The sequence below is a fragment of the Populus trichocarpa genome, chromosome 6, assembly GCF_000002775.5.
Source record: "Populus trichocarpa isolate Nisqually-1 chromosome 6, P.trichocarpa_v4.1, whole genome shotgun sequence".
NCBI classification, from domain to species: Eukaryota; Viridiplantae; Streptophyta; class Magnoliopsida; order Malpighiales; family Salicaceae; genus Populus; species Populus trichocarpa.
Genome location: NC_037290.2, coordinates 8,929,329 through 9,001,417, shown reverse-complemented (window position 1 = coordinate 9,001,417; position 72,089 = coordinate 8,929,329). Strand labels below are relative to the sequence as shown.

The window sequence follows — 72,089 nt, the reverse complement described above, 5'->3', positions numbered from 1 at the left end:
TTGGGTTAATAGTTATGAAATGGTTGGTATTCGGTGGATGGAGGGTTCCACCACATTTAAGCTACTGTCAAGTGAAAAGATCGGAATATATATATATATAACGAGAGACAGGCCCCGGATCAGATAACAAACACCTGGAAAAGACAATTCGCCACTAAAGAAAGGCCAACTTATTGATACAAATGTGATCATGAATCATGTCACCTTCCTTCACCAAGATGCAGGTCACTAGTAAATTTACTGTCAACTTTCTTCCATTGTCATTATTACTAATTATTTGGTGCTAGGCTGCTATTCTCAATTCAAGTAAATCCAATATATCCTGCTCACTCAGCTAGGTTTAAACATTTGCAAACAAAGCATGTCGCATCTCAAAACAGAAATACTAACAGATTAATGTATTATCAGAATACGATCAATCGAGCTAATCATAACTAAAATGGGTTCCACCAGTTTTTAAGGGAGTTCCAGAATGATGCTTGTGGGTCACTTCTGACAACACTGGATTGGATGTAGGGGCTCGGTATCATATTCTTTACAATAAAAAAGATACGGGTATTAATTGATGTGCACACAACACCTCAAACTGATTTCATTCAACAAAATACGTCTAAAATGTGATTGGCAAGCAATCTATCCAATGGAACCCACCACAGATCATGATCATCGTCATTGCAACAGAAGCTGGGTAGCAGTACGTGCCTCATTAAAGTAGTTGTAATGGTAAAAGATCAAACAATAAAATAAAATAAAAAAGGCAGTTCGTTAATTATAAATTATTGAGAAACAACATACTCTGTACAATTGCGTAGCTGCATTCTAGATCAAAACCGTCGTCCTCGTTGTGATCGTCATTCCCATCGTCATCATCTTCAAAGGGTGGGTCCAAAACAGAAACAGGACTACATTGTTCCTTATCTTCTTCTTCTTCTTCTTTTTCCTCCTCCTCATCTTGTTCTTTGAATTTCTTTAAGCTTTCTACATCCCCATTGCTCTCTTTGCACTGATTTAAATCGAAATGAAATCTCATCACACCACATTGATTAATACTTAGTTTTTAGTTAATTCTATAATATAATTGTGACTTGATATACTCCATATGTTAGGTATGTGTGTGTGTGTGTGTATATATATATAATTGGTGGGTTTGTTTTGACTTTCCTTCTCAAATAAATACAGACAGCCAAATGTGCGTACAGAAATGGGGATCTAACACAGAAAACAAAATAGGGATTTGTCCTTTCTTGCAAAAATTATTTTCTAGGTAGGCAGGCAGAGTCCATTAAGAAAAAAATTATTTCTTGAGTCATGATCGAAGTAGTCCGGGTGCTTCATTTTGAATATTAAAAGGACATCGATACCCCTAGTCTCTGTTTGATTCTTGCAAAGTAGTCCAGTAGAGTTGAAAGGCTACACTTGTCATTAACACATTCCGACCAGAATTTGCATAAAACAGACCTTATTGCCGACAATTCAAAACACGCTCAAACTCAGAGTCTCGGACAGATTCGCGAGTTGAATCGTCAGCCAGTGTAATTAATAATAAACCAAAAAGAAAAATGAAATAAAATTACACAAACCTCAAATATGTGGCGACTAGGCGAAGTGACCGGAGACGAGAAGTCTGGGGTGCGGCAACCGGTGGAAGGGCTTCTTTGAAGCACAAAATGGAAAGGGCTGTCACAGAAACATTGCTTATCATTAGAAGCAAAATCACCATGATCTATGATGTCTTTGTTAACAAAATGATCGACGTTTTGATCCTCCTCGGACTGGCTAGTACTGCTTGAGGTATCAAAATCCAAATCCAAGGATTTCTCTGACCAAACCTCACTGCTAGGCCTACCGATATGACCGCTACAACAAGAATTAAAGCCCCTCTCACAACCACATTTCTCATTTATACTCGTATCAACCATTATAATCTCCTGCCCCTGCTCCTGCTTGCGGTGATCTATCTCATTGGATAAATTTCCACGCCCAACTGAGGAATTCCACCTTAGAATCTCCTTCACTGAAACTTTGCCCCCATGATTACCAGTACGGATTTCATGATTTCTGGTTTTGTTACGATGAGTTAGTTTCTTTAATAAAGTCCCAAACAAACCAAACCCATTGTTTTGTGACTTGGTTTTGGGAGACGAAGATTGTTTTTGCACCTTAACGGCAGCTTCAAGAAGAAGCGCGGCCGTTCTTGCAGGGATGTGTAGGAAGATAGCATTAGGGCTTTTGCAAGGGCTTTTGGGAGGAGAGCACTGGAAGAGTGGGGATTTTCTCGGGTCTGGAGAGTTTTGGAAAGAGAAAAGGCAAACATTTTTGCAAAAATGTTTTTGAGAGATGGGTTTTCGCTTCTTGACTTGTACCAAGTTTGTTTTCGGGATACTGGGTCTTTTGAGCTGACAACGCCTGTCAGCAATGTAGTTCTTTAGCTGGAATGGCTCTTGATCATCTTGCAAGAGCTCGTGTAATTGCTTTTGAGCCATGAATATTAGGCCCCCTTTTCTTTTCTTTTCTTTTCTTTTTCAGGTGGATATGAAATTCAGCACCATGAAAGACAAGCTGATGAGATTTCAACTTTTGAACTAGTGAAAATGAAATGCAAAAGAAGGAAGGATTGAAGGCGAATTTATTAGATAGCCCTAAATATAGCAGAGAGAGAGAGAGAGAGAGAGGATGAGGAGAGTTCCTGATTCAAATCTGGGGTTTTAGCTTAACCGAGGCAAGGTGTACCGTAACAAATACTTAAAAATAAAAGACACTAGCAAGGAATGGCTGCTAATTGGTGGTGGTGTTTTTGTGTTTTATTTTTTCCTTCACGTAAAATGAGGAGTAAATTATTTTTCAGTCCCTCGCTTGTGATTTTCATTACAACATAATCCTTGATGCTTGGAAATTTATTGCTTAGGCCCTGTTTGACATTGCACTTCAACCTTGTTTTTGAAAAAAAAAAATTATCTTCAAGCTATTTTTTGATGTTTTTAAATCATTTTTATATATTAATATCAAAAATAAATTTTAAAAAATTAAAAAAATATATTATTTTGATACATTTCCAAGCAAAAAACAATTTAAAAAATAATTTTCATTATATTACCAAACAGAATACTAGTACTTTTATTGACCATCGACTTGTTAAAACTATTTGTTTTTAATTTTTAATTTTTTTATACCTCTAAATTCCAAATGTATCCCATTCCAATTCAAAATTCTTAGAGAGAAACCAAATAGATAACTGCTAATCAAAGCAAGGTTGGAGGGTGTTTGAAAACATAGTAGTGGTTACTTTTCGAAATATTTTTTGCTCGGAAATGTATTAAAATAATATTTTTTAAATATTTAAAAATAATTTTTAATATAAATACATCAAAATAATAAAAAATATATAAAGAAATTAAGCAAAGAATAATTAAATTTTTAGGAAACAAGGTTTCAACCGCGTGCCTTATAGATCAAGTTATATATATTTTCAAACATGAGGAGTAGGTTATAATCATGTTAAAGACGGGAGGACTAAAGAATAATATAGTCTTAAATAGACTACACAGCAGTATGAGCACGGTGATGGTGGCATGTAAAAGAGTGTGCATATATTGTCTTTTTGTTTGTTTCTTTAATAATTTACTGCAAATTGGGATGATGCTGACTCACAGGACATGATCGGTGAAACACTCTGCTTTTGGCTGTAACAACTACAGCTCTTTTATCGTACCTTGCATTATTTGCTATTTATTTATTATTTAAAAAAAACATGTAAACCTTTCGCTCTTCGAGCTGCTCCCCTGTATAAATAAATGAACAGTAAACTACCTTGCCACGTGTACAAGATCGCTTGGTTGTTCGTCCTTCTCATAACCCCCTTGGTTCGGGGCAGGTGCTGTTGCTTTTCATCACCGCATTAGGCACAGGTGTCATGAAATAAAAAGACCCACTACGATACACCTGTCTGGGAAGTGATGCATTGCCAGCTGTCTCAGACAAAACGAGAGAATGTCATTTTAGTACCTAATTTGTATACCTATTTCTAACTGAGTCCCATGGTAAAATACTTTGTGTTTGGGTATCAACTGCTTCTTAATATTTTCCATCTAATCTGCGTGCTATAAAAGAATCAAATTGAGAAATATTTAAAGACAAATATGTTGATCCAATCTTACCTCCGTCTAATTTCAACACTATGTTTGTAAACTAGTCATGGTGCCTCATGGTATTTTATTACAATGTTTTGGATATTGTAAAGATCTTCACAAAAATTAAAAATTTAGTTCACTTTTGCATAAGACTTTGTAAGTAATTTAGAAAGTTGCATTGTGTTAGTTTGATACTAAAATAATTACAAAGCAAATTACTAATTGATGGAATAATATTTTTTTTCCCCGAGTCCTCACTTCTGAATAAATAAAAAAGTTTAAGGTGATAATTCATCATCTCTAATTTTAACCAAACGCTAAGTCAAGGTATATGTAGATCTAAGGAACCGTTAGACCCATCATCCCTAGTCTCAACCAAATACTGAGCTTAGACATGTGTGGCTTTGGCGAGTAGCAGACTCGTTATTTTCAGGCTCAACCAAGCGTTGTTTGTGTGAATCTGGCGAGCCGCCAAACACACTACCTCCACACTCAGTCAAATGTTTAAGCCTGGACTTATATGAGCATGATCAAATATATTTTACTCTGATGAGTCAGTGATATTTTATCCTGTCAAGACAAAAATATTTGACTAATATGTAAATCTTTTTCCCTTCCACGAAGAAGAGAATCTCATGAGCTATAAAAGGAACCAATATAACCTCCACTCGCCAGGTTCGATCTTTCTCTATTAGGAAAGCAATTATATATATATATATATATATATATATATGGCTTTTTTCTATATAAAAAAAACTATTTTTTCCCTGCTATGATATTGACTTATTCATCAAAAAGTTTCTAAACTCAAAGGAGAGGATTTTCTGCAGGTATCCAGTATAATTGATCAGTCATTTCATTAAAAAAAAAAAGACGGACCAAGTTGCTAGAACCATGAGATTAACAATTTTATTCTAGGTCTCGGCTTGACTTTTAAACCCATGTGATAAAATCAAATTTCATCACTAATGAATCTATAAAATCTTTAAAGAATAATAATTTTGAAACAAATAAACATATCATTTAAAAAACTAGATAGAAAACATATAAATCACTTTTTATAATTGCAAAAAATGATTGTTAAAGATCAAATATAATCAATGATTTCACAATTAAATGTACTAACCTTGTAAGTGATGAATTAATTTAGAAAAAATGACATATTGAAATGTAAACTCAAAACATACATACAATGTTTAAAAATTTGCAAATAAATAACCGGTTTTGTTTTTGGTCTTTATATTATGGAAGCCTACTTGATTATTATTCTTAACATGTGCAAATCTTGTTCAAACTTGAAAAAAATATTTATTTTCTACTCACAACAAATGGATAAAAGATTACTTATCTAGTATTTGATTACATATGAGGCAATTTTATAAGCACAAAACACCACTGATAATGGAACATAAGTTTAGACTTCAGATTAAATTTTCCTCGAATATAAAACAAAAAAGCACTAAAAGACATCAATTAAAACAAAAACTTAAAGAGGTTAGTGTTTTACTGTGAAGACATTTACATTTCATTGTGGATTTGTATAGTGAAAAGATTGTTTTGTCATCCTCGATAAAACTCATATAACTTGTTTTTTAAAGGTAAAATTGTCTTTTTTTACTAAATCTATTTGTCATTACTAAACTGAATGGAGGCAAATCGTCTTTCAATATTTCATTTGCACAGTGTAATATCTAAAATGCTCCTAAAAGTATAATTTGATTCATCGTTGACCAAGGGTATTTTTGGTTTTTCATCTTTAAAAACTCAATGAAATAACTAAATTATAATTAGAAGCAACAAAACTATGACCTAAGTCAAGGAGCTTTTTGATCTTTTCATCCTAGTTTTTTTTTTTGTTATTATCAAATGTGATAAGGACAATTTGATCTTTTAAAAATAAAAAAAAAAGAAAAATTATTGGCATGTGCAACTCATAAACCAGCGAGTGGCAGGATCTCGTGCCTTTTAGACAACACTTTCAGGCTCCTCTGACTGCTAAACACCGCCTTTCATGGTGGTTTTGTGAGCGAGGCATTGAGATCTACGCGATGGAGGGTCACATGTCAGTAGTGGGTTGGCGGTGTGGTTTCAATGGACTTTTTTCTTCTTTATTTTTTCTTTCTTCTCCTTGTCAAAATACAAAAGTGTCTTTTCATTTGTTTTTTATATCCAATTTGTTTCTTATTCTTTTGATTACTATTTGTTTTTATTTTTTTATTAATTATTTTTTTAATTTAGTCCCTCATCTTTTGGTTTCATTTAATTTTTATATTAAATTTGGTCCTTATTTTTTTAATTGCTATTTATTTCTTTTTTATTGTTTTTCTAATTGATTTTTTTTTCAATTTCATCCCTTAGTATTTGATTTTGATTTGTTTTTATGTCAAATTTGGTCTCTATTTTTTTATTGCTATTTGTTTTGTTTTATTTTTTTTTGGTTTTTTTTCTAATTTTATCCCTCAATATTTTATAATTTAGAATTTTACTTCATTATTTTTTAAGATTTGCCTTCTTTGGCGTTAGTCTCGGGTTCATGCATATGAGGTTATCTCAATACCATATTCAGGTCAACAGGTTAATCTAGATTGACTTGGATTTTTTTTCTTTGCTTTTTTTTGAATTATTATTTTTTTCATTTCCGCCCTTCGAGATTAGATTCTTTGGTAATTAAGTTTCATTATTTTATTCAGTTTACTTTCAATGTAGTTACCGTGGTATATTAGCCCGAATGAGATCGGATCAAGTTTTTTTTAATATTTTTTCATTGTTAATTTCTTTGTCAATTTATTTATCATCGCTGCATTTTTTTATCCGTGTTATCGGAGTTATGTGAGCTTATTAAATTCAGTCAATCTTGGTCTCAGTTTTTTTTTTGTTTCTTGTTAATATTCATGGGATTTTCAATCAGAATTTATCTAAAATGAATGTTAATATTCGTGGGATTTTCAATCAGAATTTATCTAAAATGATAATATTTTAATGCAAAAAAAACATTCATATTATACTGAAAATTAATGTTCATATTTGGTCTAATGTGCATAAACTTTATATGTTTGGGACGCAATCGAGAATGGGATATAGATTTGGGACTGAAATGAGATAGGGACGTGGCAATCTGAGGGTGCACACTGCAGAGCGCTCGAGCCAAAACGGAGAGAAAACGCGCGTGCCAATTAAGAAACAGAAACCGGATCTTGAGTCAGGATCTTTTGGTGCTCCTTCTCAGCCTTTGATCTTGATTACTGTATAGAGGGCATACACCATCCGCGTGCGTGTAAGAGTCTCGTACGCTCTTTTCTTTTTCACCTGACCAGTCCATTTCGCATATCAACTTTATTTTAAATTTTTAAAATCAACAATCTCACCCCCACGTCCCCTTTTTATTGTTATTTATTTATTTATTTATCTCAGTCGGTATAATATACACTCTTCTCTTTACACAGAGATGTTCATTCCCAAAAAAAAAAAAAAAAAGGTGTTCTTGAGAAATACGATGCCATGGCCTACTGGCAGAAATAAGAAATGAAGCAAAATTGGACAGACGAGTAAAACAAAGACAAGAACGTTAAATTCATTAATGTATTTGTTTTCTATTGTTGTGTTTTGTATGGATAATCATTGTGTTATTTAAATTCGTGTAATTAATAAATTGTATTTTTAAAATTAAATAAGAAGGTGAACTGAAGAGAGTTCATTTCTAACGTTGAGTCTGATAAAAATCATCCACTGTTTTTTTTTTCTCCCCTTTTAACCATTTGGCTTGGTTTATTTTCAAGATTGAATTCTACCAATGCAGTGGAGTTCCTGTATTTTTAACCATTTTATTGGTGATCGAATAAAATAATATAGAGCTTCGATCTTGACAAAAACAATGCAGTGGAGTTCCTGTAGTAGTGGGTACTGGTCTAGGCAGGTGTGCGGTAGCCTATCATATACCCATGTAGCCATGTTTGCAAGGCCAAATAAAAATGTGTTTGCCAGTGTGGTTGCGACTGCTTTTCAAATAGTTTTTCATGCTGAAATACATGTCAATGATGTTTTTTCATTTTTTAAAAATTATTTTTGATATCAGCACATCAAAACGATCCAAAAAGTACAAACCGCACTCAATTTTAGCAAAAAAAAAAATTTCAAAATTTGATGAAACGCAGTTACAAACGCAATGCCAAACGGTGAAACATCTCTAAAACCCTACTCTACTTTTTCGTTTTTAGAAGAAGACAGGAGATGAATGAAGAGTAGAAGACAGTGACCGGCAAATGCCCCGTCATTCGGTCCATCGATATATATATATATATGACACAATTTGAAATTTATCAAAAATATTTTTAAAAAATAAAAAATATATATTATTTTGATGCATTTCTAAGCAAAAAACATTTTAAAAAGCAAATGTTATTATACTCCTAAACACCACTGTAGATAAACCTAAAGTCATAATTCTTATAGCATTAAACATAATGAAAATTCATGTAACATTTGATTAAGTTTAAACTAAATTCATAATTCTTATAGCATTAAAATATTTAATCTAACTATATCTAAAAATCATTATAGCTCGTAGATAAACCTAGAGTGCTTATAGACGGGCTTGCAGCACCCCAACTCGTCCAATTTAAGGACAAACTTGTAGCGCATGTGTAGGGATCAACACCAAAATTGATCCGACCAATTACATACCAACAAGTTTGAAATGCTCGTGGACGATATATCATATAATACACAAGTTGATGCGACCACCAATTACATACCAACAAAGCAAATCTAAAATCATCTTTGATTATTGTTCATCTCTATTTCAACAATAGAAAAACACAGGATAAACCTTATTATTTAAGTTATAAGCAATTACAATCAATAACTTTGCCTTGTACTTACCATACAAGCAAGTGTCGTTAATACTAATAAGAGGATGCTAATATTGAAGCCCGTCAATTGAAACACTAAATGCCTAAAATGCTCTCCTAGTGATTTTTTTATTGCCATCAATTATTTTATTATCCTAATCGATAACCATTCTTAAATTTGTTTATCTAAGAGCTAATGACACTTTAGATACATTTGAAATAACTCTTCGAGTACCAAATAACTACTTTATTTTTTTTCTTAATTACCCATGCTTTTTAATGTGATATGTTATGCTCATAATCTTTATATATAGTAAACTAAATATTTGCAACACTGATACTTGTATTGGCTTTCATAATTGTCAACATCACCTTAACAATAAAATTTAAATCAATCTGATGGGGGTGTTGCGAAACAAATGACTTTTGATATGTGCGTGACCCTTTCAATTTTGAGATCTAACATGAATCATACGTCTAATGATATCGTCCACGTAAATACCATCTATAACCTAGTTTTTGAATGCATTGGAATTGCACAAAAGTTTTAGTTGAACATTGGACCTTGTACTACAATGAATTATTGATATACTAGTGCTTAACTGCAGTAACACATTCATACTTGTCTATGAACTTTCCTCCAACCACTAACTTATCACTTAATAAGCTCAAATTCATATGACTCAAAGTTCGGTCATTGCATGTATTTTTGGCATACCTACCTATATCCTCAAATTCAAGAGTAAGAGCTGTTATGAATTGGTCTAATGACTTAACTAATTCAATATTCTCATCTTCTTCATCTTCCTTAACTCAATTAATATGATGATCATCTTTATTGTCACCTGGTTCAGATTTTCTATAAAATATAGAGAAAATATTATACCAAACCAGGCTTTTATATTTATCATTTCTTGTGCTAATATTATGTTCCTTGCATTACCACTTAAACCAAATGGACCAGCTGCCTGTAATGCTTGTATGGTCCTTTGAGTGTAACTTGTCACCCGAGTGAACTCCATACTATAGGAGTTTCATTGGTCTTGGTCTCTTATTCAAGTAGGGTTTTAAATTATGCAGCGTATTGTTGTTGGTAAACCCATACATTGAATTCACACTTCTATCACTACAATTGGGTTTACTAACATAATAAGTTGATTTAACCTCAATTTACATCCTTCAAGTAATTTCAACTTTAGTTTCAAATAGGCTCCAACCAAGTTGATCACGTAACATTCTAGGTAGTTTGGTAAGAGTCATATCTAATATAGCAGTTAGGATTTCTTACTTCCTCCATTATAAGTGATATAATTGTTGTTATTGACAATGGTATCACTATAAAAGCATAATATTCCAATACTATGAGATATTTTATAAAACAATACAACAAAACCCAAGCCTAATTTATCTATATTGTGGGGCTAATCAATGTACATAATTTTAATGAAATTTTATTCAACGAAACCCTAAGGATAACATAATCGACAAAAATCCAAATTCATCAATTTTCTCTATAAATAGCGAAATTATCACCTTAATCAATGTATTTCATAGCTAAATAACATATTTTACACCTAATTCAATAAAATCCCTAATTTAACCTAGAAAACCCTTACCCCAATTCACAATCAACAACAACCCAAAATCATCGATTTTCTTCACAAATAACAAAATTAACAACTCAAATTAATGTATTTTTATAACTAATTAACATAATTTAAACCTAATTCATAAGAACCCTATTTTTTCCCTAAAAAAACCCTAATTCTAAACTTTAAAACAACCAGAATCAACAATTAGCACAAATTAACACAAATACTACGGAATTAATAAAGGAAAAATGTGTAATATACATACTTTTAGTGTTGCATGTGGGTGGTAATAGTAGTGGGTTGTGATGGACAAAAACCTAAGAAATACATATGGGTGAAGAGAGAGAAATTACCTCTAATTGTCATGCATGCGACTCCCCAAACTACGTATTTATCTAAATATTTTGTAGACTATGTCATTTTCTCAATCTTTTTGTTACTATGCTAAATTTTAAAACAAAAAAAACTCTATTATGCAACAAAAAAAAATGAAAAATGAAAAATGAAAAAAAAATATTCTGTGTCTTTATGTGACACTCTTTCCACCGGATACTTTTGGATTTTGGCTCTTTCCCACCCTTTTTTTTACCCTTTTATTTCATGTGCTCGGCATAGGATTCGGATGACATGTATACCCTTGCATAAAAAATAATGCTGAGACCAAGAATAAATATAGATTATCCGGGGAGGATGATACCCCTTTATAGTTTTATATTTCCTGTCATATAATTGGCATGCATATTGTTTAACTTTAATTCAAATGTTTTTAACTTGTTTATGCATGAACAAATCCAAATGTTTATTGAATTAAAATATTTTAAATAAATAATTTTATCTAAAGTCTAATCATATTTCATATTAAATTATTAATTGTTTTATTTTCAAAGCGTAATGACATGACAGTACCAAAAGGAATTTGAAAAATACAATAGACACTGATTCCTCCAAGTGTTTTGGTAAATTCTATCTAGTCATTCCAATGTAAATCTCATGAGAATACGATTTTATTAGAAAAATACAATATAAATCAGATCCTATAAATTTGAAAGGTTTTGTTATTAATTAATATATACCATAATTTAGCTTAGATTCTATTGAAAACTTTGATTTAAAATCTTGATTAAAAAAAAACTAACTATAATTTATAGTTTTTTTAAATCTATTTTTTAAATTACAACCACAAAAACTATTACAATAATAAATATGCACTAAGACTCTGCTTGTTTTTGCGGTTGAAAAGCGTTTTTATAAAAGTACTGAATTTTTTTTGCTTTAAATTAAATTTTTTAAGTATTTTTAGATTATTTTGAAGTGTTGGTGTTAAAAAAATAAAAAAAATATTATTTTAATACATTTTAAAATAAAAACACAAGCACATCATAGCTCTAAACCACACCAACCACCTCTTTACTACGTGAAAAATCATTTTATTTTAATTTCAAACTATTGTGATATCCACATTTGCATTTTTATACTCATGTTTCGCTGTTCAGTGGAAAATAAAAGTTTTTTTTTTTTTTTCAATCTCATTTTTCTCCATGTGTGTTCCTTAAAAAAACTCAAGTGGAGGTTCCTTATTTTAGTTGCGTAGGTTCATTGTACGAGCTAACTAGGTTGCTCTCGGAGTAGACATTCAAATCCTCATGGAAAGGAAAGGACACGTCTACATGTTTCCCCAGGCATTCTCTTCATCTAGTCATGAGGTGCTCCATAGGAACAGATATAATATTGTCATAATATGAAAAAGATTTTCTTTGAGTAAACCTTTTGAGTTTAGATTCGGAAAACATATCTCTAAAGTAAAAAAAAAAAAAAAAAGAATTACCCAAATATCAAAATCATGAGATTTTTAAGAATATTACAATTTTAATAAATAAGAAAGAGACACGTCTCTTAAACACCAAGCTAATTCCCTCGAGTTATGATGAATAAAACAAAAAACTTTGTATTATATTTAGGTCAAATAAAGTGTGAGATTGGTGATGGAGACAATAATTAGTTTTGTCGCTGAATGCCTCTTTGGGTATATTCGGAATGTTCCCCCAGACTGCCTAAGATCATGCATCTCTCCCACCGCAGCGAATTACATTAGCATAATTAATTTGATTAAATCTTGTAGATTAAAAAATTGCTTAGTTATAATCTCCACGTAGTCGTTTGCTTTGGATCATTGAGCTAGAAAACAATTAATAAATTTGGAGCACTAGCCCGACAAGAAGCTAATTATTGATGCTCATTTAAATTTTTTAAGCTTATATTTTATCCATACACTTCTCTCAATCATTCAAAACTATAATTTTATAAATATATAGTAGATGGTCCAGTGATAAAAATTTAAAATTAAGAGATTTATTCTTTCCGTGATCTCAGATTTAAGTTTCGTGATTGTTAATATGATAACAACTATAGGGTTATATGGTCGTTAACTTCAGGGCCTGTGAAATTAGTCGAGATGCGCGCAAATTGGCCCGAATAGCCACATTAATAATTAAAAAAAACTATCATTTTGTTAATAATTTATTTGATCGATAAAATTAAAGTAGGATAGAAATCTAATTTACTTATAAGATTAATGATGTCTTGAGATTAGCCCATGATCAACGAGAAATAAATAAATAAATAAACCCTCCAACCCTAGCATAAATCGTTCACACTCTCAGCCAACTCCTCTCTCCTTATTGGTTGGTACTCAACCATCTTTATTCCAAAATCTAAAATCTAATTTATTCTATGAAATGATGAGAAATTCTTTAAAATATCTATCAAACCACAATACGACTTCATTCCAAGATTTTTTTATTATTATTATTATTATGGGTCTCTGAATCCTATAACTCAATATATCCATATGATATTATTTATTTAATATGTGGGTCCAATTATCAATTTTCATCTTATCGTAAAAATTATTCATTTACGTCATTATCAATTAATGGAGCAATTGGAACATGACACAATTAACCTAATTTTATTGCTATACTCTTGCACCAACCAACAACGAAATAGCAATAATAATTCATAATCCACACTCACGTGTAATTGTCTCGGATTCAACCATTTAATTTATTAAAATCACCTATGTATGCTCTCAAAGTAATTATTTTACTACAAAAGACTTGACTGATGCCGTGTTTCTTTAGATAGTTTATGTAAAGACTTGCCACGTTGTTTATAATCAATTTCTTTTTTTATTGTGATTTAATTTAATTATAATATTTGATTTGAATTTAATTGATAAATAAGTTGAATATATATATATAAAAAATAAAATTCAATTCATTTTGTTTCTATATCATCTTCATTATCTTCATCTTGTTTCTTTAAATATTTCTAAAAAACATAGATAAATGAGTATTTTTTTAAAAATAGTTTTAGCGTTAATTAATTTGTCCTTTTTAAAATTGTAAATCAGAGGATTGATCTCTAATTTATTTTTGTAGTATTTTTAAAGATTGAATTCTATTTGAAATTTAATTCTTAATACTCAAATGTATTTAAAAAATAAAATTTTATTAAAATTTCTTAATTAAATTCAATTAAGAGGGTTCTAAACATGCTGTAAATATTTTAAAATAGATTTTTTAAAAAAATTATTCCTAACTTACATGATATATTATTGGCATATTTTTAACAGTTAAAACTCTAAGAGTGCTTAAAACAAATTTATGATATAAAATCAAAATTTGAAAATAATAAGATTTACATGAAAATCAAATCTTTTGTTGCTCTCCTACATTCCCTTCCGACTCCTTAAAAATAAATAAATTAATTTGACAAATCCTACTAGTGATAATGAAAAAAAAAAAGATAAGCAATGAGATTGATACAACTGCATTGTATGAAAAAATATGTGAATAATATTGAATGGCAGGGCAGCTACGTATTTTTAATGCTATGCCCAGACAACAAGCGAACTTTCATTTGTTTTAGTAACTATAAATCGTGCTACGCTGTGAATTTATTTTTTATTTTTATAAAAAAATTGGGTTTAATGTTAGTAGGATCTAAGTTTATTTTGGGTCCTGTACCACCAATAATCTAAGATTATTTTGGGTTTTATAGCATGCGGAATCCAATAATAGTTGGGTCTTGGTGCGTCTAAGCGCCACGTGTGCGCTAAGGTTTGCCCAGCACACAGGCAGACAACTCAAGCATCACGTCTGCGCTGGGATGTGCTCAGCTCACAGGCAGGCAACATAAGCGCCATGTGTGCGCTGGGGTCTCCCAGCACACAAGCATCAACTCAAGCGTCACGTGTCCCAAAGTGGTTTTTCTTCGATAGTAATAATAATTTTTTAAAATTTATTAATGATGATAATAATAATAACAATAATAACAATTTTTAATTTTACATTTTAAATCAAATCTATGGTTGTTTTTCAATATTAAGAATAAGTTTTTTCTAATTTAGTAATTATTTTATTAATAATATTAATTATTATAAAAATAATAATATTTATAACACAAAAGATAATATTTTTAATATTAATACTTTTGATTATAGTAAAAATAATAATATTCATAACACAAATAATACTATTTTTAATTCCAAGAATATTTAGAACACAAATAATAATATTTTTTATATTAAAATGTTGAATTATTATAAAAATAATAATATTTTGAACATAAATAATAATATTTTGATATGAATACGTTGAATTATAAGAAAAATAATAATATTTAGAATACAAATAATAATATTTTGATATGAATACTTTGAATTCTAAAAAAAAATAATGATATTTAGAACACAAATAATAATATTTTTTATATGAATACTTTGTATTATAAGAAAAATAATAATATTTACAACGCAAATTATAATATTTTTTATATTAATACTTAGAATTGTAGGATATTTTTAATAATACTGTGCCACGAGCTCACTTTTTAATTTTATAAAAAATATCATTAAAATATATAATATAAATAATAATATGTTTTCAATATTAATAATAATATTTTTCTTTCAAATTTATTCATTATTTTATTAATAATATTAATTATAATAAAAAAGAATCCTAGGATCCATAAACCTTGGGTCTTTACGCAAGACCTATTGATTGTGAGTCCTGATGTCAGATCCATTCTCCCTGAGTCCAGTGCCATGACCTAAGGGCCAGGTGTCCCCAAGTGGAGTGCAAGCAAGGCTCACTCTCAGCGCCAGCCAAACGCCACGTGTGCCCTGGAAGTGTCCAGCCTCAGGCAGGCAGCCCAAGCGCCACGTGTGTGCAGTGATGTGCCCAACACTAAGGCCGCAACCCAAGTGCCACGTGTGCGCTGGGGCTGCCCAGCACACAGGCATCAGCCTCAGCGCCACTTGTCCCCACGTGGTTTTTCTTCGATAGTAATAACAATTTTTTTAAAATTTATTAATGATGATGATAATAATAACAATAACAATAATAGTAATTTTTTATTTTACCTTTCAAATCAAATTTATTGTTGTTTTTCAATATTAAGAATATTTTTTTTTCTAATTTAGTAATTATTTTATTAATAATATCAATTATTATAAAAATAATAATATTTATAACACAAAAGATGATATTTTTAATATTAATACTTTTGATTATAGTAAAAATAATAATATGCAAAACACAAATAACACTATTTTTAATTCCAAGAATATTTAGAACACAAATAATAATATTTTTTATATTAAAACGTTGAATTATTATAAAAATAACAATATTTATAACACAAATAATAATATTTTGATATGAATACTTTGAATTATAAGACAAATAACAATATTTAGAACACAAAAATAATATTTTTTATATGAATACTTTGTATTATAAGAAAAATAATAATATTTACAAAGCAAATTATAATACTTTTTATATTAATACTTAGAATTGTCGAATATTTTTAATAATACTCTGCCGCGGGCTCACTTTTTATTTTTATAAAAAAATATCATAAAAAATTATAATATAAATAATAATATGTTTTCAATATTAATAATTATATTTTCTTTCAAATTTATTAATTATTTTATTAATTATATTAATTATAAGAAAAATAATAATTTTCTTACACTGGCAGTCAGCCCAAGCGCTACATGTGCGCTGGGTCTGCACAACACACATCCCAAGCGCCCAAGGCTAGGCAGACCGAGTGTCAGGTGGCTGTTGCTTGGGGCGCGACCTATCCATTGCCCAGGCTTGACACACAAGCGTCAGGTGTTCGCAGCCCCAGGGGTCGTGCCTCCAGCCTGGCGCTTTGGGCTTGCTGGCTACAACCTCACACATGCCCCACCAAACAATACAATCTACAATGAAAGCACTCACAGTGCACAGTTTCCGCGCTACAGTGCAGAACAGTTCAATCCACAGTGAATTCACTCATAGTGCATAGTAGCCTGCACTACAGTGAAACACTGATCAATTTTAGTTATAGTTAATCGGTTGATGGGTTTACGATATATATTGTATTTTAAAGTATTTTTGTTTTTTTAAAATGTCTTAAAATAATATTATTTTTTAAAAATTATTTTTAATATTAATACATCAAAATAATTCAAAACAAATAATATAAAAAGAATTCAAAACTTGTTAGAAACACTGATCACACCCTTAAACTTGACGTAGACAGTTCAAATATAACAGTGAGGGCGGGGGCTTAGACGTGGCCCATTAAAAACAGTTGGGCTTCCTATTGCCAAGAATTGTTTATGTTATATTTTGATTTTGATTGTCACCCCTGTACTTTTCTTTTTCAACAAAAGAAAACAATAAACCTTCTTCTATAAAGTCTCATGTTTTCTTAAAACAACATAGAAAACGCCGCAGTATCATAAAAGAAATCAATTGTTGATATATTTATAATATTTCAATTAATGTTAAAAAAAAGAAGATAAACCTTCAATTCTAATGTAGGCGGAGATATAAATTCTTGACGGCGATTCATTTGATCATTTTTACATGAAAACATGCCCAACACAAAGTGTTATTTCATGACAGAAAAAAGAAGACGTAATCTAATAGAACTATAAAAGGATTATTCATCTCTTCTTCCATTTTCTTAAAACATAAAATTTTGATTTTTCTTTATAATTTTTTTGACATCTCTACGCGGACAATTAAATCACCAAAATTGTTCTACTTCTTTGTCCCCTCCTTTTCTTTTTCCTCCTTTTCAATCTTTTGCAAGCACCTATCAGTTACTAACTTTTTTTTTTGCCTTCTCTTTGGTTAGAGTTTTTTAAAAAGTTTGATAATAAAAAAAAAACAAGTGTACTTAGGGCAAGCCCAAACAAACTGTCTTGTATGTTCGGACCTGGCCATAATAGGATGAACTTATCGTATTACCCTGTCTAGATTGCTTGTCCATTTAGGTGGCTCGAATGAACGAACCCACAACACCTTAGGCATCCTGAAACCCACTATTTAGGTCTCTACCCTGTTCTACAAGCATCATATGCCACAATACATATTATAAGCTCTAAAAGTCAGAATGGCATTGCACACTACCTACTGGTGTTATACGCGGCGCACATTTAATACTCCATTTGTGACGACCGACCTCTTGTGCTTACGCATGAACTGTTAGTAAGACACCTACTTTTCTTACCAATGACTACATTACGCCAACCTATCTCTTTAGTAGGTATAAACTCTTCTCATCAATTACTCGAGAGCACTAGAATTTTCACCAATGGCATAACAACCAACAAGCATATGAGTTCTTCATCATTACTCCACTCATCATGAGGTAAGCTAATGTAATTGAGGTGTATAAATACCTTGGGTCACTAAATAAACACAACATCACTCACAACAAAAGTTCATGCAAGAGATCACAGAACTCATGGCTATTTGAGGGTATTCATGGCCATTTATAGTCACTCAAGGCCACTCAGAATCTTTTATGGTAACTCGTGGCCTCTTCATTCCACTTATGGGAATTCATGGCCACTTAAGGCCATTAAAGGCAACTCAAGTCCACTCAATACATAAGTTCATTCACAATATAGAACAAAACTTAACAATAATAACTATACGCTCGCCACTCTACTTCTCTTTCTTGGACATTAATTCTTCTCCTACAATAACTAACTTAAGTATCAAAAAGTCTCCTATTTCAATAAGAAACTTGTTTTTGCAGAAAAGCGTAGAAGTAACCTCATCACATCATCATCTAGTGGCCAAACCTGGTCACTCCATTAGCCGGAGATACAATTGTGAAAATCCCAATTCAATCTGTAGGGACCTGAATAAAAGCTAGTACATTCCTCTTTCATATCACTAAAAGTTTTGTTTATGAATGATGATTTAGAAACTCTAAGACATGAAAGAGTAACCAATATCCCCACTACAAGCACTCCAACTCCTTCAAATATATATCAAATCACCATTTAAGTGAATGTGTTTAATGTTATTTTATCTATACGACAACAACTTTGCACTTTTCTTTAACAAGTTACACAATACCTAGATCCATTACATGCACCACTAAATGCATATAAATAACTTTTGTTCATAAAACAATAGAGTAAAACAATGTGAAACAAATAAGCATAAGAATAATCATACTTCAACCTTTTAAATAACCCGCTCCGATCATGAAAAACATTCCCACACTACATTCCAGGTGTGAACTCCAAGCAAGATCTCCAAATAAAATCTCTATGACTCCAATGAAATCTTCATTCCTCTAATAGAAATTCTATATTGATTATGGAATATTCATGTCTCCAACAAAAAGTCTATGTCTCTAACCTTGTCTACAATCAAAATTCTGAGTCTCTAAGTCTTTAATGAATTTTCCATATCTCTACAATTAAATCTTCATCTTTCTAATGAAATCTCCATATCTTTATGTCTCCAATAAGATCCCCACATATCCATTTAGCATCTTCATACACAATGTTTTACCATGATCATAAAATGTTATCCACCTCTAGTGAAAATGTTTTTTTTCCTAGGAGGAGAAGCAAGCTACCTCCACATAAAACAAAATGTGTCACTCTTTAATGCATGCATATTCAGGCTCACTAATTTTGTTTTTTCATACACGAAACAAAGTTATTCTTTATGCGAGTAAAAATGATGCAAAAGTAATCATGCAAGCAAAACATTGTATGTAAACAAAGAGTAAGGGGTCCACAAGTTACACAAGAGAAAAACCACTTCTCAACCATGGTCACTCACGAGTCCATACTCAGCCATCAACACATTGCAACCCTTTTTGTTGCAAACCTTATATTAAATAACATAATTTCCAATTGAGATAAAAAAAAAATTAAGAGAAAAAAATTATAACTAAGGGTGAAATTTTCAGTTATTAACGTAAAACTCATATGAAATAAAAAATTTAATCAGTATGTGAAAAGTATCGACAAAAATAACATGTGGACATTTGGTGATTGACATTTTTATAAATAAAAGCAAAACTCCCCTTCCCTTTTTACATAAGGTCGACTACTTCCAAAAGAAAAAAGGCTTGGATTCTTCTTTTTCTTTATTTCTTTCTCCAAATTCTCTCAATTTGTATGGAATGAAGATTGAGATTTAAGTGATTTCTACCAAAGAAAACCAAATTAAACTAGAAAAAACTTAAAGATAGATATTAGGAGTTGAGAATTAAAGAGAGAAAGTTATAAGATTGGAAGAGGGAAAGGGAAATTCTTGTAAAGCATTGCAAGAGACTTATCAAATTGGGTTAATTGGTATTGGTAAGGTGTTCTTTTACAATTAAATACACTTTTATCATTGTTTTTGGCTGGGGGATTAAAATTCTTGAAATTAAGAAATTAGAGTTTATGTGATATCGTGCATGATAATGTGAAATTGTTTGATTATTGGTTAAATATGGTTTAGATAACATAATTAATGAGTTAATTGAAGAAATTAAAAACTAGTTATAGAAATTAAAATATTAAAGTGGCCGACCATGATTTGATATTTAGGGGAACTTAGAGATTTGATTAAATTGTGTTGGATTTGGTATTTTAATGATGTTGGGAGTGTTTAAAATTTATTTTGAATGATATAACATTTGAAAATTTAGAAAGATAGAAGTATGAGAATCAATAAATTATCTGAAGCTTTAGGGTTTTAAATGATGTGGTGATGTTAGAAATTTATTGAGATTTATAATTTGAATAGTTATGTAAGTTGTGTCTTGAATGAAAATTTGATAAAATGGAAAAATAAAAAATATATATGTAGGATGTATGATATGTTTTGCTGGTATTAATTGCAATAAATTTTTTTAGGTAAGGCCCTATGCAAGGAAGACTATGCTTAAATCTCATTAAAATTATATAAATCCTTTTATGTAAATGGAAAACCCTTCACACATTTGATGTGTATGTATCGAGTAAATCTCATGTTTGGTGCATTGATTTGGAAGGTCTCCGTATATATGATACTTTCTCCATTATATATATAATTACCTTATTTTTTGTATATAATTATTTTAAAAGAAGAAATTACATGAAAAAGGTTTAGGGTGTTACAATTGGTATCATAACTTATGGTTGTGATTCAATAGATTTTATAAATTAAATGGTATTACCGATGAACAATATGTATTACAGAATGGTTTAAACGAGAAGAGGAACTCAAAAAGATCCATTTTCTAATTAGAAAAGAGATCAGTTCATTGATAGGGGTGAAGAGCAGATGAAAGATATTTTAGGGGACACGACATGCTGAAGTAGTCAGATACGAGCTCTAGAAGGTAGAAGAGTCCTTCATTTAGATTCTTGTGTCAAAGGGTGTATAAGTAAATTATATGATATAATTACTTTTAGATTGTGCACACTCTTGGTGCATGATAATTAGGCAAATGAGAGCTATAAAAGATACTATATTGGATTGACTTCCGAATATAATTTGAGACTAGATACTACTCCTAATAGTATATGAAAAGTAATGAGTAAGAGTTCGTTACTCTTAAGCAAGGGAATATGCCAATACTAGAGTATGAGCGACACATTCAAGATCTTTCTATTTTTACTTCTACTTTAGTGCCTACAGAACAACATCATATATTGAGAATTAGGGACGACTTTAGATAAAAGATTAGAAATTGGTCACTTTTAGGTCAGTAATAGTCTAAAAATTAATAGAAGCTATCAAGTCCTTAGAGGCAGTTCTTGAAAAAAAAACAATAAAAGATATTTAAACAATAACAACAGATGATGTAGAAGTGGAATAAGCTAGTATCATATTTGGGTAAGCCACATCTCTTAAAAAATAAAATGATGGTGAATAAAAGCAGAGTCAACCATTCAAGAGAGAAGGAAACTTATCCTTATGGAGGGGCACTAAGTAGACTGTTTTGACCAAGTAGAGAAGAGTCCTCGGGTGGACAGTTCCATCTAGGGGCAAGTTAGGAAATGAGTTCAGCTAGGACCACATCATGTGAAATGTCTTTATTCTCATAATGTAATTTCTATAACCGGGTACATCTTAGTTATTATAGAGTAATAACCGATAAGTGCTCTATTTGTAGGAAAAAGAGGGCATCACTGGAAACATATGGAGAATAGGTGTTATGTGTGTAGAGAACATGGATACCTTAAAAGAGACTTTTTAAATCGAAACCCAACTCAGAATCAACATCAATCAGTAAGCGTGGATATATTATGAAGGGAGATAAAAAGACTCGTTCAGTATAGAGTGAGTGCTAGAAGAGGTCAGCCTTGAGTACAGGCTAAGAGGACTTGATAGAGGGTCTATATTATAATTCAGAGAGATATCAAAACCTCGTTAAATATAGTGACAAGTATGATAACATTAAATTCTTAAAATATATATGCTTTACTTATTCTGAAAGCCATATATTATCTTGTATCTCATAAATTTTCTTACAAACTAAATATGCCAAAATACAAGTTGAATAAAGGGCTAGCAGTTAGTACACCCTTATAAAAAAACGATAAATATTGATGGTGTGTATGATAGGTGTATTATATTTTTAGAGGTCATGGTATGAAAGTGAACTTGATACCTCTAGAAATATATGATTTTGATATTATATTAACATCATGCTAATAGAAATTTTTTTACAAAGATAGAGTAACATTTAAGCTACCGATTGGGAAAAAAATGAATTTATGGGTGGGAGATGAGTAGTACCAAATTGCATCATTTTAGTGATGATTGTAAAGAGATTGATGAGGAAGAGATGTGATGCGTACTTAACATATGTTGAAGATCCAAGAAAGGTGACATTGAGCTAACAAATATACTAGTGGTGAGAGAATTCTCTAATGTCTTTCCAGATAAGTTATTAAGATTATCCCTAAGACGAGAAATAAAAGTCTTAGTAAAAATAATTTCATGAACTATACCCATCTCTTGGTCCTATTATAGAATAACTTTAGTAGATTTGAGGGAGTTGAAATTACAACTGTAAGAATTACTAGATAAATGATTTATCCAACCTAGCAATTCACATTGGGGTTCCTCAATAGTGTTTATAAAAAAGAATGATATGACTTTCCAACTCTGTATTGATCAGAATAAAGTAATGTTAAAAAAAATTCTTCTCTTTCATGGATCAATGATTTGTTTGATCAACTAAGAAAGACATATATTTTCAAAGATTGATCCGAGATCGGAATGTCACTAAATGCGGATAAAAGGGGAAGTTTTTTACAAGTCTATTTTCAAAACCCTTTATGGGCATTTTGAATTTCTAGTAATGCCTTTTAGGTTAATAAATACCCTATCAATGTTCATGGATTTGATGAACCAAGTCTTTCGATCATTTATGAACAAATGTGTTATAATGTTTATTGATGATATTATGGTCTACTTTAAAAGTCAAGTGAATCATGAACAACATTTGAAAATGGTGTTATAAATTTTAAGAGAAAAAATAAGTAAGAATTTTGGCTAGATAAAGTCATGTTTTTTAGGCATGTTGTATATGTAAAAGGTATATATGTGGACCTGAAAAAGGTAGAAGCGACACTAAGGCAAAAAAGGCCTACGAATGAAACATAAATTCGTAATTTTATTAGATTAGAAGGGTTTATCGATGATTCATTAAAGGATTTTCTACCATAGCCACTCTGATGATTTGATTAATAAGGAAATGAGAAAATTTTAAATGGTCAAGATAGTGTGAAAGTAGTTTCCAAGAATTGAAAAAAAGATTAACTTTAGCCCTAATATTGATCTTTTCTAAAGGACAAAAAAGTTTTATAGTATACAATGATACCTATAATAAAAGCCTTAAGTGTGTGTTGATATGGGAAGATGGTAGTATATACTTCAAAACAACTGAAAAGGCATGAAGTATATTATCTGCTGCATTATTTAGAGTTAGCAACAATTATTTTCGCACTAAGAATTTAAAGGTTTCAAAAAAATTGAACATAAAAGTTTGACCATAAAAATTAAAAATGCATCAGGTAGAGTTAATTACAAATTATAAATGCATCACTAATTACCATATTGAAAAAGGTAAATTTTAGAGTCGATGCCTTGAGCCAAAAAGTTAAGTCTATAATGAGCAGTTTACAAATTCAAAATCAAATGGAGTTTTTAGAATTACACAAGATGTGAGTACAATTATGTCCAGGTTTTGGAGGATCTTTGTTAACATGAATAACAATGAGGTCAATGCCATACGACAAGATTTTAGAGGCCCAACATAATGATGTGGAAGTAAAAAAGATTAAGTTTATAGTGAAATCATAAGATAAGACACATTTTTGGATTATGGCAAATAGTATCATTGCAAGAAGCGAATATATCTTCTAAATAATGATATGTTGAATGGAGAAATATTAAGAGAGGCCCATGAATCATGATTTATACTTTATTAAAAGATTATTATTGGTTACCTAACATGAGGAAAAAGATAACAAAATGGACAGTAAAGTGCACTATTTATCAGCAGGTAAAAACTGATTATCGAAAACTAGTTGAAGAATTACAACCTCTTCTAGTACCAGGATGAAAATGAGAGGACATCACCATAAATTTTATGTTGGGTATTCCAAATATAATATAAGAAACAATGCAATTTGAAAAGTTTTCGATTGACTAAGTCTACTTTGTTTTTACCTATAAAAATGATGGACTTAATGGACATATTGGTTAAGTTATATATCAACGAAGTGGTTAGGTTACATGGAGTTTTGGTGTCCATTGTATCTAAATAGGATCCCTGATTTACATTTAGGTTGTGGTCAAGTATACAACTTGCTTTGGGAAAAAAAGTTAAAAAAGATTACAACGTTCCATCCTCATACTGATGGATAATTAGATATGACTATCCGGATACTAGAAGACCTCATAAAATATTTTACTCTTGATTATGGAGGAACCTGGGAAAAAACACCTATCATTAGTGAAATTTGTTAATAATAACAACTTTTTGATCGTAATAGGTATGACAATGTTTAAAGCACTTTATAGGAGAAGGTGTCGAACTCCTTTATGTTAGGATGAGGTGGGAGAAAGGAAACTAGTAGGGTTGGAACTAGTACAAATAACCATATATAAGATCCAAATGATTAGAGCACGAATGAAAGAAGCTAAAATAAATAGAAAAGTTATGTTGAAAATTAAAGATGATCTTGGAGTTTGAACTGGGGGATCAAGTATTCTTAAAGGTTATGTCCTAGAAGAATGTAATTTGATTTAGGAAGAAAAAGAAGTTAGTACCAAGATATATCAATCCTTTTAAAATTATAGATATGATTGGACCAATGTTCTATCTGTTACCTTGTCGGTTTATTTATTGAAGATACATGATGTGTTTCATATATCTTTACTTTGGAATGCAGAAGCAAATCCTTCATAGGTTTTACAACAAGTACCAAAGGAAATTCAAGAAGATTTAACACTTGATGTTAAGCCAATAAAGTTTATTGACGGGTGAAATTGTAAAATAAAATGGTATTCTTGATAAAGGTGATGTGAGAAAGCTCTCAAGTAAAATAGGAGTCTAATTTTGAGAAGGAATTAATGTAATTCTCAACCAAAAAAAGTAAATTAAGAGAATTTTTTCTTCTTCTTCCGGGCACGATATCAATGGTTCATTTCTTTTAATTGATTATTGTCAAATGCTTTTTTTATTGTTCATCTAAAAAAATTTAGACTGACCTACGATGTAGTGCAGATCACCAATTTAGCATATACTAAAAGGGCTTGGTTTTTTACTATAGCAATGAACAGTTAAAAGCCAAGTCCGCCAAGTCCATTTTCATTTTGGTACTCAATATTTTTTACTTTTTTTTTTTAATTTCAAACTTCATTTGTTTTCTAATTTCATCCTTCATTGGGTTTGCTAGGTATTAAATTTCATAATTTATTTTTATTTGTTTTCTATGGAGTTATCCTGGTCTCATGACTCAGGTCGCGAGTTTTGCGGGTTAGATGTGTTGACTCGGGTTATTTTTTTAATTATATTTTTTTTGCAACTTCATCCTTTAATATTGGATTGATTAAGAATTAGGTTTCATAATTGTTTTCTTATTTGGTTTCTATAAGGTTATCATGGTCTCATGACTTGGGTCGCGAGTTTTGCAGGTTAGTCGTGTTGGCTCTGGATATTTTTGTGTCATTTTTTTAATTAATTCTTTTTCTCAACTTCAGTCTTCAACATTGAGTTTATTGAGAATTGTGCTTTAAAATTATTTCATAATTTTCTTTCTATTAGGTTATTATGGTCTCATAATTCTAGTTGAGAGTTTTATGTGTTAGCCAGGTTGACTCAGGTTTTTTATGGTTTTTTTTAATTAATTTTTTTTTCAGTTTTATCTTTCAAAACTAGATTGATTGAGAATTGAACTTTATATTTTCTTTCAATTTTCTTTCTATCAATTTATCCAGATTTCTTGACCCAGGTTTGACAGGTTAACCCGGGTTGACTCTAGTCATATTTTTATCATTTTTTAGTTGATTTTTTTAATTTTATCCTTTAATATTGGGTTGATTGAAAATTAGACTTCATAATTTATTTTGGTTTGTGTTTAATGAGGTTATCCTTGTCTCATTATCTGGGTCACGAATTGGGTCAATTGATTCTGATGGTTTTTTGTATTCTTTTTTAATTAAATTTTTATAATTTCATCATTTAATATTGAATTGATTGAGGATTGAGGATTGAGCTTTAATTTTTTTTCTATTGAGTTATTTCGGTCTTATAATCCATATTTAGCAGGTTAACCCTGTTTATTTTTTAGTTGAATTTTATTTTTAATTTTATCATTTGTCATCATGTTGATTAAAAATTGAGTTTAATAGTTTTATTATTTTTTTTATAGAATTATCGGGGTCTCATAACCTGATAATAGATTTAATAGGTTAACCTAAATTGATTTGAGTCTTTAAATATATTGTTTTTTTATATTTTTTTAAGTATCTTTTTAATTTTTTTTAAATAAAAATATTTTCTTATTACTTGTTCAAATTATTTTTTAATCCACCAAATCAATAAGATTTTATCGGACTCGGGCATTGATATAATAATACTGTAAGTAACAAAAAGGGTTTTTCTGATACAGCAAAGTGATAGGGTAACTCTGTACTCTGGTATCTCCTCAGAACTCTCATGTGCTGTTTCCAGAGAAAAGCTTGGAGAGGGACAGAAAGAGGACGGCAGCTCTGCAAGCTAATTCAATCTCCCTTACATGTTGAAGATTTGTTTATTATATTTTGGCTCTCTTTTTGCTCTCACCTGTCTTGTCTGACTGACATTTTCTCAAGTGCCCCCGAAAGGGTGGTCCATCTTGTCAGAACTCACTCTGGCCTGCCATAATACCAAACAAAGAAGCCGATGTGAGAGCTTTTGCAAGCATTCTCAACACGCAAAGACCAAACAAAGCTATATTAAAAACCAATCAAACAGAAAGTAACCAATCCAAACAAATCTATCTCTCCATGGACTTCCATCTGAAGCAATGGAGAAACCAGCATGAGGAGTCAGGGCAACAACCCTCTGCAAAGATGCCAAAACTCCTCATGGATCCCCATCAACCACAACAACATCCACACTCATCTGGGTCTGCTGCCTTCCCTTTGTTTCTACCCGAGCCCAGCTGCAAAAATAGTAACCTGTCAGCATTTCCTGATTCAAACACAGCTGCAAACACCAGACTTCCTAGTAAGTTTACTCTTTGACTTTTCTTGCACCCCCCCTCTTCCTCACCTAATTAAAGAAAGTTTCATGGTTTGCTTCAAATGTTACGTACTCAATTTACTCCCTTAATCAATTCTAGTTGATATAAGTTTCTTTTCCTTTTGTTAATGGTGCTTGTTCTGCTTGTTAGAGATCATGGGGAATTACTTTAGCCTGGAACAGTGGCAAGAGCTAGAGCTGCAGGCTTTGATCTACAGATTCATGTTAGCCGGTGCAGCTATTCCTCCGGAGCTCCTCCAACCAATCAAGAAAACCCTTCTTCATTCTCACCCCCCTCCATATTTCCTCCATCATCCTCTTCAATTACATTGCTCTTATTATCAGCCATCTTGTAAGCGCTTATAACCAAAACCTCTCTAAAAAAATGCGGAGTTGTTGTGGTTATATAGTTAACTAATTACTGTTTGCCCATATATATCAACGTGGTTTAATATCGTCAGTACGTAGTATTGCAAACAGGGTATTGGGGAAGAGCAGCCATGGATCCGGAGCCAGGTCGGTGCCGGAGAACAGATGGGAAGAAATGGCGGTGCTCCAGAGACGTGGTGGCAGGGCACAAGTATTGCGAGCGCCACTTGCACCGTGGCCGCAACCGTTCAAGAAAGCCTGTGGAAAATCCCACACCTACAATATCCACTAACATCACTTGCATTGGTATTGGAGGTGCGGGTGGTACCGCATCAGCTGCTGCTTTCAATTGCAGCACCACACCAACCATATCAGAGGTGGTCAATGAGACTCATTTTTCGCATACACTAGAATCCCCTTCCATTCATCTCAATCATAGGTAATCTTGCAGCCAGGCTTTAATTTAATGATTTAATAACCTCATCAAAGATATTCTTGTGGATGATCCTCTGGATTTAAGAAACAAGTTAGTTTAAGCAGAATTTTCAACTAACTAGGAGGAAACATGATGATGGAATCTCGAATAATGTCCTTAATTGATGGGACCGACCCCAGTTTAGAAATTCTTAGAAATATGTCTCAAACTGAAAGAATTGGACCAAACTACCTTTTCATTGTTTTGTTTTTGCTTTAATCTTCTTGCTCACCCTTATTGCAGCTCCAAAACTGAAAGCAAGGGCTTAATTGGACCACCACCTCCAAATGAGGTTGGTAACAGGTCTGATGGCCACATTCTGTGGCATTTTTTTGATGACTGGCCACGATCCGTTGATGAATCCGACAATATGAATGCTGGAAGCTCAATGAACTCTTTAACCTGCCTCTCCGTTTCAATGCCTGGAAACTCACCAGCATCAGATGTGTCATTGAAATTGTCCACTGGGAATAATATTGCAGAGGAGGAGCCGGAGCCAGTCCCAGCCCCGATCCCTAGAGGCAATACAAGCAATTGGGCTGCTGCAGGATGGGGCACAAAAATTACAAACCAGGTGGTGACTTCAATGGGGGGACCTCTTGCTGAGGCGCTGAGGTCCTCCACTACCAAACTCATCTCCCACGAATGTTCTGCACCAGTTATGTCGCCCCACTGTTTCTGAAACTTGATCTATTTTAGGTTAGTTTGTGGTGTAGTAACACATGCATGCATAGACACACACACACACACACACACACATCAATACGTGCATTAACTAATAATGTTGGGTTTTCTGGTTGCTACAGACATCCTAGTCAAAATCTTTCAGTGGACGGTGTGTTGTGTTATTTGATTGAAATCATGTCATGATTTGTTTGTTATGTTTAATGTGATGAGTGCCTTGGCTGAAGGTAACCTTCTCATCTGACGGCTCAGACATGCATGAAGTTGAGGCAAATCAGGTGCCTGGTCCTTTAATCCATATATAGGCTTGTAGTTGCAGCCTTCCAGGTTATCTATCCTTTTTCTTTCGTGTTACGCTCTTGCGTAATTATGCTTCATTCTTCAATTTAAATCAGCTCATGTCATCACCAGTTATGGTTTTAAATATCACCATTAATCCGGTATTCAACGACTTAAATTAAATGAAAAATAATTTGTTGCCATTTTATCATGTAATAAATCATTTTCATTCAATCTAAATTATTAAAATTTAATAATTTAGATTTAAGGAGCAGAAAATGATGGCCTGGAAACACATGCCTTGTTTCAAGCAACTACCTTTTCTGGCCATGGCTATGGTAACCAGAAGCAATGGCAGTTCAAAACACCATAAAAGAAAAAAATGCTACTTCCCTGGCACATAAAAAAATGTTAAAAAGGCCAAGCTTCTGCATACATGGAAACAAAATGAGACAGGTCAGGCAACATGCATGATAATAAAAATCAAATCTCCAAATTGAATAGCCACCCGGTGACTGCTACCCTCACGAGCGCCATTAATCAGCACAACACTCGCATGAGAAAAACTAATCAGACAATCACATTTTATTATAAATGCGCCATTATTTACAGGAGCATCACAATGTGCCTATACAAGAAGAGGCCTGGTTTGAACTTGGAGGGGCACGATGACTTGACCAGCAAATACTTCACAGATGTTAGACAAAATTTTCTACATGTTCAACATTGTTTGGTCTTCTTTTGATCCACTGATTAACAATTCGCATAATCTCTGCCTTTGCTCGTTTTTCTTGGTTGTGCTTGGATGACAAAATGCTGGCAATGGCACTAGGATTGACTTAAATCATGGTCCTCCATGTACTATGTCGATTGAAGATGCCTGATGCCATTCCTAAATCGAGAAAGGTTTTGTTGAGATCAATATCAGCCCTCAGCAGGTTCATTTTCACTCTCAGCAGGTTCCAATTCATCCTCCACCAGAGCATAGACCACAGCCGTTCTACTTGGTGCATACACCAGGAAGGAACGAGGCCGGTCATCATACCACCCTTCCTGCACAATCACCACATAAATGTTGACAAATATTCTAATATTTACAAGGAATTGCCCAGTGGAAGACGGATGAGGATGAAACTAAATTCAGGTAACAAACTTGAGAGAATTTTCTTACTGAGCTGAAGTACTCAGCATCCTTATCAAGCCTTTTGAAGCCTCCAAACAATGGATCATCAGAATCTAAAACAATCTGCAGGCAAAGAACAAAATGTGTTTTATAAATAGAAGTGGAAAATTTGAGGCAAACTAGCACAGCACGAGGCATCAACTAGATTACAAGTTTTAAAATGCTGGGGATTTACAAGATATCTATAAACAGAACTGAACTGAATTGAAAGCCTACACATTCCTAAACATAGATTAATCAATACTGAGCATACAAAAGGGCGGGCACAATTAGCACTGTTGATTTTGTTTTTGTTTTTTTTAATTTTCATAACCTTTATTACTTGTGCAAGCATATAGAAAAGGTTACAGTGAATACCTTGTACTTTCCTGGCTTTAAGCAGCCTACTCGGTAATCTGAATAACTGTTGGTCCAATGAAAATTAAAGACAAAAACCAAGTTCCCTCTTTCGAAGACAATAACTCGATCCCCTTCGTTTTTCCGTGATATATATTGGTGCTCAGATGTCATGAACTGCAAAAACAGTTACCATTTAAGCCTTAACATTTTTAATTTATTTTTCACATTTATCTTAAATTTTGCAAGCACAGGGTAGCAAACTCATAGATTTGCTGGTTCGGTATTTCATGCCAATAATTGAAATAGAAATGAAGGTGAGAATGATCCTTTGTTGGGGATGGGGTTCAACAGTCTAAATTAAGCACCAAAGATAAAGCAATTTCAAGGACAGATATAGTCAGCTAATTTCAGTGTGTAAAACTCTAAAATTCCAAACCAAGAGAAGTGAACAGAAAAAAATTTGGGAAATGAAGTACATTTAAAAAGACTTTAAAATGTGAGACTTTTAAATGCGAGCAATCTGCTTAAACCGTAGCTGTTTCACAAGCAAGATGGAGAATATTTTTTCTAATCTCGATTAGAGTTAAAATAGCTTGTCAATATATTTTTAAAATAAATAGTCAAGTGTAACAGTTAAAAAGAACAGTACCAGTGTGTTTGAAGACCTAGAAAGAAAAGTTGAATTTTCTTATGAAAAGAGAAAAATATAGCTCAATGTTTGCAAATATGTTGCTATTGGAATGTGGTATGGTGGGACATGATTTGAAATGATTTCAACTCTCTTACAGGTTAATGAGATACGCTTTGCTTTGCAATATCTTGCAGAGATTTGAAACCATGTGATACAAGTAAATAATTGCAGGCTTCCACCATCTCAGCCCACAGACATGAAATAGAAAAAACGAATCAAGCTAGAATATGGAGACACTGGCTCCTTTACCTTGCTTAATATAAGATGCATTCAAGCAAATAAATAAATATAAGTTCATAATCCATAAATGCAGCTCACCAGCAGCCAAAACTATGCTACATAACAGTATGATAGGAACTTACACCATAGATTTCTTCAAGATGCTGCATTGCCCGATCAAATTCTTGCATTCCATGGTATCTTAGATATTCTGCATCCCCCTGGGCACGCATGAAAAATCAACACATGTCAGATGTGAGTAAATTCCAGAAACCAGGTGGAAGAGCTACTTTGTTTCAACAATTCTTAAAATTCCTCGTGGGTTCATCAGTTTGTTTTTCAGTGCAAGTAATGGTTATTAAGACCAACACTTTTTCAAGCTCCAATTGAGCCAAGAATAAACTGCAATGGTCAGATTAGGTTTCAAAATCAGGCATAAACTTACTAGATCAAATCTACGCCGGCATTTATCAAAACTGTTATTATTGCCTGGAATAATTTTACCAGTAGGAAGGCGCTGATCGCCCCTTGGGAAATCAATCCACTCTGAGAAGAATAAAAGAAAAGCACACCGACATTATAAAAGCTACCAATTTAATAAAAATTCATTAAATGATGATAGAACCAATAAGAAGACATTAAAGAATAGTAATAACCATGGTAATAAAATTCATAAATATTCTTACCAGGGTGTCCAAACTCATTTCCCATAAAATTCAAATATCCTTCTCCTCCTAAACCCATGGTAATAAGCCGGATCATTTTGTGCAATGCTATTCCACGATCTACAAGAGGAGTTGATGGTCTATCAAGAGCCATGAAGTCGTACATATCCTGAGACAAATGGAGAATTAGAAGACTGATTCCCAGCTTGATAAACCATAGGGTTTTATGATGTGGAGTAGGAAGAAAAACAGAAAAATATAGTAGAAAATGGTAAATTTTTTAATAACTTGGGAGTTTGTAACTTTTGGGATCACTGCTCTATAGGAAAACATTTATATATAAAGCAAAACGACATGGTGTCTCATCCCAAGAATTTAAGATTTTGTGTTTTTTTCCTCATTCCAAATGTTTAAGATGAAATAACACAAAAAAAAATAGAATGACATGTTTTCCTTTGATAAATACAAATAAAATGACACATTTTGGAGTCCCTAAATAGTAACATCCTAATGGTTCAAGCAGTGTGCCTAGAAAAAAAAATTGTATTGCTGACATGACACTATAATTGAAAGGGATCATGCCTACAATTACTCAACAACTTCAAAAACTTCATCAATTTAATGGTCATATAGAAGATAGATGTAGATCTATTCAAATTTTAAAGGTTTAATGGCGAGCCCTAAACTTATTATCCTGTTCCAGCTTCAATATCCTTCTAGTTTTAGCCATTACAGTGCCGAATTTTCTGTTTCTATTGTTTTCCTCTTGCCACCCTGCATCCATTGATTGGCACATGAACTTTTGGAAGAATTTATATTTTCCTTAGTAATTTTAGTGTTGTTGTTTAGTTTAGGAATCCTCTAGTTATTTGGGTTTTTCAATTTTCATGTAACTTTGAAATGTGATTCACTCTATAAGGATCAGGATTTAGACTTGGAACTAATATAAATAAGGTTGCTTTGGCTAATTTACAGACATCTTTTATTTCCTATAAATATACTGTAGAGGTTTCTCTACAAACCGGCAAATCAATGTTTATAAGTTTGAGCTTCAATTTTCTTATAGTTTTAGCCATTATATCTGCAGTAATTGCTGGTTTCCTCCTCACCCTACTTCAACTCTGAAGAAAGTACTCTGATAAAATAAGATGAATAAAGAAAGCTAAGCCCTAGATATATGCACCAGATGCAAAAAGTCTTCTTGCTAGAGTCAAGTTCTCCAAGGGGATTGCGAAGAAAAGTTTGTTTTCCTTACTGATTTTGGTGTTCTTTTTTAGTTTCACAAATCCTTATGCTATTTCGATCTAGTTATGTATATCTGACATTTAATGATAGTAGTCAACTAGGATTTGTGGCAATTTCTATTCCTACAATGGTTATAACTACAATAAATAGGCTATCAGAAGTATTGTAGAAGACAAATCAGTTTAATTAATATTTACAATAGTTAGAATTTCTACAAACCCTGCACCTCATTCTCTTCTTCAAACTTTAAACTTGTTCAAATGTTAACCATTATTTTTCTGTTCTACCTAATGCATCATTTCTCCCACTGGTGTAAACAGTCAAGAGAAAAACAATATTCTCTAATAAACATGTGCATAAATTTTGATTTTGGAATGATATGGGAAAGAACTCATATAACCTTGTCCATCAACCAGAATGCAATGGTCTTGTCACCAACAAGAGCTTGGTCATGACTTTCAGCATATGAAACGCACTTTTCCAGCCACCTTCTGTTAGTGAGAGTGTGTACAATGTCACCCATTCTCCAGTCTTCATCCTTCTTCCTACACCCAGTACAAATAGAAAGTGACTGCCAGAAAAGACCTTAAAATAGCATCAAACAAGAAGATGCAGATTCAAGGCAGTCAAAAAGAGGTTGGAGAGTTTCAGTGGCAACATACTGGAGAAGCTCAATCCATTTATCAGCAATGGCCATGTGGAGGCGATAATCAAATCCCACGCCACCATCTTGGACAGGAATGCAGAATGTTGGCATTCCACTGACCTGCAAAGTAAAAAAGAAAATTATAAACATGAGCAAGCAGAGAGGTCTGGCATTGGATTAACTGTAGCTGTTGATTCCTCTAGGGGGCAAAAACTTACATCTTCACCAATGCTAACAGCATCAGGGAAGAGACCATGAATCATATCATTAACAACCATCAGATATACGACAGCATCTATGTCAGTTGCATATCCAAAGTACTCATTGTAGTTTCCAGTAAAAGTCATCTGCATCAAGTTGGAAAAAATAACCAAAGAAAATATCTGTCATTCAATCATAAGTCAAATAGAACACCAAACAATTAAGTTCCACCACCCATAGCCCTAATAGAGCTAAAAGGAAACATCAAAATAAGCATAATGAGCCTAGCCATAGTAGTCACATAAGGTTTAAGAATCAAGCATCTATAACTTTTATCCCTCTAATTGAGCACATCCAAGGCTTCATAGAACTTGAGAGATTGTTACCTGATTAGGCAAACAAAAATAATATACCCTAAAGAACCTAAATGATACCTGCAACCCATGGTGGGTGTACATCATCGAAGTCACACCATCAAATCTGAACCCATCAAACTTATATTCATCCAGCCACCATCTTGCATTTGAAAGAAGAAACCTCAGTACCTAAACCAATGAGCAAGTATTTAGTCCTCACCAACTATAAGAAAAAGACAAATGAAAAATAAAAATTCCAGACAAATACTGTTGCTGAAGATTCAAACAAGCACATACTTCCCAGCTCCCATAGTTGAAAAGGCGAGAGTCCCACATCCAATGATGTCCCCGTGAACCAGAGTGGAAGTAGTGATTATCAGTTCCATCGAACATATTCAAACCATCCAAAGTATTGTTCGATGCATGGCTGGATTCATTTGATATTAGTTGTCAACCAAAAGAAAGATTATTACTAGGAGATCAAGTAATAATCGGTAATGAATGTTCACTATGATTTATGGAATGAAAGATTGAATAAAAGCATTAAAAAAGTTATTTATCCAATCAAACAGAATAAGTGACACCCAAAATATTAGCAAGCACACTTAAGAAAAGAGCTGCTATCATACCAAACTTACTGAATGATAGCATGATGAGTTCACAAATGATAGGTTCTGTTCTTGCCCATTGTTAACTTGTCTCAAAGACATGGTTTAGTGAAAAATAAATAAAAGCTACGGATTAATGAAGGTTATGATTCATGTATTCCTGCACATAACCCTAGATGAATGACTTTTCATCTCAAGATTCCAATTAATCTTCAGAACATATTCTTACTTTAAGATGGCTCAAACTTTTCTAATAAATACTAAAATACAAAGATGTAAATAGTGGTTATTCAAGAATGAACATTTGAAAGCCACTACACCCAAATAATAATTTCCATAATTCATGCATTTTTCAAGTTTGTTTCTTCCTCTTTAACTTATAGAAGTCAATTCGCCAAAATCATCAGAATTTAAAGTTTTGAGTCTACACCAGTCATTTCTACATATTGTACTTAATGGAAAGTTACCTGTGAACAATATCCATGAGAACAAGCAGACCTAACTCGTGAGCTCTATCTATCAGAGACTTCAGATCATCAGGGGTTCCACATCGACTACAGGGTGCAAAATAATTTGTGACATGGTACCTTCATATCATCAAAAGGAATTCGTGAGTTTACAGGGAAGCAAAAACTGCCCACTATGCTAATGAACACCAAGCTTTGGGAAAATATACATGTAAAAGAAAAAAGGGGAATAATAGAAAGTGGAGCTTTATCCTAAATAAAGGAAATACCCAAAACTAGCATAATATGAATGCTCTTGAATAGCCATAATCTGAACAGCATTATAACCAAGTTTTTTGATCCGAGGAAGCACATCATCTCTAAAGTTGGCATATGTGTTGATTAATGGCTCCTGCATTTAAGAAGTGGCAAAATTACGAGGGATAGAATGAAGAGGCTGCAAATTAAATAGGAATAAGCAAGAGAAAGATTAAAGAGTCCAAATAAAGGTCATGCCATAATGTATTAAGATCTATAACCTAACCATTCTCATCATGCAGAGATATTTCAACAAAATACATAAATTGTAAAAATTTGGCGTGGTAATTGAAAGAAGGAAATCAGAAGTATGTAGTAAAAATAATCACATGACAGTACCCTAAACCATTGCCTTTGATTGGTGTTCGTTCAATCATGCAAGGGCAAGACAATATGGTTTCGGGCATATCGCATTGTCCAGGCTTTGAGGAGGACCAGAACCCTGAACAAGGTTGCTGGTACAGACCACTGTTCTTTAAGAAAATGTCATCTTGCACTATTTGGCAGGATTAGTGAAGCATGAGTATAGTGACTGGTCATGCTCCATCATTATAGAGGCATTTGTAGATACTTCTACCATGACAATTCAAAGAAGCATTCTGCATTAACTCCCAATTTCTTTTTAATAAATATTTGCCAAGATATAAAACAGCTCTACATGTTTGAACACCATCCAATCATGAATGATTTTAATCACCAGTACAAGGAAGCAGCGAATAAGAGCTTGTAACATGAGACATAATGGGAGAAGATGCACACCGTACTACTCATTCCGACATGAGCTTCATAAATCCTAAGTGACTCTGGTCTCTTTGGTTGAGGATGTTTGAATATATACTTTTCCTGCAAAGAAGTAAGCAATAGCATCAATGTGCAAAGCCACAGACCTCAAACAGAAATTATGAAGAAAATGGAATAGATTTTCAATCATTTAATACAATTTTGAGTGTTTTACATCATGAACTGCAGCTAATGCTTGTTGGTTCTCAAATGAACACAAATTAAAGCCACAACTAATAACACGGATTACTCAAGCATAGTTGTTATGATATTTATGCATTTGGCTTCTACTTCAAAGCTTAAGTTTTTAGATCTGATGCTTGTTCAATATGATGACTGATTTTATTGACCATTGGTGTTGTAGTGAGTAGCTTATAGATTTCACTAAGATCATGAATGACAAGAGGCTCATGACTTGTGAGTTGCTGGACAAAGAAGTAATCCAGGATGGCTTCTTCTGCTAAGGATCATTCTTTTGTAGAATCATCTCAATCTTCAACTTGCTTCTTCTTCTTCTTTTACATAAATCAAGTAGTACTCTTTATTAGAAAGAAAGAAAAAAAGGAAACAAAGATGGGTGATAAGGCAACACCAAGCCAGACAAAACTAAAGAGCGCCACTACCACCATTATAACTCACATGGATGAAAATAAGACATGACAGAAGCTACAACCTAGAGAGAGCAAGGCCCAGCCAAGACAAACACACAGGGTAAAGAGCCTAAGATACTAAACAACCAACACAACAAAAGTGCTGGGGGGCCCAAAGTTACAACACAAGAAATTGGAAACATGCTTTCATACGACATAATGGTGCCCAGATCAGGAGAAACAAGGACCAACAGACCCAAGAAAGACTGCAATCAAAAACAAGGAATTCTTCAATACCCTTCATGGCCGGCCACACTTGATCATCATGAAGAGTGAGTTGGAAATCTTTAAAAAGCCAATCTCTTCTCTTAACTATAATAACCAAGGTTTCATCTAAGTTCAAAGTCTCCAAGACTTCATTGATGGGCTCCGACATTCTATTATCCACCACCATCTTTTCATCAGCAGCAAACATTCTTACTGCACTAAACATCAATTGATTTTAACTTTTTAAACCTTATAAGCAACATGGCTAATCTTTGAGAAAATAGCCTCGAGATACAAATATAGATGTTTCTTTTCTTTTCCTGGCTTCAACCTTATTTCTTCTTCCCTTTCTCAACACAATTAAGGGAATGTGAAAATCATCACTCAAAGAACTTTGACTATTGTATGGTGCTAGAAACGAGACATGGGGCAAAGAAATTGGCAAGGGAGAAGTGTGAATCTTGTTATATTCTCATGGTTGAACAAATGAAGGACTGGAAAGCTGCTTGAGATGGGACTTAAGAAGCAGGCATAAAGAGTTGGTCCAAACCAATCCCAAAGGAGAGGTAAAAGCCTTCTATGCCATCTCCAAGACAAACTTCAGAAACACAAAGACCTTGACTGTGCATGCTGCCTAGGGGCCTGTGGCATTTCCCATGTTTTGAATTTCCCCTGTTTATCCATGGAAAGCCCATCTGCAGCATCAATGTACCCCTCTAATGGATTATCTAGGTTGTTTGGAGCAACGAAGTGTTGCCATCTGCAATAGATTCTCCAACATGATATGAGAATCATTTGCATTGGAAGAATTGTTGCTTATCAATGGTTGGCACATCTCATTGGGAGTGTAACACCTCCGGAAAAGGTGAAAAACATGTGCTAATCTTCATTTATTTGGACAACAAAACTACCACCATTGTTTATTACAGAAATGGTTTGATTGATGATTTTTCTATCCATGGCAATCATCAAAACTCGAGGCAAACAAAGGAGACTAAAGACTAGAAAACATCTGGGCAGCGAGCATAAAGCAGAGCACCATGAATTCTTAAGAAAATATAATGGGTTAACAAGCACGAGGATCCCTATATTATCCCTATATTATCGATTTTATCTTGATGAGGTCCCTCATCTTTGAGATTTCTTAATTCAACCTTTGTACCATTGTTTTGTCCATAATGTTATTCCTTCCATCACTAACGGTATTGTTTAACCAATAACTTTGAAATAGTTTTTGGAATATACTTATTTATATTAGAAAAATATCATATAAAAATAAGAAATAAATTAGTCTTTTTAAAAAAATGTTAACAGCATAAAATGAAAATATGAGAACCAAATAAATAAAATTGACAAAACTATAACCGACCAATTTATCATTCCTTGATTTATAATTACATTTTTATTAATTAAAATTGTAGAACAAAAAACAATTATGAAATTGAGTGAAAATAAAAAAGAAACAAAAGGCTCAATTAAATAATAAAAATCCTTTCCATTACAACCTTTCATTATCGCACCAGTTTAAAAAAATTATAAGAAATTCAACTAAATCCCAAACAAACTTTTAGTCACTAGCACAACCCTTCTATTATCAAACAACTATATCTAAAAAGAGTTCATATAGTAAAAAAGTTGGAAACCACGTAACAAAATTGGATTTTTTAATGAAATACATAAGAATTTGGACATGTGGTTTGTAATAGTTTGGTTTTCATGAAAAAAATGCGAGAGAAAATCTAGATATGTCTTTTTTTTAAAACAATTTAGTTTAGATTTTGTTTTCATTTATTTTTTTAATGTGAATTGATTATCTTATTTTTTATTAGTTTAATTTTCTTTTTAATTTCTAAAATGATTAATTATATGCAAGGGCTAATAATCATTGTTAGGACTTTAATATTTATAATTTTAATGTTTGTAAGCTTTTAGAATTCATTATCTATTTCTTATTTTTTATGACTTTTTTCAAATATAAAAGAGCATATTCCAAAATTAACAGACAAATAACGCCATAAGTAACAGGTGGTCCAATGGTATTGACGAATCAGTAGTACAGTGATTGGATTAAGAAATTTAGAAAAATGAGTGTCATTAAAACAAAATTGATAATATAAGACTCTTGAGCTCATTCACCCCAAATATAACGATCTAAACCAATGTCTTTGCTATCCATGGTCTAACCAATCATAAATAAAAACCTAAGCAACCACTAGCAGTTTAGAGTATTTGACCCGTATCATCAGGGGAGTCAAATGTGAGCTGCAAGGATACCTCCCACAGGTCTTATCCTGCAATGGAATGGACCAGAACTTACTATGGCAGGGCCACTTTAGGAGTATGTACTATAACAACACTTCTTTTGAGCCATTCCAAAACTTCTTTCTGCGCGTGCACCAGCCTGTTAGACCATTAATAACTGGGTCTGAGGGTTCCAAGTATGTGTTACTAGATGCAACAGTACCAGCACCTAACAATTTCGGGAAAAGGCTACTCTTTGCTGAGTTATTTGGATATTTAAGAGTGTGTTTGGTATTGCGGTAGCTGTTGTGGTTGTGGTTTAAAAAAAGTTGTTTTATAAAAAGTACTTTTAGTTGAGGTTGGTTTGAAAAAATAGGTGTTTGGTTAAAACTGTGGTTGAAATTGAGATTGAAGAAAAAATAGTTTAATGTGTTTGGTTAAAAATGCTTTTGAAATTGAGGTTATAAAATAATTTTAAAATATATATATATATATATATTAATATTGATGGTTTTAAATTTAAATATTATAGAATTAACTACTCTTATTACATCATGAAATAAATAATACTTGATATAAAATATTTTTTATTATTCCATTAAACTATTTATAATTCCATTACATACAAAATTCAACCGGTAAGAACTATAGTTTTCATAATTTTGTGAGCGTGTAATAAAATCAGATAAAATAAAATTGATATTACAGTGCGAGTGAATTTAATTTACTCTATACTAGTTTTTCGGGAAAAAAAAATATTGTTCATTTCACAATGCGAGTGTATTTAATTTACTCTAAACTAGTTTTTTTTCAACAAAAGCTCTTAAAAAACAAACAGACTTAAAAAAAAAAAAAAAAAAAAAAAACAAACTAAAACTGTGCACGTGAACAGTGCAAGTGAAACTGCACTGTTCACGTGAACAGTGCAATTCACTGAACAGTGTGCCCATCACAGGTTGAAACTCTCGTGCAAAAGCACTAAAATACTGCTTCTAAAGAATCGTGGTCCTGCCGCATATAAATGGCGGGACCCATGTGTTTTAATTAGGATAACATTTGTAACCAAACGGCCATTCATGCGTTTTTAAAAAAACGCAAACGCTAACGCGTTGCCAAACGCCTTCTAAATTGACCGTTGAAAAATTGGCATTGATCAATAAGTTGTTTTGAAACAACCTCACTAGCCCTTGTAGTCTTAGCATGATACACACATACTGATTCCTTTTTAATCTCAGAAAGGAGATTCCCCAGCCACCCAAACAGATGCGGAAAGCCCATCTGGTCTTTGAAACTGGATGGATCATGTGTATATGGAACTATTAATTTTAATAATTGAGTTTCCCAGGATTCAACCACCTGACTATATGGTAATTATGATTCTAATACTAGACCAAGACACAGTCCAGCCTTGTATTTCAGCAAGTATTTTCTGTCCCTCCCTTTCTCTATCAATCTTCGCCTCACAACCATGTAAAAAACCATACTGCCGTCCACAAACCCTCCTCCCCTCGTACCCTCCTCAAACTATCCATCCAAGCATAGCCAATCTTCCTTGCACTCCTCATCCTTTATGCTGAAAAACTCCCCTAAATCTCAAGACCTTTGGAATGCTTTCTTACCCTTGAGGCAGTCTGAAAATACTAATAATGTTTGACTTGTATGGCTCTAACTAACAATTTTAAACTTTGAAACCTGTTTGTTTTTCAATAGTAATATACAGTAAAATTAGAAAGTGAGGACATTATTTGGTGCAACATTTTGAAAACTTAGGGAGTTATTCCTTGATGTTCCAAATTCTCAGTCTCCCAAACAAAGTGCATAGTTAGTCGCTTGAGGGGTCACTTGCCTAAAAATCTATAGCTCAGGATTAGGATCAACACTGACAATTCCTTTTCCTGAACTCTCAAAGGCTTGCTTAAATTATTGCTAACATTATTTTTAGATTGACATTTTCTGTTGCCTTAACCTAAGTTCATGATAGTGTATGCAAAATATAGGTCCAAATCATCACAATATATTCAGCAACCATGAGAAACCCAAGCAAGAAGTGTACCTCCTCCGGTGGATCATAATAAATGCCATTGTATGGGATTTCTCCTGGAGCCTGTACTGAGAACTTAATCCAAGCAGGAATAGAATCTTTAATGCCAGAAGGAGTATCCATGCGTATCTACAAACACGCAATCAAAAACAGATTCACCATCTTTGATGTATTTAAATAGCGGAGCAGAGTTTTTAAAACTAAACAAGCTCAGGGCCTTGAATAATACTTATAATCATCTCCTTTTGCAGCTGACTGGAAATGAAAAGATCTAGCTTAAATTAAATGCAAGAAACTAATATGAAGCTGAAGCCGATATCATACATTCAGTTTGTTTTTCTTGTGTTATGAATACTGAATAGCAAAGTTAAGAAGACAAAATTACACTGCCAAAAGATCCTTTTCTTGTTGTGTAAAAGTGGCTTGATTTCACATGATATTCACCAGGTGCTGAGCAAGAGGCTCCTGGTATTCTTTTAAAGTTCAAGAAAACAAGCAGAAGAGACAAAAAAATCCTAGAAGCTCTCACTTTGTATGGAAATGCACATTTTTAGACTTCAAATGAAAGTCGCAAACTTATTTCTCTTGCTTGCCAAAAGTGACAAGCACAGAAAAAAATTCATGAGCAAGGAGCATCAAGTTTAATGCATAAACTCTAATTTACACGGTAAGATTTTAGTATTCGATCTTGAGATGTGTTACCTTTACTCGAGAACCATGGGGAATTGGTGGTGAACCATCTGCATTGTTTGGAAGGAACACTTCCCAGACACCAAATTCATTCTGTAAAATAATAAATCAGTTGCTTGGAATTTAAATAGTACAATAGATCTAACAAGGAAAAAAAAAGGAGTTTAAACACAACTATGAAGATATTACATCCTGCAAACACCCATCATTATGGCATATTCTTACTGGCTTCTCTTTCGACCCAGACTCTCAACAATATGTTAATTAAACATACTAGTACTAGTATGTATTATTTGGACATATCCTTGAAGCTTTCAGATTCTACTACAGATTCAAACAACTGTAAAATGATTAGTTTTCCCAGTTTCCATTTCCAAACAAAGACATATCAAAGCAATATTTACATTTTTCTTTTCTTTTCTATTGCAGAAGAAAGGATGATCAGAAAAGGAAAATGAGAAAGGCAGGAGTTGGAATAGACAGAAAGAATCCATAGTAGAGCAATCCAATATAAAGATTTCCTTTTTTCTCCATCAATAAAATGAGTAATGTATGTGTTTATGTAAACAGAATCTGAAAAAAATGAGCAGATAGTAGAAGACTGTTGCTGTGAAGTGTACAGGAGAAGAAAGGGAGACAAAGCTTCAATGCACTTTACCAATCATTTGAAAAGATAACAGACAATTCCAACAAGCATGAATAATACCATTGGAATTATGCAGAAAATATCCATCATTGGATCCAATGCTACATAAAGCAAAAGCATAGATAACATACCTGGGTCATGACATCTGCATTGGGATTCCAATTGTTAAAATCTCCAATCAATGCTGCCCACTGAAATAAATAGTAACTAGTCAATGTACGAACATATTTGTCAGGAACAAAAAACAATTATCTCATAGCCAGTCAATTTGTTAGCTTGAATCAGTTCGGAGGGACATTTTCTCTGACTAAAATGCTGAACAAAAAAGCAGCCTCTCATGTAAATTTATAGAGGCTTATGCTATTAACAGCATATGCCCTTTGTTCGTGCCTGAATATACATCCAATTGTTCAGTAATACAGGTGCCATGACTAAATAGATCAGATTTGAGAATAGGCAGTCCTGAGATAACTGCCTTCTCTGAGATTTACTATACAAACTAAGGACCACATGACAGAATCGAAACAGCACGGACCTTAGCTCCTGGTGCCCATTCCCTGTAGGTTATTCCTGTTTCACTGAGAAACCAGTAGAAATTACAATCAGTGAGAGTGAGATGTGCCGAGGAAACTAAAATTGATTGGCTATAAAGAAAAAATAAACACTAGAATAGCAGACTAATGGTTTTTTTAAGATAAAGCATGATAATAGGTAATGAAACAAATAGAGCATATATGAAAACAAACAAGCGATGAGCAAGTAAATTAAACAATTGCCATCACAATGAAGTGAGAGAACTCAGTTTATGCATTCAATTCATGGGACCAGTACAACCTTACAATCTTTATAAGAGGCCTGGCTAGGACATGGGAATTTTTTTCCCATTTATTTGTTCTTGAACCACAACATGCATACAGATCTGCCTAAATCTATCCAAATGCACTATTTCTACATTTGTGAACCTTAACCCTTGGTACAAAATTTTAGTCAGTTTTTTTCCCAGTTCATTTGATGACCCATCTCTCATCTTTGCAGTTTGGGTGCTATGCTTATCCTCAGAACAAGAGTCACTGAACTAAAAGAAGAAAAAAATATAAGTGTCACAACACCAACTGAAAATTCTTGTGAGAACCTCTGATGTTGAAAACAATGAACTCAAGGGCCAAAGTGTCACCACACTAATAGAAACATTTGCAATGCAAAGCAAAATTACAAGAATTTCTGTTGTGTTTTCCACTTTTGAGATCATCTCATCACTAGTTTCATTTTTTGATACAGCTCATTTACTTTGCAAAAGAAAATATAAGTGAAAACACATTGCATTATGTAACAGCAAAAATGGAAGGTGCAATTGGTTATGCCAAAAATACTAGAAAATGAATGGACTTCAACCTGCAGAAATAAAAAAGGTAGAATACCTGCGTATGAAACCAAGCTTTTCATAGCCACGAGAAAACACTTCCAAACCACCTTCATACTTGTCAATTTCTTCACGAATTCTTTTGTACTGTGAATATCTACGATCAGGAAAAGATTAAATTAGCTATAGAATGTTACAAAAACTTTATCAACATCTTCAAAATCATACCTTGAAAATATATATATATATATATACACACCTATCAATATATTTCTACACATATACGAACAAGCTAGTCTAAAGATAGCAAACATCAAAGTATTGTACTATAAAAGAGAGAATACATGGAGCACTTCTCTCCAGGCAGCAGTTGTCATGTTTCTAAACAAAGAAATAATCACACCTCAACCTTACAACTAGACTCGACAATCATATCATATATTAGGTCCTTTCAGGAAAAAATAGCACTTGGGTTCATTGGTATGACTCTAACAGCATTGAAAACAACAAACACTTTTTCATGCAATATCTTGCATGATTTTAGTAAAGAAAAAAAATATGATGTGGGCTAGTGCATAAGTTAATTACACTATCCATATACAGAGAAAATAATGAAAACAATAAATGGATATGGAAAGAAAATACAGTAAAAATTTCTAGGTGATGCAGAGGTATCCAAAGTGCTAGCATACCATGGCACAAAATGAATTAGTATCTAATATAAATTGAGAAAAGACAAATCCAAAACAGTCTTCAAAGAATTAAGTAAACACACTTAACAAATTAGTTGAAACTTCATATGATATTACTCTTTGTTTATAAGAATCATCAGGGCAAAAAATGCTGAGGACTGGGGAGGAAAAGATGTAGAGGATATTCATTTGAAATCTTAGTCAGCTATTTCAAGCTATTGTTTAAATAGATACTTCTATAGTCCTACTTTATCTAAAGGTTGAAATAGAAATATGTCTGAAAAAATGCAAGAAATATCTATTGGAGTTTGATCTTTAACATGAATGCAGACTGAGGATATCATCAAAAACAGACACCTTCAAAAACGTACTTCTAAAAAACAATATTAAGAGAAAAAAAAAACAATATTAAGAAAGCTAATGATAAATGTTGATGCTGAGAATTATCACATATGATCACCAAAACTTTCGTATATAACATGAAGCAATTGCTCATTTATTAGTTTTACTTCAAGCTCTCAACACTTAGTTCAACATAAAAATATCTTACACGAGTAAAGATAGAGTATCTCACCGGTAATCAAGATGTTGACGGAAACCTGTCAAACTTGGATCTATTTCATATATTCTCTGCCCAGAGCCAGGTGGGGGGATAGACCTAGATTTCGCTTCAGTTTTACCAATGATTATTGACTCGCTCAAAGGAGTAGATGTCTCCTGCTTTTCCTTGTCTTCAACAATCTGATTATCTTCCATTGTTAGACACTCTACATCATGAGGTACCTAACACGAGAATCAAACTGGTAAAAGGAGGCGCTGATTTAAGTAGGAATTGGATATCAACAGACATTAAATCTATCAACACCGTTTTCTGGCAAAGGCATCAAGAAACTAAAGAATAAGCAAGATAGACCAATCAGCCAACCACAGTTTTTCACGCACACTGTAAGAGCACATGACTTTAGTTACACCAAACATCTTTGTCAAAGGAGCTGTCATCATGAGGATGACAGTCAAGTAGGCCTATAACTTCAACGATATCTAGATTGATCCTGCAATGTGTTTCAAAACGTGCAAATGCAAATTCTCAAAATGAGAATCTATTACCTACACCTTCCAAAATCTCAGGCCTTTCTTATATTTATATTTTCCCAAGATCATCCAAGCCTTTATAGTATTGGAAAGATCACAAGATCCTGATGAAGCAAGAACAATAGAAGAGCCTATATAATACCTTTAAATTGTCACAGTTTTTAACATCTGGCATGCAAATAACCATCCTTCAGGTTCAAGTTGAGACTAAGTTTAGGCTATCCAAGAGTTCCCAATTTTTTTTTATCCTGTAACTTCCTTTTAAATGTTCAAATAGCAATTTTATCCTCTCTCATTCTCAAGTCACCACTGGTGCCTCACAGATCCTCGTGTTAGTAATGAATTGCATTGTTTGGTTACTTTGAACATTACATGTCCATATACAAGAAGCCACCTCTTGCCATCTAGCAGGGGATAAGAAATAAAAAAAAAAAGAGGATACAGATAAAGAAATTGTTGAACCAAAGAACAGCTTTTCATGTTAATGTAGCCTACGCTTTCTGAGGATGAGAATTTCCCAGAAGCATATAATAAGAATGAGGTAATCGAAATCTAAAGGGTAAAACAAAAAAAAGAAAAAGACTTGGGAATATGTACATAGAAACAAGTGGAAAATATCCATAGAAAATTCATCCGTGCCCTTCATTTTGATTAGAATATATAATAGCTCGTACAGCTCAATGGCTCGTGGAGAGATTACTCGTTCAAAATGAGGCAAGGGATTAAAGGTCCACCATAAAGGAATGGTATTGGCTCCTAATTTAGGTGGTGGTAATAAAAAAGAAAAAAAAAACTTTAGAAAATAAAAGGTGGGAGTCGACTCCAGTTCTCAATTTGTAGGAGTCTTGAACACAAGGGTTTTGCTCCACATCATTTTGCTTCCTTTTTTTTTTTTGTGCTTTTCCCTGTGAGGATCTCATTTTCTTTAAAAATCAAATGCTAGAACATGATCTGTTTTCAAATGCAAAACACTCTAAACTGAGAATCAACAGCTTGCGTCATAAAAGTAGTATGCAGCACGTGGACAAGGAGAAGACAAACCAGAGGATCTTCTGAAGCGTTGCCATCGGGGGGGACAAGGACTTTCTCAGGTGTCGGTGTGGTTGTTGTTGTAGCAGTAGAAGTAGTAACAGCTAAATTTGGGGAATCGGAATCGTAAGAAGACTTTCCAGCAAGCATCTTCACTGCAAACAAAATCATTGATCAAGAATCAAAACCATTTATATATATATATATATATATATATATATATATATTGAAAAATAAAAGGCAAAACCTTTGGCAGAAAAATAGAAGGGAGAGTTACAAGAAAATGGGTCTTTCTTCGAGAAAAAGGAGAGGCCCTTTCGACACAAAGGATCGCCATTGAAACTTGATTGAGACTTGGTGTTGTACACTGAAGGAAGGCAAGGAAAACGTACGCCTGATATAGCGCAGTACACCATTTCTTTCTTTTCTCTTCTCTTTCTACGACTAGAGATCTAGCTATAGCTTAAACTTAAAAGTGTGAGCACCGGATAATAATAATTAAAAGAAAATAAAAAAGGTGAAGAAGATGAAAGCGGAAGCGAGAGTTGCGTGAAATCCGAAATTAGAAAGATTTGTAGTGTTATTATTATTGTTATAGGAATCCATTCAGTGGCAGAGTGTCGTACATAATACGTGTGCAATGGAGAATGGGGATGGGGTTCTGTGGGTCCTTTCACTGTATCAGAATCATTCTCCATCGTCCATCTCACTTCTATCACTCTTTTTTTATTCAGCATCCACTCCAGGGCACTCCATGTGGGCCCCTTTTGCCCCTCTATGTTTTTACTATATATGCTACGTGTCAATGGCAAAAGATCAGAAATGAAAGGCCATGGATGTACGTGTGGCTGTTAGCGGGCCATCTCTCCATCCGCGGAAAGTAAGCCTTTTTGCCATGTTGATTGAGTCTCTGTTCTCCGATGGATCTTTTTGGTACATTCTTTTTCCTTTCCTGCTTTTAACTTTTCCCGTCTATAAGGATTTTTTCCTTTTTCGAAAAGTATCACTGTTTTTTTTTTTTATTCGTAAATAGCAAAGTTTAAAAAAAAAAATGGTGAAATCACATCATTTATATATGTTGCAATTTGAAAATGAGTAGTAGTCACGATTTAGAAATCTAATAGTTAAAAAATATATATAGAATGAGATGTACAAATTATATATAGAGATAAGAGAAAAAAAAATAGATTTTAAGGGTACTTCAAAACTCCGATTACAACATTAACAATACCATTGAAAATATCTTGATGACTTGAATTTTGACAATATTAAAGAAATGTCACAAAAAATGATCAAACACTTGTTACCAAAGACAATTGAGTCAATCGCAATTTTTGAACGATAAGTGTGACCCAATTATGTCATCGTTGGTGACCTTTCCTAGTATTATTGGATTTGTCTCTTCGAGATTTTTGAAGATGTCATAATCGAAGTTTCGATGTACCTCAAGTGTCTCTTTCTTTCTTTTTTGGTACATCTCTAAGATGTCATTACATTAACATTAATAGACAAATCAGAAGAGGTCATTGTTTTACTGTTACTTCACCGTACTTTCTCACATGAATTTTTATTCATGAACAGTTTGTTCCATTAATTTTTTTTTATCCTCAAGCTATAAGATTTTTTCAATTTGGTTTTGGAAGTTCATTTTTTTGTTGTCCTAGGTTTTTATGTTCTCTTTAGATTTCTTTTTTATATGTGGCCGAGGTGTCATAAATTATTTTGACATTTCATGACAAGTTGATTTTGCATGAAAAAGTTTAAAATCATTGCATATGACAAGATTAAAAGAAGATGGATCAAATTTGACATTAACAGTACTAGCAACCTTTTTCCATGTTATATTGTTCCATAGTCACGTATGTTGTTACCTATTTTTGACCCCACAAAAAATCAATACAAAAAAAAATACAAAAATACAAAAGGATACACATGAGAAAAGCCTCGAAGATTGCTCAAATTGATGGTGAAGGACCAAAATGACAAGTGAAAAGTTGAAGGACCAGAATGTACAAGATTAGTAAAATTAGTGACCCAATTCTAATTGACAAAAGAACTATTCGGCGAAAATATTTGGATTTGGGGTAAAGAAATACAAATTTGGATGAGTAAGGACTTAATGAGGATTTTGGAAGGCTTGGCTAATTTTATTGAGGACTTAATTGCAAGGAAATAAATTTTTTGGAGTCAATTTAGGTGTTAATTGGAAGAAATTGAAGTTTGAAGACTGAAATTGAACTTTGAAAAGTTTAATTGGTCATTAATGGTTTAACTGTGAAAAATTAAAGTTTGATAGCTAATTAGAGGTTTGACTGAACAAATTCAAAATCAATAACCAAATCGTAAAAAGCACGAGACTTCAAGAGTTAAAATTGACTAAATCAAGGGACAAATTGAATAAAATTAAAAGTTTGATAGTCAATTAAGGGTCCAAATACACAAATTAGAAATCAAGTACCAAGATGAAAATGGCACTAAATTATAGGATTGATGATTGAGTTTGACACGGGTTAAATTGAATGAGATTAAGAGTTTAGGAGGCGATTTTGGGTGCAATTAAAAACAATTGAAAGAATATGAACTAAAATGAAATCTAAAGAAAAAAACTAAATGAAATTAGTGTAGCTCTACAAACATATCAATATTCATTGAAATAGTGATTTGACAAGTAACCTCTCACCCAAAAAACCTTTAGACTAGGAAAGGGGGCAATGTGGTTTTTTCACTATAATACAATATTTTTAACAATTTATGCAGGGTTAGGTTAATAGTTTTATTTTCTTGTACGATAAAATTATTGATATACCCCTACAATAAAAGAATATATGATGCCTTTCAATCAGGGGTGCTATGGCATTTTCAAATTTTTTTAAATAGTTAAATTACTTTAAAGCCTTTAAAGACAAAATCAATATAACTCTCTCACAAAAACTTTTTTTTATCCTATTACATTGATTTCATTATTAATTTGAAAGTTATTTAAGGGAATTATTGTAATTTACATATATTAAATATTATTAAAAAACCTATTGACACGTGTGAACAACCCTGCATCGTTCAGGCAGCGCATGCGGGGTTGTTCAACCACCAAGCATTGCCTTCCATGGCAGCATTTTGAAGGTCTATACGCTCCCTACATGATGGGGTTGCGTGTGTGCCAAACATGTCACTAGTGTGGTACAGGCGATCATTTTTTTTCTTTTCTCTTTTCTCCTCAAATTCAGTTCCAACCCCTTTAAAAATTCAAACCAGCTCCTTCAATTTTTCCTTCATATTTGGTCCATGTATTTTGTATTACAACTTTTTTTTTTAAATTTTAATAAGCTATAAAATTACAAATGTTTTTCAATTTCAATCCCTTTTATTTTTTATTTTTTTAAATTTGACCCTTATTTTTTTAATTGATATTTGTTTTGTTTAATATCATTGTTTAAAGTGTTCTTTTTTATATAATTTTATCCTCTATGAGGTTAGTTCTAGGTTCAAGACCAGAGTTACTAGTTTCAACGGTTAATGTAGGCTAACTTTTTTTTTGTCCTTTTTTAAATTGATTCATTTTAATTTCATCTTTCAACATGTGAACTTCATGATTTTACTCAATTTTCTTTTGAACACAATCACCTTGGTATCACGACTGAGTCAAAAATTTTGCATCTTGATTTGGGTGGATCCAAATCGAGTTTTTTAACCTTTTTTTAATTATATATATATTTTAATTTTCATCTTTCAACATTTTATTTTCTAGAGATTGAGCTTCATATTGTTTCTTTTCATTTTGTTTTCTATGGAGTTATCAAGTTCTCATTTGATTTATTAGAAATTGGTTTTTGAATTTTTTTCCCGTTTTTTTTTTTGTTTTTTTTAGTTTCACCCTTTAACATTAAGTTGTTGATGATCCGAGTGGGCTTAGATCAAGTTCTTTTTATCTTTTTTCACTATTATTTTTTTATCAGTTTATTTATTATTGTTGTATTTTATAATCATACTATTTAAAATACTAATTAAATCAATTACCCGTATCTCTTTTTTTTTTCCTCCTTTTCTTCGCTGAAAAAAATTTGGTGGGTATGCGGACGTATATAAATACCAAATCTATTTTGAGCATAGAAGTCTAGATCCATAAAACAAGAAGTACCTTTTGAAGATTTTCTAAGGTATCATCAATGAAAATGCCATTCGTGGGTGACCAAAGTTCTGATCAGAATGCTTCCAACAACGGAGAGGTTCGAATATGAAGCTTCTAGAAAGAAAGAGATTCTGATAGATGTATATTAGTGTTTGTTATTCTCAGCGAAAAAACAAAAAGCCCCAGCAGAAGTGAATCTTTTTTTCAACGAAGAATTGAATCTAATGCATATCTCATGAATGGAAAAGTAGAAAAGTTGTTGTAAAAAGGAAAAGAAAGGAAGGGACTAAACTAAACATTTGATTCAGCTTCTTAATTCTGTAGGAACACATCTGTTGCCGTTTATTAATAACTGCCCTTATGAAAGCCAGGTCAAAAGAATGCTATAGTAATACACACAAGATCGAGAGGGAAAAAAAATAAAAAAAACAAGGCCAAAAACAGGGGTGACGTTTTGCTTCCCCATCTATGAATAATTACACCTTTGATTTTATGTATTATTAAAACTGTTCTAGGACTATAGTAGTGAAGCTGTAGGTTTTATCTCTTCTGGAAGTTGAGGAACTTGATACCATAGGAAAACAGAAAGAAGAAGAGGACAACCCATCCAAGATGGGCGGCGGCCACGGCAGGAAGAAAGTCATATTCAAATCCCAAGTATCCTTTGAGGAATTCCTTTATTGGCACATCTTCAGACTCGCCAGGTACGCTGATTGTATTGGTTTTATCACCCACTTGAGATGTCACGAGGCCGTATAATGTCCAAGCCACTGGAGAACACCAGTAGTACCACCTCCACCAAATAGGTATTTGCTGTAATGAATGAGCAAAATTATTAGTTTTTATTTACACGAGGAAACGAGCAAGGGTTTAGGATGAAAAGCATGCATCATCATTCATCAATTATAAATAACAACATTGCGAATGATTTATTAAATATAATGCAGCTGAGTTTAAGATTACTTACAGGCCTAGGAAGAAGGAAACCAGAGAACAAGTTCCAGAAGGACGTGAAGAAGGACATGCAAATGGCAGCAATTTGTGGGGCAGGGGTCAATGCAACAACCATCATCCCAAACAATGTGAAGTAAACAAAGCACATGAATATGAAGTAGTAGAACCACAAGAACTTTGCAGCCGTCCACTCGAAGCCCATCATGGAGAAAAGGAGAATGCTATAAACAATAGTTTGTACTGCTACATAAATTGCTTCTATGGCCACCTGCAAGAAATTATCCTGTCAGCCTGAAAGCATGTATAACGACATTTGAGTCCTACTGATCATGGTGAATTAAGAGAAGGATGGAGGATGGGGGTAGAAATTGTCCTGTAAATAAAAAGAGGCCTCCCACATATTTTTACCTGCGCAAATGCGTAAGGCAATGGGGAGTACATTCCAGCTGCTCTTTCGCGATAGAAAACTGTTCTCTCAATAGCAATTATAGACTGCACTCCCGCAGCATTGGTTGCACCAAGGAAAAGCACCGCTGCGTACATGGCTCCGAAAACATTCAATAGATCTTGCTGGCTAAATCTGTTAACAAATCAAATTTACCTGTCAGTATGAGTGCAGAATTGAAAGCAAGAAGATAACATATGGCATTCAAAAAATGTGCAAGTTCTCAAAATCAGGAACGTTTCCCTCCCTTTTGAACAAAATACAGGCTACTCCTGCCGTATACTGGTATAAAGTAAGCAATAGTATGGGTACAACAATTATTTTTCAAGACAGAATTCAAAGCCTTACGTCTTCTGTCCTTTGTCCCAAAAGATGAGACCGAATATTATTCCAATGGCTAATGTCATGAACAGACGAATGGCATTATAACGAGGGTTTCTCCAGTAAGACCAATGCTGTTTCCAGAAACAAGCTTTGCATTGAGTAAGAAAAGTTTGGGAGTATTGGGTTCGGAAGTAGAGATCCTTGGATCCTGGTGCTGGTGTGCTTAGCTCTTTGATAATTTCCTGATTCCTCCTGAAAGCATTTCAACATAGAAAATAAGAAGAAAACTACAAAACTCTAGGCAATTTATGGCTATCATGATATATCCAGGCTTACTGATAGAGGGAGGAGTTGGCATATTGTTCTGCGAAGTCTACATCCAGTTGTGCCTCCATTGAAGGAGCACTAATTTCGAGCATCCATGTTGCAGGGTTATACGCATCTCTTATCTTGGGAACACCTGGGACAGCCTGTATTTAAATAAAAATATTAGTTAATATCATAATTTCTGTCTATATGGATGCTTTTGATAATGGTTGTGCGGAATGGCGCAAAATGATCCTTATAGCCAACCTCATCTAGTTTGGGATTGAGGCTTGGTTGTTATATCACAATTTATTTCGCTAGAACTTGAAATAACATTCTACAGTATTAGACTACTTAATTTCAATGCCTGGGAAGTGGGAATGATCAGGAGCTATGCATGGACATGAGGCACGATTAGTAACCCTACTATTTATTCCCTAGAAGAAAGGAAAAATTCTCTTTGATGCTAAAGGAATCATAGATGGAAACAGGACAGGAGAAATTGTCACCTCAAAATATTCTATGAGCTTGTGAGAACGGTGACCAAGAGATCCGGCATAAATGACTTGACCTCCTCTTTTCATCAACAACAGCTGGAACAAGAAAAATATCAAGTTGCATTCAAATTTGACACACACAAAAAAAAGGGGGGGAAATCAAAATCAAAATCAAAAGGCAACATTCAAAAACTTGAAATTTACCTCATCAAAAGCTTCAAAAATGTCTATGCTAGGCTGATGAATGGTGCACACAACAGTTCTACCTGTGTCCACAGTGTTTCTGACAGTACGCATCACGATAGCAGCAGCTCTAGCATCAAGACCAGAAGTTGGCTCATCCATGAATATGATAGAGGGATTAGCTACCAATTCTACTGCTATGGTCAATCTTTTCCTTTGTTCTGTTGATAGGCCGTCTAAACCTGGAAGTCCAACTAAGGCATCTCTGAGGGGATTTAGCTCAACCAATTCCATAACTTCTTCAACAAACATCTGTGGACCATATAGTGAAGATAATAAGAATAATAAATCGTACAAGGAAAATAAGAGAGGGTAAGATCTCTGAAGAAAAAAGACTTCTCAAAAATCCAGGAATAACTGATTACTGAGAAACATTACATACCTTTCGGGTTTTTGTATCTATATCTTTAGAAAGACGGAGCCAGGCTGAGTACAGAAGAGACTCATAAACAGTAACACGAGGTGAATGAATGTCATTCTGTTCACAATAACCGCTCACACGAGCAAATGTCTCTTGATTCTTTGGATAGCCTGAGATGTTAATACTTCCTTCAATGTAACCACCGGTCTTCCTTCCAGCTAACACATCCATCAAGGTGGTCTTCCCAGCACCACTTACGCCCACAAGTGCAGTCAATATCCCTGGTCTAAAAGCACCACTAACATCTCTGAGCAGTTGAAGACGCTCTTCATCAATTCCTTGACTCTTCATTTCCTGGCATGGAAAAAACAACCTTTGATCTCAATGTCCAACAATAAAAACTAAATTTTTTTCTCTAGGGGAACATAAGCTGCTTGCAATTCATCTTTAACATGGGAAGAAGTTTTTATTTTATTCTATTGTAAGTTGAAAATCAGTTTAACTCTTCAATGCATTAAAACAAATCGAGAACCTTCATGTGTTCCAGAGTTGAAACTTTTGGCCAGTAGCAGTGAACTTTCAATGTTACCTAAGGGTGAGAAATTTACATTTGAAAATGTTATCTATTAGGCTAATATGTTTTCTAATCAAGAACAATGTGCACATGTTTCCTGACATGACACTCTCAGGAGATCCGCAACATCCCTGGTTATACAGATCAAGTGTTCTCGCACAGAAAAAAGAAGTTTCAAGAACAAAAAACTTCGGTGTAAATGCCCAAAAAAATGAAAAACTCGATGACGACTTACATCAGGCATATCCACATAGTAGCTCACATGGTTGAATGCAAGTGAAAGGGGCTGGAATGGCAGAACCATTCCTCTTTTTGTTGAATTATCCACTGCGCCACCAATTTCTGTAGAATTTCTCGTTGCCATAGGAATACCTGTAATTGATCACAGAATAAAATATAATATCCTAGAAGCTCGATTCCACAAAATAAGCATGTTTACAATAGCAACATGTAAATGTCACGACTGTGAATTTCTCCATTTTCCAGACACTTATTCATTCCAGTCGGAGGGCACAGTTGAGGTAGTTGGGACTTTTCTGAACATTGGACTGGGATATGTTAATATCATCACAATGTCAACCTTCTCAACTAATACTCATGTTCAGGCATATTGTATGCTACCTTCTTGAATTAAGTTAGAGCCATAATTAACTTGGTGAAATGTGCTATATCTGCAAAAAGTGAAGGGAGGGGAACAACAGAAAAGGAAAAGGCTTTGAAAGTGTCAGACCTTCTGCTCTCTGTTGTCCAGATGATGTCTTCTTATTCTTCTTCGCATCGTCATCCACAACGACAGCTTTTGAGTCACCCAAAGCTGAAAGAGAATTTCCTCACATTTGTCATATTGAAATTTCATCTCCATCCAATAACCCAGAATGAGCATCAGGCTGAGTAACTTACGGTTCAAGAAAGTCAATGCTACAATAAATAAAACGTTGAATAAAAGCGAAAACCCAAAGAGTGCTCCGATACAAATCCAAAACCAATAATCATCAGTAAAGAAGCCTCTAGCCTTCAGAAGCACTTTCCCAACAGTTTCTCCAGCGAAATTAGAGTCCGTATTATTCTGCAATTAAAAAACGTTATAGAACTTTGATGATGATTTATTTTTGGCGCAAAAAGCTTGCAGGCTCCATAACATCCATTTAAATTTGAAATTAAGAGAATATTGTATCTATAATAGAATGAAAATATAAATTAAGACATCTTACCACACTCCATCTTTCGTCAAGGAATTCATTCATGACAATGGCATTCTGTCCATACATCATAGGAGAGGAATAGTAGCCCCAGATCATCCATGGCTCAATGTCGTCTGTAGCCAAAGGGTGAAAAGAATGCTTAACTAAATCATTTCCTTAGAGAGAATCTAAAGGATTCACAGGTTTTGTTGAAAGGAATAACAAGTTGATTAGATGGTGTTTCGCATTAAATACTAGATGCAATAGTAAAAGGGCTGTCTGCTTACCTTTGGCAACAATGAATCCTCCGAGCACGAAAACCAAAAGCAAGGTGAAGGTCCCTAGTGTGTTTGCAACGACTTGTGTTCTTCCAACAGCAGCAATGAAACGAAAGAGGGCCAGAGCCATCTGATGTATGCAAAAAAATGCAAGGAACTGTCTGAAGAACCTGAAGAAAACAGAGGAGATGTTTGTTGGTAAAAGTTATTGAAGCGATTGTAAATTCACTCAATGTATTTATCCTAAGAATTAGTACATGAAAAAATAAAATGAAAATCTAACATCTAACTAAGAGGCCATCCGCAACTACATAAAGGAGAGAAAAAAAACAAAGTTCCCAGCAAGTGCAAATGGAGTTCAAATGAAAAGGAGTTGGGAATTGCAAAACTTCAAACCCTTCTTACCTGCTAGCAGAAGGAGCGAAACCAATTGTGTAATATGTTAGGATAATCCATATCGCTGATTCCATTAACGATAATGGAATCCTGAGTACCCATATTGGTAAGCCGAAAGCCCACGCAGGAAAGAACAAGAAATCCCTCTGTTTATAGAAGACAGGGAGCCTGAAAACTGTCATTGAAAGTTCTGCCATCCCATTAAACATCACATTGACTAGACTGAAAAACAATGCTCCAAAAAATTTTTGTCCACCTAGTACAGTCCCCACTTTCATTTCTGTCCGAAAAAACACTGTGAAGGCAATTATTGACATGATTGTTATCTGGGTTGTTTTGAATATATACAAAAAAGAGTTCCGCTTCATCAGCAGCCACTCTCTTGAGAAACATGCCCTGAACAGCTCCCAATTTGAGATGCCATACTTCTCTGTGACCAATGCAGCCGGATGGGCCCTTGATTTATCATAAGGAGTCCTAAGATCTGAAGCAAGTTGTTGGCCGACATGAAAAGAGTTGAAACCTCGCACAAACTCAAGAACTGAAATAAATCTGTAAGGTATATTCTTTCTGAACCAATATTGTTCCTGGTCCTTCTTGGAAGTTACTTCTTGCAAAAAGTCAGCAGCTCCTTTCCTATCAGGGCATCTGAAACCCATGTGTTCAAAGAATTCAAGGACATGCTCGCGTGGACCTTGATAGACAACCTGACCCTCTGAAAGCAGGATAATGTCATCAAAAAGCTCAAATGTCTCTGGTGCTGGCTGTAGGAGAGAAACTATCATAGTTACATCCATGGTATGGACCATTTGCCTCATGAACTTGCAAATCTGGAAAGTAGTGGCACTGTCCAACCCTGTAGATATTTCATCCATTAAAAGAACCTTTGCTGGTCCCACCAACATCTCTCCTGCATTCAGTTTACACGATGCGTCTTAGCAAGCAACATTGTCAAAAGGAAAACTTTATTGAAGAAGAGCAAATGGAGAAAAATGAGTTTTCAGGAGCATAGACATTATAGGTTTCCAAAAGCAGAGTTTACTGTAAAGATAACCGGTACAGCTGGTGTTTGAACAAATTTTGAGAGAACTGACAACAAGCATTATTGATACTAGTAAGTGACAAATGGGATCGCAAGAGAGTGGATTTTTCTATGTTCAACAGTTAGTTAAATCTACTGAGGAGGGGGGGTGTTACCGGTAGTCACACGCTTCTTCTGCCCTCCAGAAATACCCCTTTTCATGTCATTCCCAACCAAAATATCAGCACAAATATCCAATCCGAGTATCTGCAGTTAAAGATTCTTAAGGAGTCAATCTTGCAACTTGAGTTGTTCAATAGAGTAGCAAAATAAAGGTAAGAACAGGATAAAAATGGACCAACTTTAAATGCAGAAAGCAACCAAACCTTGAGAGTATAATCAGTGACCAAACTATGTTCCTGTCCTGACATTGCTGTGGCTTTCATGAACGCGTCAATTTCTGGATCTGGCTTAATTCCTGCTTCTTTCTCACGCCTAGAGAGTTCCGCCAGCAGTTCATACCTCGTGCCCACACCTAAGCAGCGTCCAGAAAAATCCAATGTCTCTCTGACTGTCATTTCTCCATAATGAAGATCATGCTGACTAATGTAAGCACAACTCCTCTGAGGAACAAACTCTTTCAATTCATGCCCACAATAGGTGATCTTCCCGGATGACTGTTCACAAAGAGAAGATTAAACAAGTTTATACTGAGATTAAATAACTTATCATACAGCCAGTTAGGCAAAGGGCTAATAAACCGAAAATGATTTAGCTTCAAGATTCATGAAACATACTCTTAGCTCCCGGTGGAGTTTGCCTGCAAGTGCCATTAGCATTGTTGTTTTCCCCGAGCTTGGAGGACCCAGAAGTAGGGCCATCCTGAAAATGACCATGTGAGCAATAATAAACGCGAGTACTAGAAAAACCAGACTTCATTTTTCCGTCAGATAAACACAAGATGAAAGAAGATGAAGAACAGATATTCAGTATACAAGCATCCACCCCCCCCCACACACACACCCCTTTTGCCATCATCCTGTTCCTACTAAAAGAGGAATTAGAATATATCAATCCGTAGTTTCAGAAAAATACCGTGATGGTTTGACAATTCCACTGATATCTTGAAGAATCTGAACTGTTCTCTTCTTTGATGGAGCAAGCCCAACCAATCCAAGAATACTCTAATGTACACAAGAAATTAGAACAGAAACACAGAATAAGTAATCATCCATATTTCACTTGATCAAAATAGCATACACAAAACAACTATATAGCTCATGTCAATAATCATTAACAAATTTAATCATAATCAATTCAAAATGAGAACAAAGCTTCAAGAAAAAATAAATTCACCACCCTCCTTTTATAATCAGTTAAAAAGAAGAAGAGGAAGAGGAAGAAGCACCTCTACTGCATTCAGCGTGGCATTAAGTAAGGTAGGAAGTGCTCTGCTCCCAACAAAAACTTCACCCTCCACTGATAAGTGCTGAAATCGAACTTCAATCTTTGGAATCTCAATCCCCACCCTATACATGGAGAAATTAATTAAACCTATTAATCAAACAGAAAAAAGGAAAAGGAAAAGGAAAAATTATATACCTATCAGTCCTGTCTCTAACTCTCCTCAGAAACTTTTCATTGTCTTCTTCAACAACTCTAAGTATGTTCTCCATCAACTGCTTCTTATCTTGCATTCCAAGCCTTGTTACATCAACCTCACTTTGAACCATTCTTCCATTATCAAGTACCTGCCTTAGAACCCCTTTCCTCATCCGATCATAAGTCGGCAATCTCTCGATAGCTGCCCATCGCAGCTCCTCCTCGTCGTCCATCTGCTGCTGCCTCCTCCCGCTATTCTGGCTGAAAACGTCCACCGGTGCAGTCCATGCTTCTCTTATGCTAGCAGACGCCCAGCTCCTGTAACTAAAGCTCCTCCTGCTGCTGCTGCTCATTGATCTTGCCAGATCATCTCCGGCTAAAACTGCCGCCATCTTTGCACGTAGTTATAAAAACAAAACCAGTAGTACGTGTCTGCAATTCTGCCCTGTTGTCTTTATAACTAAGCTATACTTAATGATTTTAACAGCTACAAGTAGTAAATAAAACTCGATCTGACTGATTCTACAGGTATTTCACCATTCATGGTTTGGGGAAAGAAACCTGAAACTCCGCCAAGAGGACCCATGACTCTCTGTCTCTTAACATTGAAAGAAAGCTCGGGATTTGGCAAATGTGGATGTTAAGAATTAGTGGAAAGACTATTTAAAAGAGGAGAATGGGAAATAACCACCAAGTCAAATGGAGGGCTGGCTGGGTAGTCTCCAGTCAAGTTGCCGGCTTTTATAATTTAAGTTTGAATAGCACGACTCTCCCCCTCCCCATCAAAGTTTGTTATCTTCTCCGCAGTACTGTGAAAAATCGAAGGGAAAGCATCTATGCTAGCCGTCTCCCTGTTTTTTAGTTTATTAGCGTTTGATTCTTTACGTTGTCACGCCTTGTTCTAGTAGCCGGTACCTTTGCCATTCAACCGTCCATTTCTTCTCTCACCCGCCATCAACGAGTCAGTCAACAAAGAAATTTCGTCTTCAAAAAACACCCGCATCATTCCTTTATTATTAATTAATATTATTGGAATCAAGAAAACCAGTTTATATAATATTTTTATCAGGCGGCATAATTGATCTGCCGAGGTGGATGGAGGCCCACATCCTACTTGCACCTGATATTTAATAATCATAATGTTTAGCAGCCTCCAGCCTCTCCCACCGTTAGTGGTCGTTCCGTTAATTGCCTCGCCTTCTAGAAAGTCAAAAGGATGTGGAAGAGTTCGGCAGAAAAACGCTGCTTTTTTAATTTCCATACCATGCACGGATATCCATGAATTATTTATTAAAATATGTATTATTTATTAACTAATAAATAATAAATATCATTTATATATTTATGTTTTATGTCCGTATGTATCATGTTGTATTAAAAAAAATTAAATATTATATATATATATAAAAAAAATTGGAATCGGTATATTTTAAGTTGAATTTAATAATATTTATACACTATTTATTAGCCATCAAATCCAAAAAAAACAATACTCACGTGTAATCCATTCCTGCTTACCGCTGCCGGCCACCATGCGAAAAGAAAAGTAACGCCATAATGTTTGAGTGCCTTTGAATCCCCCCCGTGTAATGTGAATTTCCACTGTAAATGCGCACATTCACCAGTTCAGCGCATTCAAGGAAAGGTCAATTCTAGAATGCCTCGTCACCTCACGAGGCCACTCGATGAGAGAAACGATAAAATAGACAGCAGTGATGGCGGAAGCAGGGGTGGTATCGTCGTGTTGCAGGCGGAGGTGCTCATCGAGTTTTCGGTCCCATTAAGCAGCAAGTAGATGACAAAATATCATCACATGAAATTAATAAAGACACACAAAATAACACTGACAATTTTTCACATACTTTTTAATAGATATATTTTTTCTACTCGATAAAAAATATGTTAGTGTGAAGTCAAAATATATACATTGATTTTTCAATTGTCTTTGTATCAAATTCTTGAAATACTAGATGAAAATACTTTTATATATTATTATATTATATTATGAATTATTATATTCTTTAATAGAGATTTTTTTAGAAAATATATTATAATAGTTTGACGGAAAAAACTGTCATATAATGATTTTTATAGACATAAAATCACATAAAAATAGTTTATTAGAAAACACAGAATATCGTAGCATATTTTATTATATGCATAAAAGAAGTAAAAATAAATTTGATAAATTCAAAATTAGGAAAATAGAGAGAGAGAGAAAGAGAGAGAGAGAGAGGAAAACAAACTAGGGATGGAGGTCTATGCATGCTATCCTCGCGGAAAATTCAAAATATCAGAGCATATTTTATTATATGTATAAAAGTAATAAAAACAACTAGTTGATAAATTCAAAATTAGGAAAAACAAAAAAGAATAAAGAATAAACGTGGAAAAGCAACGTAGGAAGCTTCTATTCTTTTCCAACTTTTAGTCAAATGTACTATTCTTAAATCTGTATTCAAGAAAATACTCCTCTAAATAACTATTCTTAAATCTGTATTCAAGAAAATATAATATAATTTATTTATTTTATTTTAAAAAAATATAAAAAACCGAATTTTTTTCATTATCCAGATTGACGGGTTGATCCACCCAGATGAATCTTATAACTAGGTTCTCTATTGCCACGTCATCAGTATCTTCTACGATCTCCAATCTATGATCTTTTAATATAAATGAAAACAGATGTGCTCAGCATAGATTAATTTATTGTGGTTTGCTATGTGTGCGTTGATGTTATTATTATTTTACCAATTGTGTGATGACAAGCCGATTATTTATGAATACTAGTATAATGCCCACGTGTTGTTATAGAGCACTTTTTAAAATATATTTTTATTTAATTATATATAAATTAAAATAGATATTAATTTGTAAAAAATGTAATGATTAAAATTCTAGAGGAAAAATACTTTTTAGTTAAAATTATCTTCTTCTATTCATGTAATTGTTTTTGACAATAACATATATATTTTTATTAGAAGAATGATTTATTAAATATAAATTAATGACAATTCAAAAAATATTTGTCAAGATTCTAGTGGAAAAAAAACCACTACACAAGAGAAAAGGAAGTTTTCTCCCATCTCCCATCTTCATACCAATATGTTTGTAGAGTTTAAAAGACAACTTATCATTCAAATTATTTGAATAATTTGACAAGAGATGTCATATATAATTATTAGATTAATTAATTTTAAAAATTAATTAACTTTAATTAATTAACTATGAAAATAATAAATAAAAAAACTATTTATGTCACAGCCAGGTGCCATTATATATATATATATATATATATTGGCTTTCCTCTAACATCTAAATTTATTAATTTTATATCTCTTCACAAAATCTCTTACTTTTACTTTTTAAATGTGAGATAAATTTCTTTTTAAATAACTAATATAAAAATTATATTTTAATAATATATGAGGGAAATATTTTCACGATGGGTGCTTCGTACCAACAAGATCCGTCATCTAGCGAAGCCCATCCCCCCGGAGAAAACCTAAAGTGCCCAAGCCACGAATCATGTCACGTGGTAAACCAAGTCTTACAGCCCCGTCTAATTCCACTGAATCAACATCTCAGGCCTAAGGCGTGACCTCCCATGAGCCATAGTACTCATAAGAACCCTTCCAATGAGCCCATTCCTTCAGCTGTTTATGGGCTGCCAACGTACTCCAGCATGCTACGAGTACCATGATGACTCACGAGAGCAAATGAAATTTAAAAACGCTTTTGAAAAATTCCCAGTTATAGCAGGCAACTAACTAGTGTTGTCTAAATTACTTTTCCTATGATAACTTATGTCGGGGGCCTTGACAGTGCCATGATAATAGAAAAAATGAGTTTTTCTTTTCTTTTTTAAAAAATAGCGCAGTAAGTAAAAATACTTTGCAAATCAGTATAATACATTTTACTTGGTTGCACCATTAAAACCCAGTTTGAAAACGCAGGCTAACCCATATTTTTAAAAAATTAAAATTTTTTTTTACTAAAAATTAATATTTTATATATATTTTAATGCATTGATTTTAAAAATAAAAAAATATCATTTTAATATAAAAAATACTTTAAAAAATAACTATAATTATACTCATAAACAAACCGTCACAATGGTCCAATTAGATCCAATTAAACACAATTAGATTAGTTGCGCCGCTCGCGGTGGCGCATTTTTGTTGTGCGGTGCCTGTGGAAGAGGCGCAACTTGCCAGGAAAAAAAAGGGGGCTGGTTGCGCAGCTCTTATTGGCTCAATTAGCCAAATTATCCAATGACCATATTAATCGAAAGCAATAAGCCAACATAAAAAATGGTCTTGTCTTGGTACTTGTGTAATAATGACATGCCCAAAACTAATTGAATGCACGAGGCCAAAACAAAAAACAATTGGTTTTATCTTGGTATTCATATGGAATAATAATGACATGTCACATGCTTATTATTTATCTTGGCTAATAATGAATGGGTGTCTTTATTATGCGTAATAAAGGGAAAATAAAATTAAGGAAACTGCTTTCTAAAAATTAGAGGGGGGAATCTGGCTAGTCTAGCCCCGTGGGAGTCACGAATAAGCCAGTTTTTTTTTTTTTTGGATAAATTATATAATTAGCATCCAAAATATAATTAAATACAGAAATAGCATAAGATGAAAATCTGTTGGTGAAATAATACAATTTAGGGATTTTATGGTTCAGAAACATGATATTTCAATAATATCATGGTTCAAAACATCAACATTAATAAAATATCGTGTTTCATTCAGAATCGTGATATTATCTAGGATACTGTTTTAATAAACGACTGGACATTTGATAAAATGATTGGACAGTAGTCAAAACAGTCCGACTGTTTTGGCTACAGTAAGATTTTGAGATATTTTTGTGTTTTAAACCTGAAAAAGTTTATAAAATCATAGTTTTTGTTAATCTCAAATTTTATTTACTTTATGATTTTAGAGAGTTAAGATTTTATGTTTTTTTATTAAAATCTGGACAAAGTTTTCTCTATATAGAAACTATACTTGAAAAATTTTGTCCCGCTAAAAAAACCCTGCAAAAAATCACAATAACCACAATCAACAAATTCTAATTAAGCTCAACATATTCTCATATTTCACAATCATAAGTAGCCCCAGGAATCCAACACACACACACATGCAAAATAAATACAAAATAATTCAATAATTCAGTATTTAAGTAATCTAAAAATATATAAACATAACTCATCTATATATCTACGTTTACGTTGTCTACTGGATGATCCAAGCTCATCAGTAGCACGACTGGATCCAGCTCTTGCTCCTGTGTGAGTGGTCTCGTCCTTTGTCACAACGTCATTAAGAGTTAGCTTCTCGCCAAAAATTTCAAGTGCAGTGCGACAAACATTTAACCACCAAGATACTACGGTGTGAACTTTGCTTTCTTCACTCAATTGCATTAAATCAAATAAATTAATTTAATTTAAAGAAAATACTAAATTTATCAACTTATCAATAATTCAATGAAACATGTAATTCGTCATCATTCAACCACATTTGTGCTTTATTGCATGAACGTGTCTGCATATTTTACTATATTATTAGTCGATTCCAACAATATAAATATAAAATCCCTAATTTAACAACTTAACCTAGATTAAACGCAACACATAATTAATTTATCATTAATTCAATTTATTTTCATGTTCAACTATATCAGATAAACTCTAATTGAATGTATTCCTAACTAATTTATCATTGACTCAATAAACTCTAAATTCAATGTAATTCTAAATTCAATTTAAACAATTATTTTATTTGAACCAAACAAAATACAAATTAATAGCAATGTGGTATGCTTACTTTGCTTATAGGACTATGAGAATGAATGTGGCAGTGACAACAATGGTGGTGCCAGCAAAGGAAACAATGAATTTTCAATACAAAACATCAAATAATGCTTAAAAACCAGGATGAGTTTGATTTTTAGTTGTTTTAAGGGAAAAATCTAAGTGATTAATGAGTTTTTTTAAGAGAGAACCGAGGGAAACTATGAGTTTTTTTCCGAGAGAGAGGGAGCGTCTATATGTTTTACTGGTGTTCGGTTTATTTAAATTTTAATTAATGTTACGCTTTAAAAGCATGATATTTAGTGGATGCCGTAATTTAGAAGCGCAATAAAATTAAACTATGTAATTTCACTAAATCTTTTACAAATGATATCATTCCTTTAAATTTTCAAGTTTATTATAGTAATTTAATAAAAAAGAACTTTTTTTCGTAGCTAGTTGGGCCACGAGCTTTTTCTTAAATGTGCTGGTTTACAAAAATAAATAAATTGCTGTGTTATTTTGAGAAAAATCCCCAAAAGAATTGGTAATGACAAGAAAACCATGTGGTTAGATCACAAAAACCTTGAAACGTTCTGTCGGCCAAACAGAAAAAATAATGATTGACAGAAAAGTGTCAACATCAGGTACGGATTTTTTTTTCCCGTGAAAAAACGGTACAGAAATGTTGAAGGGTTATTGGATCGAAGGCATATATAACAAAGATCAATATCTTTAGTTTAAACGAAAAACATTATACATTGGCTACCGTAGCAGGTTTAAGTTAAGGTATGGACAAAGGTTTAAGATACTCATTTAATTCTTAAAAATAAATAATATATATTTATCAATTATATTTTATAAAATAAAAATTGTCATTCACTCAACAAAAAATTCAAAATATAAAATGAAAATTATCTAGGACCTCACTTATCAGATATATAATAATAATAATAATAATAATAATAATAATTTAAAATATTTTAAAAATTCTCATTTTATTTAAAACTCCATTTACATTAAGCTGGCTCTGTTGGCTAGGAATCCTACAATGTGCATCGTAAATGCTTTTTCCTAAACCAATGAGAGGTTTGATAATTCAATCCTGGGAAAAAAATGGTGTTATTACAAGTAAAGTGTTTTCTATACAAATTTATTTAGATATACGCTAACAACTTTAGGCCAAATTAGATTTGTGAGCCTTCATTATGCCACGTCAAAAAAAAAAAAAACCCTCAAGCGATAGAAGCATATTTTAAATTAAAAAAAAATGACTCTCAGCATAAATATGATCGAGTAAAAAAAATATAATTTAATTACATAATAAAAAAAAATAATAGACATTTAATGGACAAATAAAAACAAAAAAATAATGGGAAAACTAAAAAAAAAATGGTCATTGAAACAGAAAAATTGATGAAATTATGATTCCACCCTAACAAATAATAATAATAAAAATTAACTTGAGCCAACTTAAATGAGTATGTCAAATATACAAGCCAGATGATGAGATCAAGATAAGCTAATAGAAAAAAAATAAAAATAAACAAAATTCAATTCAAAACAAATTAAATATAGAGGGATGACATTAAAAAAAAATTAAAAAAACAAAAAAAACCAACAAACCACAAAAATCATTTAAACTTTGCGACTCAGATCATACAAATAAGATAACCTTATAGAAAATAAACCAGAAAATATTATGAAGCTCAATTAAAAAATAATTTTAAGTTGAAGGACAAAACATAATAAATATTAAAAGATTTTGAATTTAAAAGTAATTAATATATCTTATATACTAAAAGAATAATAATAATAAAAAGACTAAAAAGCTTTTGAATGTAAATTTATTTATTTTATTTAAAGGGTAACAAAGTAATTTTATTATGTAAGGAAAAAAAAGGTAATCAGATCAATCTTAGCTTGAATCACGATGACAAACTGTATTGCTTCTAGGACCTAGTTGAAAGTTTTATGATTAAAAGATAAATCTGTTATTATACTATTACAATTAATAATATTATCATGTCCAGCTTAGGATTTCGTTAATGTTACGTATTTAAATCTCTTCGGTCTCTGTACCTTCAGGTTCAATTGTCTATTTAAAATTGTTTAATAAATAAATAAACCGTTCAGACAAATTGTTTCAAAAGTGTCCTTGTCATCCGATAAAATAAAAGGAGCACAGTAGATCGGTCTGTGCATATTTAAGTTCAATACAATCAGCAAGACTAGTCTCTCTATGATGTCCGTCGTCGATTCCATCATGACACACGTCTACATCTATCAGCATCCCCAAATTTTTTTCTCTTGCGTGAGTCCCACAAGCATGAATGGTGGGACCCTTCACTACAAAATAATCAGAGCCCAGCCAAAGCCCATACACTCCACAGCCAGTGTATGACTACCAAACAAAGAACACGAGCAGCTGCATTACAGCAAGTAAAATTATATGTCCTCTCTCTCTCTCTCTCTCTCTCTCTCTCCATCCCTCTCCTCCTGGCCTTCTTCCCAAAATGCTCAAACCCTGACCCTATTAGGGTTTTCAGCTCCCAAATCTAATTCCTCATCGCCATATTTCTCTTTCTCAGGTTTTCGTCATTATACCTCCATCTCTCTTTACATTTTTGCTTGTGCTACTACTTTTTCTCTCTCTCTTTTTATTTTTTATTTTTTTTATTGCACATATATGTAAATTATTTCTCTTCTCTTTGCTTGCCTGCCTTTCCTTTTTGCCTTCGATCTTACAGTTATGTATGGAATCTGATTCATGAAAAACCAAATAAAAAAAATAGTTCAAGTTTTGATAATCTTGGAGCTGAGCATTTTCTTTCTAAACTTGAATGTTAGCTAGCTCGATCCACATTTATCATTATTATTTGAAATTATGAACAATGTAAGAGGAGATTTGAATCTTATTCTCACATAAATCAAAGTAAATAAAAAGAAAAAAAACTACTACATAAAAGTAATCGAATACACAAAGTAACTTCGTAATTTTTTTCTAATTTTCAAATGCACCTTTGTTAGTAATTGTATGCGTCCGTGTGGATTTGAGAGCGTTGAATTTTAGAAATCTGGTGAAATGGACAATAATTAGTTTTAATTGTATAGCAAGTTGAATTTATCAGTATTCTGTTGCATTGCGTGTCCCCATTTTGTTGTGGTTGTGGGAATTATTGGATTGTATTATAGGAATTCCATTTCTGATTAATTTCTGTTATTTGAACTTTGGTGAACATCAGGGCTTTGGATATTGCAGTTTGAAGTGAGAGAAAGGAGCTAGCAGACCATTCAAACTATATAATCAAACAAAGGTCTGAAGTATATGTCTCATTTTTAGGTCTTCAAAATGTTCAACTAATGGATTAGTATAAAACATTGAGGCTATATTTGAACCGGGACAAGAAATTTGGTGGAGTAAAAGTGGCTTGCATAATGGGGTCTTATCCTGGTACTTGTGAAATTGTTGAAGCAGGGGAAGAACTGGATTCAGTTGAGCATTCTAAAAGAGCTTATCAATCTTATTCTGGATTAAGTGAGGGTGGTGATGGCCGAAAGCATCCTGTGCTAAAACTGGGATCCAAGGATTCTTTGGAAGATGATATCAACCAGCTTTTTGAGACTATCAGTCTTAAAAATTCATCCAAAGGTTTAGGTCTTTCAAGTCAGGCTGGTACAAGTGCAAGTCCTTTAAGGAAAAATGCTATGAAAAGACCGATTACAGTAGGTGTGCCTCGTTCACCTGCGATTGGAAATTCTGAGCCTGTGTCTCTGAAGCAAGCATTACGGGAGCTATGCATTTCTAAGGCATCAGAAATGGCTGCTATGAAGAGGTCATCGAAGTCGGCGAACTCTCCAGGTCTCTCAGAATCTGGAAGGATAAAGAGTTTGTATAATTCAGTAATAGTTGAAACAAGTAGACCTGGGCTTCCCATAGTTGAAATATCTTTGGTTCCGGAAGAAATCAAGTCAAACGTTTCTGAGAAGTTGCCTCTGCAACTTCAGGTGCCCAAGATAAAATCATCGAACCAGAGTGCTCAGTCTTCTCCTCGGTTCCTTGCATTGAAGTCACCTAACCAAAGTGCCAATTCTTCTCCTCGATTTGTTGTTCCAGCTACGCAGGATGCTATTGTGGCCTCATCGAGGCAGAGGGAGATTGTTTCTGCATCTCAAAAAGTCAGACCTCAAGCACTAAAATCACCAAACCAAAGTTCTCTTTCTTCTCCTAGGTATGCTGGCCAAAGCATGCAAAATGGTATCGAGACCACACAGATGCATAATGGGACTGGTATTGCACCAAGAAAAATTGGAAGTCAAGAATTAAATTCAACAGCCCAAAGTGTTTGCTCTTCTCCTCGATTTGCTGTTCCAACCTCGCAAAATGGTACTGGGATCGCATCAATGCAAAATGACATGGTTTCTGCATCAAGACATTCTGAAAACCAAGCTCTGAAGATGGAGAAGGTGCTGAAACAGAAGCATACACCTGCTATTTCTCAATCTCATTCTGTTGATAATACCTTAGAGCTAGATATGGATGTTCCCACTTCAACCAAGGCAGCAGGTAAAGCACCAGCACAAAGATTTGGTCGTAAAGGCAGGTTTCACTCAGCATCTTCTTCGATCAATGGAAACAGGGCAACCAAGTTCACCAGAAACACTCCACGTTTAGCTAAACCAGCTTTAAGGAACAAGAATTCAGTGAAGAAGAAAATAAAGCAGGGTGCGACTTCTTCTGCTTGCATTCCTAGTGAAGGTAATAACAGCTTGTTTACTAGCACTGGTCAGCTGGTCTGTCAGAAATGCCAACATACTTTTGATATTGTAGCTGAAGATTCCAACCAAGATTTTCATGCTCCCTTGTCTTCCAGTCTTGATGCTGAAGTTATCTCAAGCATTAAGAAATCTAAACCAGAATTGACTTCAAGCAACTGTAATAGAAATGGAGCCGTTGGAAAAGTGAAGAAACATTCAAAATCAACACAAAAGGAGGAATTTTCCCAAAGCTCAAACAGTAGCCTTGGTGATCATAGCACAAGTACAAGCAACAGTGATGAGAGCCATGCAAGCAGATTGAGTTGTGGTAACAGGCCCCACATGTCGAAGGATTTCAGATGGGAAGCTATTTGCCGTCTTAAGATGCAACATGGAGTCTTAAGTTTGAGACACTTCAACCTCATAAAGAAGCTTGGTTGTGGAGATATAGGGACTGTTTATCTTGCCGAGCTTTTGGGTTTAAACTGCCTGTTTGCTATAAAGGTCATGGACAATGAATTTTTGGCAAGACGAAAAAAGATGCCTAGAGCCCAAACAGAAAGAGAGATATTGAGAATGTTGGACCATCCTTTCCTCCCTACACTGTATGCTCAATTCACATCAGATAATTTATCATGTTTAGTTATGGAGTATTGCCCTGGTGGAGATTTGCATGTCCTAAGGCAAAGGCAGCCTGGGAGGAGTTTTTCTGAACCAGCAGCCAGGTAGGATACTCTATGAAAGTCCATGGCTCACGTTTGCTTTCGCTGTCGTGTTCCTAATTACACTGCAGAGTGAAAAACAAATAACAGGGATGCAAGAAACACAACTGAAACCTGAATACTAATTAAGAAATGCATAAAAAGCTGTATCAGATGCAAGAAGACACCATTCTTGCACTAAAATCACCAAAAGCCATTTTCTTGACATCTTCAACATTCAAAATGATTTCTACGTGCTTAACATTCTTCTTTGCCACTCAGTCAAATGTTGCTCTCGTTCCTTATATTCAGCACCATTGCTATGAATTGTCTAGATGGTCTTTACTGTTACATCACCATTTGTGTTTCAAAATCTGCTAGTAGAGTTTTCTTGAAAGGTGAGTATGAGAGCCCTATCGCTTGCTATGCTGGTGTGTTTTCTTCCTTTTTACTAGATCCAGGGCCATGTTCATTGTTTGGTATATTTGTTGCTCAAATTTATTTGTGCACTCTCTTGGGCTATGTCCGCTTCAACTTCTGCTGCTCGTTATTGGTGCTCGGTAAAGGTTTGCATGGAATCCAATTGGACAGCTAAACATCAGTTTGATGTTCTTTTTACTCAAAAGTAAAATTCTTCCCTTGGAATTCTGTTATGAGAAGTATCCAGTGGAATAATTTTCGTTTGACTTTTCAGC

General features: G+C 33.4%; 5 protein-coding genes across 8 annotated transcripts in view; 2 read left to right on the top strand and 3 right to left on the bottom strand.

Moving 5' to 3' along the window:
- Positions 1-2,743, bottom strand: part of LOC18100063 (uncharacterized) — a 3,707-nt gene extending 964 nt beyond the window's left edge. The window contains exons 1-2 of the mRNA XM_006381246.3: positions 1,581-2,743; positions 796-1,003 (exon numbers count right to left, since the gene is read on the bottom strand). Of these exons, the coding sequence (XP_006381308.3) occupies positions 796-1,003; positions 1,581-2,483 (1,111 nt within the window). The 5' untranslated portion in view covers positions 2,484-2,743. The remainder of the gene's footprint in view (positions 1-795; positions 1,004-1,580) is intronic.
- Positions 2,744-27,087: 24,344 nt separating this feature from the next.
- LOC18100062 (growth-regulating factor 4) lies at positions 27,088-29,601 on the top strand. 2 transcript variants are annotated; one of them, XM_024603019.2, is made up of 4 exons: positions 27,088-27,651; positions 27,818-28,018; positions 28,147-28,474; positions 28,754-29,601. In XM_024603019.2, exons 1-4 carry the CDS (start codon positions 27,429-27,431, stop codon positions 29,190-29,192), a joined length of 1,191 nt encoding a protein of 396 aa, XP_024458787.1. In that variant the 5' UTR covers positions 27,088-27,428; the 3' UTR covers positions 29,193-29,601. The 2 variants fall into 2 exon arrangements, with proteins under 2 accessions (XP_024458787.1, XP_024458786.1); XM_024603018.2 differs by having other exon boundaries at positions 27,090-27,651; positions 28,135-28,474.
- A 429-nt stretch (positions 29,602-30,030) lies between these two features.
- Positions 30,031-48,387, bottom strand: LOC18100061 (1,4-alpha-glucan-branching enzyme 2-2, chloroplastic/amyloplastic). Of its 3 annotated transcripts, none has more exons than XM_024603017.2 (22): positions 48,066-48,387; positions 47,831-47,973; positions 46,272-46,438; positions 45,064-45,162; positions 44,181-44,223; positions 43,777-43,836; positions 43,012-43,092; positions 42,322-42,438; positions 37,150-37,233; positions 36,363-36,484; positions 36,094-36,213; positions 35,316-35,445; positions 35,097-35,207; positions 34,680-34,808; positions 34,478-34,581; positions 34,216-34,360; positions 32,592-32,739; positions 32,351-32,451; positions 32,049-32,126; positions 31,014-31,169; positions 30,645-30,719; positions 30,031-30,526 (listed from the first exon to the last, which is right to left on the bottom strand). In XM_024603017.2, exons 1-22 carry the CDS (start codon positions 48,232-48,234, stop codon positions 30,398-30,400), a joined length of 2,511 nt encoding a protein of 836 aa, XP_024458785.2. In that variant the 5' UTR covers positions 48,235-48,387; the 3' UTR covers positions 30,031-30,397. The 3 variants fall into 3 exon arrangements, with proteins under 3 accessions (XP_024458785.2, XP_024458782.2, XP_024458784.2); XM_024603014.2 differs by having other exon boundaries at positions 46,272-46,480; positions 48,066-48,386; XM_024603016.2 differs by having other exon boundaries at positions 46,272-46,480; positions 48,096-48,386.
- A 3,840-nt stretch (positions 48,388-52,227) lies between these two features.
- Positions 52,228-61,020, bottom strand: LOC18100058 (pleiotropic drug resistance protein 2). The gene is made up of 20 exons (XM_006381240.3): positions 60,127-61,020; positions 59,933-60,053; positions 59,620-59,708; positions 59,322-59,406; positions 58,911-59,201; positions 58,701-58,791; positions 57,513-58,413; positions 57,117-57,277; positions 56,860-56,963; positions 56,549-56,714; positions 56,379-56,462; positions 55,884-56,020; positions 55,096-55,428; positions 54,675-54,965; positions 54,483-54,566; positions 54,004-54,137; positions 53,692-53,919; positions 53,307-53,478; positions 52,912-53,166; positions 52,228-52,757 (listed from the first exon to the last, which is right to left on the bottom strand). The coding sequence occupies exons 1-20, from the start codon at positions 60,516-60,518 to the stop codon at positions 52,485-52,487; spliced, it is 4,392 nt and encodes a 1,463-aa protein (XP_006381302.3). The 5' UTR covers positions 60,519-61,020; the 3' UTR covers positions 52,228-52,484.
- Positions 61,021-68,356: 7,336 nt separating this feature from the next.
- Positions 68,357-72,089, top strand: part of LOC18100057 (serine/threonine-protein kinase KIPK2) — a 4,803-nt gene continuing 1,070 nt past the window's right edge. Inside the window, exons 1-2 of the mRNA XM_052453934.1 lie at positions 68,357-68,526; positions 69,181-71,418. Coding sequence (XP_052309894.1) covers positions 69,374-71,418 — 2,045 coding nt within the window. The 5' untranslated portion in view covers positions 68,357-68,526; positions 69,181-69,373. The remainder of the gene's footprint in view (positions 68,527-69,180; positions 71,419-72,089) is intronic.

Excerpts from the sequence above, each read along its gene's own strand:
- LOC18100062 (XM_024603018.2), top strand. The coding sequence starts at position 27,429 with ATGGACTTCCATCTGAAGCAATGGAGAAACCAGCATGAGGAGTCAGGG. Across the intron at positions 27,652-27,817 it reads TGCAAACACCAGACTTCCTA|AGATCATGGGGAATTACTTT; the intron begins GTAAGTTTACTC and ends TCTGCTTGTTAG. Across the intron at positions 28,475-28,753 it reads TCCATTCATCTCAATCATAG|CTCCAAAACTGAAAGCAAGG; the intron begins GTAATCTTGCAG and ends CCCTTATTGCAG.
- LOC18100061 (XM_024603014.2), bottom strand. The coding sequence starts at position 48,234 with ATGGTGTACTGCGCTATATCAGGCGTACGTTTTCCTTGCCTTCCTTCA. Across the intron at positions 35,446-36,093 it reads CTCATGGATATTGTTCACAG|CCATGCATCGAACAATACTT; the intron begins GTAACTTTCCAT and ends AAATGAATCCAG. Across the intron at positions 30,527-30,644 it reads ATGCTGAGTACTTCAGCTCA|GAAGGGTGGTATGATGACCG; the intron begins GTAAGAAAATTC and ends GTGATTGTGCAG.
- LOC18100058 (XM_006381240.3), bottom strand. The coding sequence starts at position 60,518 with ATGGCGGCAGTTTTAGCCGGAGATGATCTGGCAAGATCAATGAGCAGC. Across the intron at positions 56,964-57,116 it reads AGGATTCATTGTTGCCAAAG|ACGACATTGAGCCATGGATG; the intron begins GTAAGCAGACAG and ends CTTTGGCTACAG. Across the intron at positions 54,138-54,482 it reads AGCTCATAGAATATTTTGAG|GCTGTCCCAGGTGTTCCCAA; the intron begins GTGACAATTTCT and ends ATTTAAATACAG.